We start from the raw sequence: 57,718 nt of genomic DNA on the forward strand, positions 1-57,718 counted from the left end.
TACTTTCAGATCCATTCTCCACCCTTTCCTGTTTTGCTCTGTATCCATCCATACTGATATAAATAAATGTCTGAATAAATTAATAAGTGGGAAAGAAGAATTATAAATAATGTGTGTAGATTCTTTCCATTCTAGGAAGTGAATCTTATCCTCCTCTGCTGCCCTCCCTCAACTTTGGAGTGTGGTTGGACTTAGTGACGTACTTCCAAAAAATAAAATATGGAGAGGCAAAAATAGTAACGTCACAGTAAAGCAACCTGGCAGATACTACTTGAACCGAGTGATGAAGGTTAACATCACCAATGGTGTCATGCAAGTAGTATGTACCCCTTGATACGATGTGATGAGAACAGCACATCACCTCTGGTATTCCTTCCAATAACCCATCACCCCAGTCCTATAATGAGAAAAATACAAGACAACCCAATCTGAATTACATTCTACAAAATATCTGACCAGTCCTCTTCAAAACTGTCAAGGTAATGAAACACAAGGAAAGCCTAAGAAAGTAATAACTAATCACAATACAGTATTCTGGATTGGATCCTGGAAGAAACAAAGATCACTAATGAAAATATCTGGTGAACTACGAGTAAAGTCTGGAGTTTATTAATAGCAATGTATCAATGTTGTTTTCTTAGTTTTGACAAATGTATTGGATAAACAAATTGGGTGAGAGGTATATGGAAACGTTTTGTAGTATCTTCAGAACTTTTCTGTGACTCTGAAATTATTCTAAAACAAAAAAATTTTAGTAAACTCTCAAGAGGAAAAAAATGAATTACCAATGTCAGGAATTAAAATGAGAATATTGCTACAGACCTTACAACAATAAGAAGATGATACAATGTTGTAACTATCTTTGCACAATAATTTGAATAGTTTAGATGAAATCAGCAAAGGCTTTGGAAAATACAAGTAAATAAATATGAGTTGAGAAGAAAGAATAAAATCTGAATAGTCCTGTAAGTTAGATTTGTAATTAAAACCGTCCTACAAAGAAAACTCCATGTCCAGATGGCTTTACTAGTGAATGACTCAAAATATTGAAGAAAGAAAAATATTAATATTCTTCAGAAATTTTTTAAAACAATAGAGGTTCATGACCAACATGGTGAAACCCCATCTCTCCTAAAAATACAAAAATTAGCTAGGTATGGTGGCTCATGCCTATAATCCCAGCTACTCGGAAGGCTGAGGTTGGAGAATTGCTTGAACCTGCGAGACGGAGGTTGCAGTGAGCTGAGATCGTGCCACTGCACTCCAGCCTGGGCGACAGAGCAAGACTCTGTCCCCCGCCCCCACCAAAAAAGGAAAAGATAATATATTCCAACATGTTTTATGAGGTGGGCAAAATCCTGATTTTGAGACTCAAAAACAGACATTGCAAAAAGAGAAAATTGTTGGACAACCTCTTTAATGAGCTTGGATATAAATATCCTCAACAAAATATTAACAAAGCAAATCTGGCAGTACACCCAAAAAAGACTTCACACCTTGCTCAGTAATGCCAGGTTTATTCTAGTAATGCAAGATTAGTATAACATTTGAAAGTCAATCAACACAAATTTTACATGAACAGACTAAAAGAATAATCATGTAATCATCTCAATATGCAAAAAAGCACCTGAAAAAATTCAATACCTGTTAATGTAATAACACTCAGGAAACCAATAATAGAAGATTTTTTAATTCATTAAATAGTATCCATCTGTGCCAGGTGCGGTGGCTCATACCTGTAATCCCAGCACTTTGGGAGGCTGAGGCAGGTGGATCATGAGGTCAGGAGTTCAAGACCAGCCTGACCAAGATGGTGAAACCCTGTCTCTACTAAAAATACAAAAATTAGTCGGGCGTGGTGGCGGGCACCTGTAATCCCAGCTACTCAGGAGGCTGAAACAGGAGGATCACTTGAACCCAGGAGGCAGAGGTTGCAGTGAGCCAAGATCATGCCACTGAACTCCAGCCTGGGCAACAGAGCAAGACTCCATCTCAAATAATAATAATAAAATAGTATCCACCTGCAAAAGGTTTTTGTGAAATACTGCAAAAATAGTATCCATCTGCAAAAAGCACTTTTTGCAGAACTTTTCTGTGACTCTGAAATTATTCTAAAACACAAGAACATTTTAATTAGGTATAGGTATCATCAAACTGAATGCTGAAATATTGAATACTTCCCCCTGACATCAGAAACATGGTAATGATATGTACCATCACCACCAATACCCAACAGTGTACTGGAGGTTCTAGCCATTACTGTCAAGAAAGGGGGGAAAGGAATAAAAACTGGAAACCAAGAAACCTGTCATTATTCACAAATGGCATGACGATATACATAGAAAGTCTGAAAGAATCTGCAAATAAATGATGAGATTTCACAGATGAATTTAGCACAGTTGCTAGAAGGAAGGTCAGTATACAAAAACCAACTGTATTTGTACATGCTTCTACAATCAACTAGAAAATAAAAATCTTTAAGACACCATTTATACTAACACCCAGCAATTCCATTCCTAGTACTTATCCAAGGAAAATGAATCCCCCAAAAGACATGTACACACTTTTAGCAGCTTTATCACAGTAATAAAAAACTGACAACCACCTAAAAGTCCATCCACAGAGGGCTGAATCACCAAATTGTAATATATTCATATATAGAAATACCACACAGCAATACAAAAGAGAAAGTACCATTTTATGCCACAGAGTCAATGAATCTCACTGCCCCATGTTGAGCAGAGAAACCAGATGCCAAAAAGTATATACTGTTTTTGTTTTGTTTTTGTCTTTTTAGTAGAGACGGGGTTTCAGCATCTTGGCCAGGCTGGTCTTGAACTCCTGACCTCATGATCCACCCGCCTCGGCCTCCCAAAGTGCTGGGATTACAAGCGTGAGCCACCGCGCCTGGCCAAGTATATACTGTTTTATTCAATTACATTCAAGATGACAAAAGCAATCTAAGGTGGTAGAAGTTACAGTGGTTCACCCTTTTGGGGGTTTGGTATTGACAAGGAAGGGGATGAGGCAGCCTTTTGGAGGTGCTGGAGACGTGTGCTGGTGCCCACAGGGGTGTACATCTGTGTCAACATTCATTGAACTGTACACTTCAAATTGATGCACTTTGCTGTACGTCCGTTAAATAAAAATGACTATGGAATAATCGCAACCAATCTAGACAATGATAATACTGTAGACAGCATATGACGAAAGCCTGGTCCAAAGCACCTGAGGGCGGGGATCGTAATGTCTGAGACTGACTCTTCAGGACTTAGAATCTCCTTAGAAAGAAAGATAAGCGTAAAAGTTACCACCCTATAATGATGACATAGATTTTTTTTCTTTGCAATTTTATCTTTTTTTTTTTTTTTTTTTGAGATGGAGTTTTACTGTTGTTGCCCAGGCTGGAGTGCAATGGCACAATCTCGGCTCACCGCAACCTCCGCCTCCCAGGTTAAAACGATTCTCCTGCCTCAGCTTCCTGAGTATCTGGGATTACAGGCATGCACCACCACGCCTGGCTAATTTTGTATTTTTAGTAGAGACGGAGTTTCACCATGTTCGTCAGGCTCAAACTCCCGACCTCAGGTGATCCGCCCACCTCAGCCTCCCAAAGTGCTGGGATTACAGGTGTGAGCCACCCTGCCCAGCCCTTATATTTTAAAGGACATTGTTGCTTTACGCATTTTGTATCAGTTGTTTTCAAAAAGTGAATTGCCTATGTGTTACTATGTAGCTTGGAAAAACCTGCAGGTCTCTTTAGCAAACACACATTGTGTGGAAAACAGGCTACTCTCTGTGAGAAAGCCAGAAAGGAGCCTCAGGAAATGAACCTGTAAATTAAAGAAAGGAGGGAGATGTTTCCTCCAGCTAGTGGGAAACCTGGAGAGAGGACAGAGGTGACTCTTCCCCCACTCCCACACCTGGACTTTTCCCTCAGGAGATGCAGGTATATTTGCTGGAGGGATTTTCTCTGAAGTGGGATGTAAACAAAATACTGTGAAATCAACCTAAGGCAATTTGTCCGTTTATAATAGTTGGTAGATAACAGATGAGGTCCACAGATGTCCTGACCCACCTCATGGCACGATGGAAGCAAGTCTCAGCCCAGATAGAGCCACATGCACATCATGTTTACTATCAGGCAGGTACAGGAACAGTTTTCAAATGTGTTCTGTGTACTTGACGAAGCCCCAGATCTCCGACCTTTTCGGTACTACTCCATTTCACTTGACACAAATGAAACGCTAGTCTCCAGTGAGGATCCAGCTAGCCTCTTGTCAAACTCAAAGGGCCAAGACTATTTTTTTTTGAAACAGAGTCTTGCTCTGTTGTCCAGGCTGGAGTGCAATGGCATGATCTCAGCTCACTGCAACCTCCACCTTCCAGGTTCAAGCGATTCTCCTGCCTCAGCCTCCCGAGTAGCTGGGATTACAGGTGCACACCACCACTCCTGGCTAATTTTTTTGTATTTTCAGTAGAGACAGGGTTTCTCCATGTTGGTCAGGCCGGTCTCGAACTCCCGACCTTGGGTGATCTGCCCGCCTCGGCTTCCCGAAGTGCTGAGATTACAGGCGTGCGCCACTGTGCCCGGCCCAGAAAGGTTTTCTTTTCTTTTCTTTTTATTTTTTTTTTTTTTTTGAGACAGAGTCTCCCTCTGTCACCCAGGCTGGAGTGCAGTGGCGCGATCTCGGCTCACTGCAACCTCCGCTACCAGGGGACCTGCCCCGATAATCACGTACGTTCTTTTCTAGTTTCCCTGAGCATCCGCCAGCTTGAGAAATAAAGGGACAGAGTACAAAAGAGAGAAATTTTAAAGCCGGGCATCCGGGGGAGACATCACATGTCAGTAGGTTCCGTGATGCCCCACAAGCCACAAAAACCAGCAAGTTTTTATTAGGGATTTTCAAAAGGGGAGGGAGTGTGCGAATAGGTGTGGGTCACAGACATCAAGTACTTAACAGGGTAATAGAATATCACAAGTCAAGTGGAGGCAGGGCGAGATCACAGGACCACAGGACCGGGGTGAAATTAAAATTGCTAATGAAGTTTCGGGCACCATTGTCATTGATAACATCTTATCAGGAGACAGGCTTTTGAGATCAACTGGTCTGACCAAAATTTATTAGGCGGGAATTTCCTCTTCCTAATAAGCCTGGGAGTGCTATGGGAGACTGGGGTTTATTTCATCCCTACAGTCTCGACCTTAGAAGATGGCCACACCCAAGGGGGCCACACCCAAGGGGGCCATTTATAGACCCACCCTCAGGGGTGCATTCTCTTTCTCAGGGATGTTCCTTGCTGAGAAAAAGAATTCAGCGATATTTCTCCCATTTGCTTTTGAAAGAAGAGAAATATGGCTGTGTTCCGCCCTGCTCACCTGCGGTCAGAGTTTAAGGTTCTCTCTCTTATTCCCTGAACAATTGCTGTTATCCTGTTCTTTTTTCAAGGTGCTCACATTTCATATTGCTCAAACACACATGCTGAACAATTTGTGCAGTTAATGCAATTATTACAGAGTTCTGAGACGACATACATCCCCTCAGCTGACAGGATTAAGAGATTAAAGACAGGCATAGGAAATCACAAGGGTATTGATTGGGGAAGTGATAAGTGTCCATGAAATCTTCACAATTTATGTTTAGAGATTGCAGTAAAGATAGGCATAAGAAATTACAAAAGTATTAATTTGGGGAACTAATAAATGTCCATAAAATCTTCACAATCCACGTTCTTCTGTCATGGCTTCAGCTGGTGACTTCCCGCAACACTCCGCCTCCCAGGTTCAAGTGATTCTCCTGCCTCAGCCTCCCCAGTAGCTGGGACTACAGGCACCCGCCACCACGCCCGGCTAATTTTTTGTATTTTCAGTAGAGACGGGGTTTCACCATGTTGGCCAGGCTGGTCTCGATCTCCTGACCTCATGATCCACTCGCCTCGGCCTCCCAAAGTGCTGGGATTACAGGCGTGAGCCACCGCGCCTGGCCAAGGTTTTCTTAATGGAGGGACATAAAGTCGATATTAGTGGAAAGGGGCAAGTCCCCCTCTTTTACAATGGACACAGAGCTGAAAAGACTATGAGTGACAAAAATTGGTGATAAGTGAAACACAAAACAGGAAAATAGAAGGAGTTACAGTAACATTGTTTGAAGTGTTTTGTTTTTGTTTGAGACGGATTCTTGCTCTGTCGCCCAGGCTGGAGTGCAATGGTGCGATCTCGGCTCACTGCAACCTCCATCTCCCGGATTCAAGCGATTCTCCTGCCTCAGCCTCCTGAGTGGCTGGGATTACAGGTGTTCACCACAATGCCTGAATTTTTGTATTTTTAGTAGAGATGGGGTTTCACCACTGTGGCCAGGTTGGTCTCGAACTCCTGACCTCAGGTGATCCGCCTGCCTCGGCCTTCCAAAGTGTTGTGATCACAGGCGTGAGCCACCGCGCCTGGCCTGTTTGAAGTTTTCTTAATGTATTGCATTTAATCAAAGAGGATTGTAAAATGTTTTTAAACTCAGGTGAGCTCTGAAAGTGCCTAGTCCTTGGATTTACCCAAACCAGTGTTTAACTCCTGCCACTGCCACTCACGAAATGCTGGGTTGCCTACCATTTACTTCACTCTGCTCCTTGGTTTCTTAATCTGCATAATAGGATCAGAAATTCTTCTGTGAGGAAATTCGGAAAGGAAAACCCAAACGTAGCAGAGACAATGGACATTGGCACCCTTCTGCCCCCTGGTGGTAATTTTTAGAACCATGTGGGCAGTGGCGAGGGTAAAAATAAAATGTGCAAAGTGTAAAACAAAAACCACGCAGTGTCTTCCTTGTCATGCACAGCCGCGTTCGAATCACTCATTGTCTTGCCTCCTCAGTGCTTTCTCCCGCCCACGACTATCAGTGGTCCAACCACACATTGCAGGAAGTTCCAGGAGTCATCCACTTACCCTAGAGCAAGCTTGTCCCACCTGCTGTCCGCGGGCTGCATGTGGCCCAGGTGGCTTTGAATGCAGCCCAACACAAATTGATAAGCTTTTTTTTGTGACTTTTTTTTTTTTAGTTCATCAGCTATCATTAGTGTTAGTGTATTTTTTAATGTATGGCCCAAGACAATTCTTCTTTTAATGTGGGAAGAAAAAAGATTGGACACCCCTACCCTAGAGGAATGATAGTGTTTAGTATTTGTTTTCATTCTTATTTTCCTTCTCCTCTACATCGCATGGATTGTGGAGCGTGTCCATGTCTTCAGGTCATCAGCATGACTTTTAGGGGAGGTGACTACAGAGTCAAAGCCATGGGAGATGCGGAATTCAGCTGAAGATCACTTAAACATCCAGCACCGCTGTAGCACTAGTCATAGAAAGAATATGAAGAGAATTCAAGATTGAACAGATTGGCTGGGCGCGGTGGCTCGGGCCTGTAATCCCAGCACTTTGGGAGGCCGAGGCAGGCGGATCACCTGAGGTCAGGAGTTAGAGACCAGCCTGGCCAACATGGTGAAACCCATCTCTATTAAAAGTACAAAAAAATTAGCCGGGTGTGGTGGCGCATGCCTGTAATCCCAGCTACTCAGGAGGCTGAGGCAGGAGAATCGCTTGAACCCGGGAGGCAGAGGTTGCAGTGAGCTGAGATTGTGCCACTGCACTCCAGCCTGGACGACAGAGCAAGACTCTGTCTGAAAAAAAAAAAAAAAAAAAAGATTGAGCAAAGCAGTGAATAGATTAATTGGATTTAATTAAGTGATGAAAGAATTGAGTAATGGAACTTCACCCATTCTAACCATGTGATAAAGTAGAAAAGGTTCAAAGATTTAGTAGGGGTTTAAATTGAGTTTAAGAGAATGGGATTACAATTCCAATCCCATTGGTAAGACAAATTTTATTTCTAAAAATTCATGTATTTCCCCCCTTTATACAACTGCAAATGCGAGTTTGGAGCTAGAGTGGGAGAGGAAAGCAAAGAATGAAGGGAAAGAAATAGGAGGAAGATTCTAGAAATGGGGGCAGCATGGGAGAAGTGGTGGGAGCAAAGTCCTGGCATATAGATGCCACAATCAAAACTTCTGCCCTGTTTCCTAGCTGCTTGGTGTCAGCACTGGGGCCATTCCCCCAGCCTGTGACCTTGGCATCCCCTATGTTGACCTGGGCTCTTTCTCTGTCCTTCCACCTGGATGTCCTTTAGTGGGTCCTGGCCAGGGTCCTATTGCTCCCTTTAACCTCTGGAGCTTTTGTCTGCTACATTTTCTTACACTGATGCTGACTCAGACCTAATGCTGGGTGAAGTCGTGATGTGGCTGAAGTATCTGGGTGTAATTCAAGAATCCTCGAGGGAGAATCAGGAGTTTTGGGTTCCGGTTCCAACTTTGTAATTTACCAAGTCACAGCCTCCTGGAGCCTGGTTTTCTCTATCAATAAAATGAAGAAATCTGTCTTCTCTAGTTCATAAGTTGTCAAGATCAAATGTGTAAATACATAGGAAGTTCTTAGGAAAGGGAAGGCTTCTATCACTGTAAAGAAGTATCATTGATAACTAGTATATGATAGTCTGTTGCCGTCTGCCTTCCCCATATGTACCCTATCATGCTCTGAGTCCCTCCTTCCTGCCTTTTCCCCATCTCTTATCACAACCTGCTTTTTGTATGTGATTGCTATTTACACCTTGATAATATTAAATCAGAGATGTACACAATTAAATGTGAGATAGTTACGCCTTGTCCAGAAATATTCACATATTAAGCTTGATCGCTATTTGGGTAGTAAAAACAGTTAGTCCTTGTTCAAGAAATGTTAACCAACAGTTTGGGGTAGGAGGGAGAAGTGAGGCTTTCCTTGTGTTCTGAAATCACTATATTTCATGCCTGAATTAGCCTGTCTGAGCTGGAATTCAGAGTGAATCTTTGGATCCATGTTTTAAAGGGACAACTATAGAGACTCCCATTGCTTTTTCTATGCACATAGTTTTTGTATGGTTCTTACTGGAATCTTATTACAGTTACAGTTACCATCCCATGGACCAACATGGTCCATCGAGGGCCTCGCAGTGAGAGGGTCAGTCCATAGATGCTGGAGCCACATGGCGTGGGTTCAAATCTCAACTCTCCCACTTATGAGCGTGTGACCTTGGACAGGCTGCTTCACTGCTCCGGCCCTCAGTTTTCTAATTTGCAAAATGGGGGAGATTAATAATACCTATCTCCAGAGGTTTGTTGGGAGGATTAAATAATAGGCCTAAAACACCTAGAGCAGTGTCTGGCAATGAGTACACATTAGCTGGAATTTATTTCAATTGCATGTTTGAAAAAATTTAAACCATTCAGAAATTTAATTTTAAAAATAAAAAATGAAAAGTCACTTAAGCTCTCTATCTCCCACTTTAACCCCACTCCTCTTTCCACAGGCAAACTGTTAACAGTCACTTTGCACACATCATTCAAGAGTTTTGTTTTGTTTTTGTTTTTGTTTTGAGACGGAGTTTCACTCTTGTTGCCCAGGCTGGAGTGCAATGGTATGATCTCGGCTCACTGCAACCTCTGCCTCCCAGGCTCAAGCGATTCTCCTGCCTCAGCCTCCCGAGTAGCTGGGATTACAGGCATGCGCCACCACGCCCGGCTAATTTTGTATTTTTAGTAGAGATGGGGTTTCTACATGTTGGTTAGGCTGGTCTCAAACTCCTGCCCTCAGGTGATCCGCCCGCCTCGGCCTCCCAAAGTCCTGGGATCACAGGTGTGAGCCACTGCACCTGGCCTCATTCAAGAGTTTTTACTGATGTATTTTTTAAATCAAGGAATTATAATATACTATTTGGCAACTTGTTTTCCTCACTTAACCATGTAGCTAGGAGTTATTTCCAGGTCACTATGCCCAGTGCTACCTTCTTCTGCCTAAGGGTTTCATAGTATGCCGCAGCATGGACACTGCGCAATTCACTTAACCGATGTCTTATTGATGGATATTTGGAGTGTTTCCAGTTTTCCACGATCATATTCGCTTTTTGCACATTCTTTTCTCTTTATAATTCAGAACCATCAAGCTGAAGCCCAGCAGGGCTTCCTCATTTCATCATCATAGCTCATTTCCTATTGAGCAAAGCTTCTTCCTCGGGTCAGCTCTTGCCACACTTCTTTCTACAGAAACAAGAAGTGGAGTTATCTGTCCTGGGCTTCGGGAGTGAACACACCCATTCCCACGCTGCTGCTGCCCACGCTGCTGCTGCCCATGCTGCTTTGCCCACACAGCACCACTGTCCCTGGGGATCCTGAATAACAATCTGCTGAGCAAAATCAACATGCCTTTGGCTACAGCGAGGCTAATTGCACTTAATAGGTTATAAGAGTTCTGGCACAGACAGGCTCCTTCCCATGATGGATTTCACCACCTCATTGAAGAGATGTGTGTTCCAGTGAGAGTCTGTTCCTCCGTGTCATCCCAACAAATGCTCCTATGTCCAGGGGCCATTGTCAGGAATGCTCGTTCCTCTCCCTTCTACACAGACAAATCTCCCTTTGAGGACACACTCAACTCCAACTCCTTTTGTGAAGCTTTCCCTGTTGCTCCAGCCCGCATGAATCCTTCCCTCCGCCGAATTTCTTCAGCAAGAATGCCTTCTAGGCCAGGCACGGTGGCTCATGCCTGTAATCCCAGCACTTTGGGAGGCCGAGGCGGGCAGATCACCTGAGGTCGGGAGTTCGAGACCAGCCTGACCAACATGGAGAAACCCTGTCTCTACTAAAATACAAAATTAGCTGGGTGTGGTGGTGTGTGCCTATAATCCTAGCTACTCAGGAGGCTGAGGCAGGAGAATCACTTGAACCCGGGAGGCGGAGGCGGAGGTTGTGGTGAGCTGAGATGGCGCCACTGCACTCCAGCCTGGGCAACAAGAGCGAAACTCCATCTCAAAAAAAAAAAAAAAGAATGCCTTCTAAGTGCATAGCACCTGTGTGAGGGTGAAACCCTGGCCCACAGGGCCAGTGGTCGTAGGATAGTTAAAATAGAAGGCCACAGTATATTGGGAGGCCAAGGCGGGCGGATCACGAGGTCAGGAGATGGAGACCATCCTGGCTAACACGGTGAAACTCCGTCTCTACTAAAAATACAAGAAATTAGCCAGGCGTGGTGGCGGGCGCCTGTAGTCCCAGCTACTCGGGAGGCTGAGGCAGGAGAATGGCGTGAACCTGGGAGGCGGGGCTTGCAATGAGCAGAGATCGTGCCACTGCACTCCAGCCTGGGCCACAGAGCAAGACTCCGTCTCAAAAAAAAAAAAAAAAAGGACATAGTATATCAGAATTCCATAGAAATAAGATTATTACAAAAAGCGTATAAGCAGAGAGACACTGGAATATACTGAAGCTAGTATGAGCAAAAGGGAATTGTGGGTTGGAACAGCAATACCCACAGCAACAGTGAAGGAAAGCAAAAGCCTCGCACAGCGCTTCTCAAAGTGTGGTCTGGGGGCTTGTTAGAAATGCAATTTCTTGGCCAGGCGCAGTGGCTCACACCTGTAATCCCAGCACTTTGGGAGGCCAAGGCAGGTGGATCACCTGAGGTCAGGAGTTCGAGACCAGCTTGGCCAAGGTGGTGAGACTCTGTCTCTACTAAAAATACAAAAATTAGCCAGACTTGTTGGCGCACGCCTGTAATCCCAGCTACTCGGGAGGCTGAGGCAGGAGAATCACTTGAACCCAGGAGGCAGAGGATGCAGTGAGCCAAGATCACGCCATTGCACTCCAGCCTGGGTGACAGAGCGAGACTCCGTCTCAAAAAAGAAAAGAGATAGTGAAGAAAGCCATAATCTCTGGTGGTTTGCAAGTTTGATTTTCACAGCAGAACCCTTAATGAAGATCTCAAGTAGAACTCTGAAATGGGAAAAACTTTAACACGTAAGAATTGAGCTGCTGTGGATAAATTAGGAGTCCAGTTCCCACCTCCTTATTCTTTTTATCACTCAGAACAATGACCACTTTTACACCCGACCCCAACCCTAGCTCCCCAGGATGCTGCTCCACAGAAGGCAGCTTGAAAAATGCCGATGGTTAACCTCTCTGGTGCCTCGCTGGGCTGCTGTAGGGACAGCGGGGTCACTGCTTCACAAAGTCACCCTTCCCGTTGCTGGCGGTTTTGATCTTCAGAGAGTTCTGTCTTTTCTTTTTTCTTCTTCTTCTTTTTTTTTTTTTTTCCTGAGGCAGAGTTTTATGCTTTTCCCCCAGGCTAGAGTGTGCAATGGCGTGATCTGGGCTTGCTGCAACCTCTGTCTCCTGGGTTCAAGTGATTCTCCTGCCTCAGCCTCCCGAGTAGCTGGAATTACAGGTGCACACAACCACGCCCAGCTAATTTTTGGATTTTTAGTAGAGACGGGGTTTCACCATGTTGGCCAGGCTAGTCTCGAACTCCTGACCTCAAGTGATCCACCCTCCTTGGCCTCCCAAAGTGCTGAGATTACAGGCGTGAGCCACCGCGCCTGGCCAGAAAGTTCTGTCTTTTCTTGAGGTGAGAGCTGCTCCCTAAATTTCCAATCACTGTGCCTAGTTTTTCCCTCTAGAAGTAGTAATATATTCTTCTACGTGAAAGATCTGTAAAGAACTAAAGAGCTTTAAGAGCAATCTTTTAACTTTTGCCTTTTCCAGGCAAAAATCTCATCACTTCTTGCAAAGGATTCTCATGTGACATGGTCACTCTCTGTGGGACACACTCCAGTTTGTCAACATCTTTTAAAATGAGGCTCCTGGAAGAAAACATGGCTCCAGACAGGATCTGATCAGGACTTTTGCCCGATCTGAGCACTAACCCTCAATTAATGCAGCGTAGGCTTACATTAGCTTTCTGGGCAGCCAGTCCACAGAGTGTTCATACCGCGACTGCTGCCAGTTGGATGCCCTCTGTCTGTTTCACGTTGTTTTTAGGTTAACTGTTTCCTGTCCTGTGCTCTTGCAGTTGGCATTTCTTAATGCAAGTCATGGACTTTACTTGTGTCTCCATAATATCTCGTCCTGTAGGTGTTAGTCCAGTCACTCAAAATATTATAAAATACAGATCTTTTTTTTTTTTTTGAGATGGAGTTTTGCTCTTGTTGCCTAGGCTGGAGTGCAGTGGTGCAGTCTCAGCTCACTGCAACCTCCGCCTCCTGGGTTCAAGCAATTCTCCTGCCTCAGCCTCCCGAGTATCCAGGATTGCAGGCGTGCACCACCACGCCTGGCTAATTTTGTATTTTTAGTAGAGACGGGGTTCCACCATGTTGGCCAGGCTGGTCTTGAACTCCTGACCTCAGGTGATCCACCCACCTCGGCCTCCCAAAGTGCTGGGATTATAGGCGTGAGCCACCACGCCCGGCTGGCAAAAGACTTTTTAAAAAAACTTTCACATATTGAACACTTACTCCATGACAGGTGCTGTACTATGCATATGGTATCTAACTTCCTCCTTACGCTGGCCCAGTGGAAACAGGTATTAACGTCCCGTTTTACAACTGAGAAAACTGGGGAAAGGAACAAAGATGAATGTACCCTGATTTCTGAGGGTCTTTTCGGCCGTCAGTGTCAGTGATGACTGAGCAGGGAGATGTTCTACACACACAGCCATTTAAGCCCCACCCAGCAGTCCTAAGGGAAGAGTTAGGCTCAGCACCGGATGAAAGGCTTGAACCACGGGAGCGAGAGCAGAAGAAAAACTCACTCCTGGTTCCTTCTCCCCAGGGTGACACCTCATCCACCTTTTGAAGAAAGTGGGGCCAGGCATAGGAATGGACCAAGAAAATGAAAAACAGTTACAGCTGGATTTTAAAAATAAAGCTTATTGAGCATATAATGCTATAAAATGTGCTTGCTCATGCAGTTATCTTGGATGTAAGACCCTGATATTTGCATACAGTAGCTTTATCAGGATGAAATATTTTTTCTTCCTTGACTTCCTTTATGTTATTTATTTAATTTAACTTTTTTTTTTTTTTTTTTTGAGACAGAGTCTCTGTCACCCAGGCTGGAGTGCAGTGGCACGATCTCGGCTCACTGCAACCTCCACCTCCCAGGTTCAAGCTATTCTCCTGCCTCAGCCTCCCGAGTAGCTGGGACTACAGGCGCCTGCCACCACGCCCAGTTAATTTTTTGTATTTTTAGTAGAGACGGGGTTTCACCGTGTTAGCCAGGATGGTCTCCATCTCCTGACCTCGTGAGCCGCCGGCCTCGGCCTCCCACAGTGCTGGGATTACAGGCGTGAGCCACCGCGCCCGGCCTTGACTTCCTTTTTTGGTTTTGCAGGAGGGAATGGATTGAGTGAAGGAGGAACCCCACATGGTCTACTCTATCTACACAGCATTTATGACCGTGTGATATTTTTCTTTTTCTTTTTTTTTGCCTATAGTTTCTTGTTGGAAAAAGACACGTTTTCTTGTTGACTGTTGCTCCCCGACAGAAATGTGAGCTCCACGAAAGAAAAGTCCTGGCTTGCCTGGTCCTCCTCTGTATACCTGTTACCCAGAACAGTGCTTGGCACCTGTGAAGTGCTTCAGACATATTCGATCAATAATTAAAGAATGGGTCTATGTATGGCACAGACAACCTAGCGTTTTTAAAAGATGATTTAAAAACAATGTAAATTCTGAGCAAGGCTCACTCTAGATGTGGAGGTAGTCACGTTTAAACTACAAGAAAAAATTGCAGCCAGGTGTGGTGGCTCACGCCTGTAATCCCAACACTCTGGGAGGCCGAGGCGGGCGGTTCACTTGTGGTCAGGAGTTCAAGGCCAGCCTGACACTCCTCTAATCCCAACTAGTCAGGAGGCTGAGGCAGGAGAATCGCTTGAACCCGGGAGGGGGAGGTTGCAGTGAGCCGAGACTGCTCCACTGCACTCCAGCCTGGGCAACAGAGCAAGACACCATCTCAAAAAATAAATAAATAAATAAAAATAAAATAAAATTTAAAAAAAGGATAAGAAATAGAAAAAGAAAAAATTGCTAATACCCAGTGCCAAGCCAGAGCTACATTTTGATAAATTAAAACACAAATACTGCCCTCTGATGGTAGTAGTTTTTTAATTTTTCATTTTAGCAGCAATAAACATCCTCATTTCCTGAATACCAAACTATGGCTGCCCACGATGGCAGAGCCAGTGGGAGGGACAGGAAGATGCACAATGTGCTTTGCCATCTGAGTCCAGGATAATTCTCTCAGCTACCACCCACTACACACCCACACACTACACACCCACACCCACCCACTACACACCCACACACTACACACCCACACCCACCCACTACACACCCACATACCTGCACACCCACACCCACCCACTACACACCCACACACTACACACCCCACACCCACCCACTACACACCCACACACTACACACCCACACCCACCCACTACACACCCACACCCACCCACTACACACCCCACACACTACACACCCCACACACTACACACCCACACACTACACACCCACCCACTACACACCCACACACTACACACCCACACCCACCCACTACACACCCACACACTACACACCCCACACACTACACACCCACACCCACCGACTACACACCCCACACACTACACACCCCACACACTACACACCCACACCCACCCACTACACACCCACACCCACACAGTACACACCCACACACTACACACCTACACCCACCCACTACACACCCACACACTACACACCCCACACACTACACACCCACACCCACCCACTACACACCCACCCACTACACACCCACACACTACACACCCACACCCACCCACTACACACCCACACCCACCCACTACACACCCCACCCACTACACACCCCACACACTACACACCCACACACTACACACCCACCCACTACACACCCACACACTACACACCCACACCCACCCACTACACACCCACACACTACACACCCCACACACTACACACCCACACCCACCGACTACACACCCCACACACTACACACCCCACACACTACACACCCACACCCACCCACTACACACCCACACCCACACACTACACACCCACACACTACACACCTACACCCACCCACTACACACCCACACACTACACACCCCACACACTACACACCCACACCCACCCACTACACACCCACCCACTACACACCCACACCCACCTACTACACACCCACCCACTACACACCCCACACACTACACACCCACACCCACCCACTACACACCCCACACACTACACACCCACACACTACACACCCACACCCACCCACTACACACCCACACACTACACACCCACACCCACCCACTACACACCCACCCACTACACACCCACACACTACACACCCACACACTACACACCCACACACTACACACCCACACCCACCCACTACACACCCACCCACTACACACCCACACCCACCCACTATACACCCCACACACTACACACCCACACACTACACACCCACACCCACCCACTACACACCCACACACTACACACCCACACCCACCCACTACACACCCCACACACTACACACCCACACGCTACACACCCACACCCACCCACTACACACCCACACACTACACACCCACACCCACCCACTACACACCCCACACACTACACACCCCACACACCCACACCCACACCCACACACCCCCCCACACACACATCCCACTCACCTACACACCGACACACTACACACCCACACCCAACACCCACACACCCACACCACACACCCCACACACCTACATACCCACACACCCCACACACTACACACCCACCCACTACACACCCACCCACTACACACCCACACCCAACACCCGTACACCCACACCACACCCCACACACCCCACACACCTGCACACCCACACACTACACACCCACACCCATACACCCACACCACACACACCCGCATCCCCCCACACACACACCCCACACACACACCCGCACACCGACATTCACACACCCACACACCAACATCGACACACACCCACACCCCCACACCCGCACACCTGCACACCGCACACCCACACACCCACACACCACACAGCCAAACACTACACACCCACACACTACACACCCTAAACATCTACACACCCACACACTCAAACACACACACCACACACCCACACACCTGCACACTTGCACACTGCACACCCACACACCCTACAACCACACACCCCACACACCACACACCCACACACCCCACACCCACACACCGACACACCCCACACACCACACCCCACACCCCACACACCCACACACCCACACCCACAGACACCACACACCCCACACAACCACACACCACACACACACCCACACACACCCACACCCCCTGCACACCCCCACCCACACACCCCACACCCACACAACCCATACACCCACACACCCACACACCCACACACCCCAACCTTCCAACTACATTACTGCCCCTAGCCTTTTTTTTTTTTTGATACGGAGTTTCACTCTGTTGCCCAGGCTGGACTGCAGTGGCGCGATCTTGGCTCACTGCAACCTCCACCTCCCGGATTCAAGCGATTCTCCTTCCTCAGCCTCCTGAGTAGCTGGGATTACAGGCGCCCGCCACCACGCCCGGCTAATTTTGTATTTTTAGTAGAGACGGGATTTCACCATGTTGGTCAGGCTGCTCTCGAACTCCTGACCTCAGATGATCCACCCACCTCAGCCTCTCAAAGTGCTGGGATTACAGGCGTGAGCCACCGTGCCCAGCCCTAGCCTCTCTTATATAGAAATTCTAGAACCCCACTGATTAACTTGGCAGTGCTAGGGTGGGCCTGTCCAGACGCAGTCAGGAAGATAGTGACACAGCTTGCTTGCTTGCGCCAGCTGGGATCCAGAGGCGGGTAACCCGTAACATGGCAATTGTTCTTTATTCTGTCTGGCTTCTTAACTTGACCTCTTCTTTTTTTTGCCTCCAACTTGCTGCTCTTTCCTGCTTCCTGTTCTCAGCTCCTCTCATAGGTAGAAATGTGGAAAATCTAAAATATATTAGTCCGATGCATCAAAAGAATACCCTAAAAGGGAGGCCGGGCGTGGTGGCTCACGCCTGTAAACTCAGCATTTTGGGAGACCAAGGCAGGTGGATTACTTGAGCTCAGGAGTTTGAGACCAGCCTGGCCAACATGGTGACACCCCATCTCTACTAAAAATACAAAAATTAGCTGGGCGTGGTGGTGGGTGCCTGTAGCCCCAGCTACTCGGGAGGCTGAGGCAAGAGAATTGCTTGAACCTGGGAGGTGGAAGTTGCAGTGAGCTGAGATTGTGCCACTGCACTCCAGCCTGGGCGACAGAGCAAGACTCTGCCTCAAAAAACAAAACAAAACAAAACGCAAAAGCATCCAAGCATGCCACAAAAGGCTAATCGATTTTTTAAAATTTGTTATTTATTTATTTTTGAGACAAGGTCTTGCTCAGTCACCCAGGCTGGAGTGCAATGACTCAATCTCAGTTCCCTGCAGCCTCCACTTCCCAGCCTCAAGCGATCCTCCCACCTCAGCCTCCCTAGTAGCTGAGACCACAGGTGCACGCCATCACATCCAGCTAATTTTTTTGTATTTTTTTCAGAGATGAGGTCTCACTTTTTGCCCACACTGGTCTTGAACTCCTGGACTCACCTGATCCTCCTGCCTCAGACTCCCAAAGTGTTGGGACTACAGGTATGAGCCACTGCACCTGGCTAAGTGTTGGGACTACAGGCATGAGCCACTGCACCTGGCCCTAAGTGTTGGGACTACAGGCGTGATCCACTGCACCTGGCCCTAAAAAGATGTTAATCTGTTTATCATACAGGCTATCAGTGCCAAAGTATAATTTTCAAAATTCAAAAAACATAATTCTCATATAAATAGAAAATGAATCCATGTTTAAGACTTATTAACCCATTGGTGAAGAAGACCAGTAAGATGTAAAGCTAGTTCAAAGAATGTTTACAGGCATTCACAAAGGGATGTTAAAATAAGACTGTTAGTTTAGATATAATAGTGGTTAATGGACTGGACGCAGTGGCTCACAATTGTAATCCTTTGGGAGGCCAAGGTGGGTGGATCGCTTTAGGTTAGGAGTTTGAGACCAGCCTGGCTAACATAGTGAAACCCCATCTTTACTAAAAATACAAAAATTATCAGTCGTGGTGGTGCACACTTGTAATCTCAGCTACTTGGGAGGCTGAGGCGGGAGGATCACTTGAGTCTGGGAGGGGGAGGCTGCAGTGAGCCAGCATACGGCCCTGCACTGTATTCTGGGCAACGGAGTGAGACGCTGTCTCAAGGGAAAAAAAAAGCGGTTAATGTCCTCTAGGGAAATGAAAATAACCTTCACAGTTATATTTTTTAGTGGGAAGAAATCTTCAAGTTAATATGCAGCTGCACCATGTCTAGGCTCTAATCAAATAGTAAATAGCAAAGTCAAACAGTTACGTTGTTCTAGAAAATTAACCCTTGTGCAAGCTTTTAAATAATGCCCCAGTATGACATTGAAAAGACATGTGGCCCTGATTTTTGCCTTATTGTAAGTTTTGGGTAGTTTTGGATAGTTAACACAAGTTTATGTATTCTTCAACGTCTTACCTTCTTCTATGAGTCTTTCCCTGTTTTGGAGTGTGTTAGTACTTCTCAAATTAAACAGTGGATATGAGAAACAGAAAATGTAAATCTCTGAAAACTTCTGTTGTTACTAGTTGACAATTCTAATTTCAGGGTAGGGAGAAAAAAGGAAAAGTGAGGGAACAGATGAGAAGTTTTGAGTGAGGCCAGGCGCGGTGGCTCACGCCTGTAATCCCAGCGCTTTGGGAGGCCGAGGAGGGCAGACACGCGGTCAAGAGATCAAGACCATCCTAGCCAACGTAGTGAAACCCCGTCTCTACTAAAAAAAAAATACAAAAATTAGCTGGGCGTGGTGGTGCACGCCTGTAGTCCCAGCTACTTGGGAGGTTGAAGCACGAGAATCGCTTGAACCTGGGAGGCGGAGCTTGCAGTGAGCCGAGATTGCACCACTGCACTCCAGCCTGGCGACAGAGCAAGAGTCCGTCTCAAAGGAAAAACAAAACAAAACAAAAAGGCTGGGTGCAGTGGCTCATGCCTGTAATCCCAGCACTTTGGGAGGCCGAAGAGGGCGGATCACCTGAGGTCAATAGTTCGAGACCAGCCTGACCAACATGGAGAAACCCCATCTCTACTAAAAATACAAAAAATTAGCCGGGCATGGTGGCACGTGCCTGTAATCCCAGCTACTCGGGAGGCCGAGGCAGGAGAATTGCTTGAACCCTGGAGGCAGAGGTTGCAGTGAGCTGAGGTCATGCCATTGCACTCTAGCCTGGGCAACAAGAGTGAAACTCCGTCTCAAAAAAAAATTTTTGAGTTAAATGAATTTTGAGGATTGTATATAATGAGGTTTAATGTATCCATTCTATTTCTATTGTTCATTATTAGAAATAACAGATACCTCTAAGTTTCCTGAGGGCAGAGAAGGCCTCTGGCCAAAAATGTGAAAATTATCTACTATCCAGTATATAATATCAGGAAAGAGGGACAATGGAATCAAGAAATATTTAATAGTAGTGATGACAGATGTCTTGGCTGTGGCTAAAATTTCCTTCTCAGTAGAGAGGCATATGGCAATCTTACTGGCCCAACTACACAAGGCTACAGTTAGGCCACGGAGGGGAGAAGAAGGCAGCCCTAAAAGTTTCCTGGATTAGGCGTCCACGTTTAAGTTAGGCCCAAGGAACATTCATTCCATTTGAAGACTGCCCTATCTGTCTTGAGCATGTACTACCATTTTTTTCCTTTTGGTGGACCATGTGTACATACATATATGTGTGTGTGTGGAAATTTTTTTTCCATTTTTTTACAAATGGAAAATATATATATTTTAAAATCTAACCTTCCTAATCTTTTTTATTTTATTTTATTTTATTTGAGATGGAGTTTCGCTCTTGTTACCCAGGCTGGAGTGCAATGGCGCAATCTCGGCTCACTGCAACCTCCGCCTCCCAGGTTCAAGTGAGTCTCCTGCTTCAGCTTCCCGAGTAGCTGGGATTACAGGCACCTGCCACCACGCCCAGCTAATTTTTTGTATTTTTAGTAGAGATGGGGTTTCTCCATGTTGGTCAGGCTGGTCTCGAACTCCTGACTTCAGGTGATCCCCTTGCCTCGGCCTCCCAAAGTGCCAGGATTACAGGCGTGAGCCACCGCGCCCAGCCTAACCTTCCTAATCTTTTATCACTTCTCTCCTCTGTACTTCTTCTTTCCTTTTTCCTGTCTACTATAGGAATTAGCTACTATATATTACCTACTATATATATATATTATCTACTATAATTCCATCTTTTTACATTTTCTTCTTCAAATTGTTGGTGCAATTGCCAATACCATAGTAAGCATTTTGTACCCACCCAAGTGACTTTAGGATCTGGCTGATTTTATTCTCCCTTTTGCCGCTCATCAATGTTCCCAGGATCTTTCAACATCTGAGCTGTTGCTCCTTTAGACTCCTCGATTTCACAGGACTCTATAACTTTCTTGATTTCCTGTACTTCCCTCTCTATCTGTCTTGGTTTGGAATGTGCAGAGGCCGGATCTGATTAGCACCAGGGCTTCTAAACTTCTGAGATCTCTTTACTCAGCATTCCCCTTCTATGACCCAACTGCTTTATCTATTTTCTCCCAAGCAAACCTGCCACAACTTGCCAAAACTGCCCTGGTGCAATGAGTCAGCCCCTATCATTTTACACGCTGTCTGCTGGCTCCACAGGATTCTATCCAGCCTTAGATTCCAAGCTCCACTGCTTCGCGATGCCCTTGCCAGTTTCCCGGCCTTCCTCAATCCCTGATGCCTGCTCTGTCCACTGTATCAATCTCTTCCCGGAGGTCTCCGGGCCTATTCTTGAGAGACAGTTGGTCCACATTGTGTCCAGAGATGGAAGAGGCTAATGGAAGAGGCTTATTCCCTTGTTAATGGAATTTTTTGCTGCAAGAAACAGAAAAAGACCAATTTAAATTGTTTTTTATTTTTATTATCTTTATTTATTTATTTATTTGGACAGAGTCTTGCTCTGTCTCCAGGCTGGACTGCAATGGTGCAATCTGGGCTCACTGCGACCTCTGCCTTCCAGGTTCAAGCTATTCTCCTGCCTCAGCCTCCTGAGTAGCTGGGATTACAGGCATGCTCCACCATGCCCAGCCAATTTTTGTATTTTTAGTAGAGATGGGGTTTCACCATGTTGGCCAAGCTGGTCTCGAACTCTTGACCTAAGGTGATCCGCCTGCTTTGGCCTCCCAAAGTGCTGGGATTACAGGTGTGAGCCACTGTGTCCAGCCTAAATTGGTTTTTAAAACGTGAAATTTGGCCGGTTGCAGTGGCTCATGCCTGTAATCCCAGCACTTTGGGAGGCCGAGGCGGGCAGATCACGAGGTCAGGAGTCTGAGACCAGCCTGGCCAACATGGTGAAATCCTGTCTCTACTAAAAATACAAAAATTTCTGGGCGTGGTGGCGGGCGCCTGTAGTCCCAGCTACTTGGGAGGCTGAGGCAGGAGAATCGCTTGAACCCGGGAGGTGGAGGTTGCAGTGAACCGAGATCATACCACTGCACTCCAGCCTGGGAGACACAGCAAGACTCCGTCTCAATCAATCAATCAATCAATCAATAAAATGGGAAATTTGTTAATTCATATAACGAGGTAGGGCAGCCTCCATGTGCAGCATATCAGGGTTCTGTATCCTTCTTTCTGTGATTCTCTTTGTTCTGCCCTCATTAATGATGACTGTCATCCTCAGGCTGGCAACAAAACGACCACAGTATTTCCCAATATCACATTCAGAAACAACCACGTCTAGAGAAGCAGAGAGGCCTTTTCTTTTCTCCCACAAATATAGAACAACTTTCTACAGTTGATCTCAGCCAAAAGGCAGAGAAGAAATCTAGAACATCTTTCTCACAAGTCCTCGTAGATGCTGCCTTCACATCTCATTGGTCAGAAACAGGTAATGTGCCCATCTCTAAACAAATCACAGACAATGGAATGGGATCACTGGTATTTCTTTATTATTCATTTTTAAATTTTATTCTTTATTTATTTCTTTTTCTTTTCTTTTCTTTTTTTTTTTTGAGACAGAGTTTCACTCTTGTTGCCCAGGCTGGAATGGCATGATCTCGGCTCACTGCAACCTCTGCCTTCCAGGTTCAAACGATTCTCCTGTCTCAGCCTCCCAAGTAGCTGGGATTACAGGCATGTGCCACCATGCCTGGCTAATTTTGTATTTTTAGTAGAGATGGGGTTTCTCCATGTTGGTCAGGCTGGTCTCAAACTCCCAACCTCAGGTGATCTGCCCACCTCAGCCTCCTAAAGTGCTGGGATTATAGGCGTGAGCCACTGCACCTGGCCTATTCTTTATTTCTTTTAGAGACAGCGTCATTCTGTCTCTCACCCAGGCTGGAGTGCAGTGGAATAATCATAGCTCACTGCGGCCTTGAACTCCTGGCTCAAGCAATCCTCCTGCCCCAGCCTCCCAAGTAGTTGGAACTACAGGTGTGCTAATTTTTTAAAATTTCTGTAGAGATGGGCGGGGAGCACTCTCACTATATTGCCCAGGCTGGTCTTGAACTCCAGGCCTCAAGCAATCCTCTCACCTCGGCTTCTCAAAGTGCTGGGATTACAGGCATGAGCGTACTACGCCCAGAGATTTATTTAGATCAGTCAGGATTTGCCTCCGGATCTGAGACTTGTGTGGGAGGCTTATACTTGAACAACAAAATTGGACTTCTGCAGGCAATAAAGAAGGAGATTAAGGATGCTGAGTAGGTAATCAGCAGTATCTGCTATAGTGTGAAATGGTGGACCATTGAGAGGAAGACTTTATAAACACTGTTCAGCTTGAAGGTCGCTAATTTAACCATTAACGGTCTCTTCTTGTAAATTTGACCATGGGAAGTTCTTTTGTTAGTTTGTCGGTTGTTTTTTCAGGGGGGATGGTGAGGATGGGGGAGATTCTTTTTAATTTCTAACTCCTGGCCGGGTGCAATGGCTCATGCCTGGAATCCCAGCACTTTGGGAGGCCGAGGCGGGCGGATCACAAGGTCAGGAGTTTGAGACCATCCTGACGAACATGATGAAACCACGTCTCTACTAAAAATAAAAAATTAGCTGGGTGCGGTGGCTCACGCCTGGAATCCCAGCACTTTGGGAAGCCGAGGCGGGCGAATTACTTGAGGTCAGGAGTTCAAGACCAGCCTGACCAACATGGTGAAACCACATCTCTACTAAAAATACAAAAATTAGCCAGGCATGGTGGCGGGTGCCTGTAATCCCAGCTACTTGGGAGGCTGAGGCAGGAGAATCACTGAACCTGGGAGGTGGAGGTTGCAGTGAGCCAAGATCTCACCACTGTACTCTAGCCTGGGCGACAAAGTTAGATTCCATCTCAAAAAAAAAAAAAAAAAAAAAAAAAGTAACTCCTGGATTATCCATTTTTGTTTGACATCCCCAGAATATACTTTCTCCATCTATGCTGAACATATCCAACCTTAGCCTTGCATCTGAAAAAAGGTCCTCTGCTCACCTGCTCTTTTCACTCTAACTACTCCCTCTCTCCTATGCTTCTTCCTGTCTCGCTCTAATCCCATGGCTCTGCTTGTGCCATTTAGGGGAACACAGAAATCGTTAACCTCAACCAGCTGTTGGCATCATAAACTGACCTGACCATAACTACATGTCTTTTGTCTTGTTCTTCCTTCTCCTTGAAAGCTGTCTGTTTCCAGACATCCTGAGGAGTTTCCACAGAGTAAATACTCAAAAGTGTTTACTGAATAAATGCATTTATTCTGTCCCTTCTCCAGCCTTTTTCAACCTCCACCTTTGTGTGGGCGCAAGGAAGTTTTACATGTATTTTTGGTCCCCCTTGCTCAGTCTTCAAACAATGGTCTGCAGACATTTGTTTTCTATTTTTTAACAGCTTTATCGAGACATAATTTATATAGCTCAGTATATACCATAACATTTACCTGTTTTTAAGTGCACAAATCAATTACAGTGAATTTATAGAATTGTGAAAACAAGACACAATCCAGTTTTAAAGTGTTTGCATCAACCCCCCAAAAATCATCTCCCATCCTCAGCCCCAGGCAGCCATAATCAATTCCCATGCTCAGCCCCAGGCAGCCATAATCAATTCCCATTCCCAGCCCCAGGCAGCCATAATCAATTCCCATCCCCAGCCCCAGGCAGCCATAATCAATTCCCATGCCCAGCCCCAGGCAGCCATAATCAATTCCCATGCTCAGCCCCAGGCAGCCATAATCAATTCCCATGCCCAGCCCCAGGCAGCCATAATCAATTCCCATTCCTCAGCCCCAGGCAGCCATAATCAATTCCCATCCTCAGCCCCAGGCAGCCATAATCAATTCCCATCCTCAGCCCCAGGCAGCCATAATCAATTCCCATTCCTCAGCCCCAGGCAGCCATCATCTGCTTTCTGTCTCTATAGAGCTGCTTTAAAAAATTTTTTTTCATGGCCGGGCGCAGTGACTCACGCCCGTAATCCCAGCACCTTGGGAGGCCGAGGCGGGTGGATCACCTGAGGTCAGGAGTTTGAGACCAGTCTGGCCAACATGGAGAAACCTCGTCTCTACTAAAAATACAAAAATTAGCCAGGCGTGGTGGCGGGCGCCTGTAGTCCCAGCTACTGGAGAGGCTGAGGCAGGAGAATCGCTTGAATCTGGGAGGCAGAGGTTGCAGTGAGCCAAGATCACGTCACTACACTCCAGCCCGGGCAACAGAGTGAGTCTCCGTCTCAAAAAAAAAAAAAAAAGAAAAAAGAAAAATCTTGTGGGGAATGCCTTTCTACGTATGACAAAAGGTGCAGATGTGTAGAGAAAAGTATTCATAAATTTTACCACATTAAACAATTCCACCAGGAAAAAATATCAAAATTTTTTAAATGACAAGGTGGAAATATTTGCAACTTATTTCATAGACTAAGGACTAATTTCCTTGATAAACAACTTTTATAAATCTGTAAGAAAAAGACCAGCAACCCAATAAAAAAATGAACAAAGGACTTGAGTTATTTCATAAAAAATGGGTCTTGGCCGTGTGCGGTGGCTCACGCCTGTAATCCTAGCACTTTGGGAGGCCGAGGTGGGCGGATCACGAGGTCAAGAAATCAAGACCATCCTGGCCAACTTGGTGAAGCCCCGTCTACTAAAAATACAAAAATTAGCCTGGCATGGTGGTGCATGCCTGCAGTCCCAGCTACTCAGGAGGCTGAGGTGGGAGAATTGCTTGAACCCAGGAGGGCTGCAGTGAGCTGAGAGGTTGCAGTGAGGTTGCAGTGAGCTGAGATCGCACCACTGCACTCTGGCCTGGTGACAGAGCGAGACTTAGTCTAAAAAAAAAAAAGGTTCTTAAATATATGATACTCAGACCCCCTCAAAATAAGGGAAATGCAAATCAAAACTATGACACCATTTTTATATTAGAATATTGGCAAAACTCAAAAAGTTTGATAACATTCTCCATTGATGAGTATATGGGGGAAATGGGTACTCAAATGTATTGCTGATAGTTTAAGTTGGTACAACCTTCGTGGTAAGTACTACGCATTGGTAAAATGCGCTCCAACCTCATCTCCTACCATTTCTTCTCTTGCACAATTTGTATTAGCCACATTGGCCTCCTGCTCCTCCTCAAACATGCAAGGCACACTCCAGCCCCAGGGCTAATACACTTACCTTTCCCCGCTAATCCTGAAATGCATACCAATTTTTCCTTGCCTCCTTCAGACCTTTGCTCATCACGTGATCTAAAACAGTGGCTCCCATCCCTCTATCATTCTCCTTTTCATCCCGTTTTGAGCACTTATCATCTGATGACACTATTCTATGCATTTATGTCTCTGCTCTCCAACTGTAAACCCAAGACTTTGCTGTATATACTGCTGTAACCCCAAACTCCAGAACAGTACAGGCTTAGAATGTAGTAAGTGCTTATTAACTACAAATAATGAATGAATGAACGTCTATTGGTGACAACTTAGTATCTATTAAAACTTAGAAGGCACATACTTAGTAATTCCCCTTTAGGCATTTATCTAATAGATATCCTTGCATATGTGCAAAACAGAGAATGTACAAGGTTATTTGTTGTAGCACTGTTTGTAGTCATGAAAGGAGAAAACAACCCAAGGATAAATTTTTTTTTTTTTTTGAGACGGAGTTTCACTCTTGTTGCCCAGGCTGGAGTGCAATAATGGCATGACCTCAGCTCACCACAACCTCCACCTCCCGGGTTCAAGCGATTCTCCTGCCTCAGCCTCCGGAGTAGCTGGGATTACAGGCATGCACCACCACACCCGGCTAATTTTGTATTTTTAGTAGAGACGGGGTTTCTTCATGTTGGTCAGGCTGGTCTTGAACTCCCAACCTCACGTGATCTGCCCGCCTCAGCCTCTCAAAGTGCTGGGATTACAGGCATAAGCCACTGCGCCCAGCAACCCAAGGACAAATTTTAAAATAAGTTACCTATAGCCAGGCACAGTGGCTCACATCTGTAATCCTAGCACTTTGGTAGGCTGAGGCGGGTGGATCACTTGAGCCCAGGAGTTCCAGACAAGCCTAGGCAACATGGTGAAACCCTGTCTCTACAAAAAATACAAAAATTAGCCAGGTGTGGTGGTGGGCACCTGTACTCACAGCTACTTGGGAGGCTGAGAGGGGAGGCTCACTTGAGCCCAGGAGGTTGAGGCTTTGGTGAGCTGTGATCATGCCACTGCACTCCAGCCTGGGTGACAGAGACCCTGTCTCAAATAAAAAATAAACTACCTATATCTATACAATAAAGAATAAAGGAATACTATGTAGATATGGAAAGATCTCTAATTCAGAAAATTATTTGGCTCCCTTTGGCTACTATATGTATGAGATCTGACTATTTCAAAACTCTGGTGATATCACTACAAGAATGAGCGCCCATTTAATGAAGTGCTTAATGGTAAGGAGAGTGGAAGTGAACAGGTAGAAACACTGAGTAATTATTTTCAGTTTTATTTAATAAACATCAATTTCCTTGTAGAAAACATAGAATTTCTACCAACTAAACAATATTGTAATAAGGATAAATGTATCAAGTCACAGATAATGTTGTTAAACGAAGATGGTCTCTTGCAGATCCATTCATGAACAGGCCTAAACTGGCAGTGCCTATTGTTCATTTATTATGGGTGGATTTCCCATTTTACAAACAAACCTTTTATTTATGGGAAGAGGTTCAGCCTTTCGCAATGTCTTTAGTATGTATTTCCTGATACCGGAGGGGCAGAATTCCCCCTCTGTCCATCAAGTGACATCTGCTTGCAGCTGTAGGGAATTTTGCAGGGTACTCTTTTCCAGAGATAAATAATATAAAGATATAACACATAACAGGTCATTCCCTGGTAACCATATATGTCCCCCAGTCTTGTCAAACTATAATTTGCTTATGGTTCCTCAAAAAAAAAAAATTGTTTCTTGTCCCTTTACTACTTCCCCTCTCCTTCTTTTCAGTTGCTCTTATCAGGAATCCTACACAAGCATCTACCTAAACACTACTATTTCAAGGGCCAGGCCACCTCCTACCTCTTTACTAAAGGACAAAGTCTTCCCTTACTATTCTACTCTACAGTAATATACGCTCTGGCCTTCTTTAGCCTTTATCATGCATTTGGTGCTAATGTTTGTGTTGCTTAATACTGCTAATTAGCTTTTCACAGGTTTTGACATCTTCCAGTCAGATTGTAAGCTTTTTTTTTTTTTTTTTTTCTTTTGAGATGGAGTTTTGCTCATTGCCCAGGCTGGAGTACAATGGCGCGATCTCGGCTCACTGCAACCTCCGCCTCCCAGGTTCAAGCGAATCTCCTGCCTCAGCCTCCTGAGTAGCCGGGATTACAGGCACCCGCCACCACACCCGGCTAATTTTTGTATTTTTAGTAGAGGCGAGGTTTCACCATGTTGGCTAGGCTGGTCTCGAACTCTTGACCTTAGGTGATACACCCGCCTCGGCCTCCCAAAGTGCTGGGATTACAGGCGTGAGCCACCGTGCCCGGCATGATTGTAAGCTCCTTAAAGGCAGATTCCTTTATTCTGTTTTTCCCATATTCCTCATGCACCTACATAGTAGATGCTTTAAATGTCCTGGTTTTGAAAAGTAACATGGTCAATCCCCTATAACCCAACATATTTAGTATTCTTTACAGCTTCTTCCAGAACCAGTCTGGTAATAAACATGGATATTCTGCTAGCCCAATGCATGTTTTGAGTGTTTGGTATCAGAACTCATCAGCTGACTCTGTGTCCCAGCCACAGGACTGCAGTTGATCGTCCTGTGGAAATTCAACCTCAATGTCATAAACAAAATTTGGATCATCCTTCTTCTTCTGATTTTTCTCAAAAAGTTCATCCATGATGCTCTTTCTTTTGGCAAGCTCCTTGTCATCTAGTTTGTTCAGGTCTTCCTCAGGATCAATGGTTGTTTCCCGTTGAATTTGTTCCATTGTTTCTGCCAAACTCTGCCCCGACAAGTAACCTCGTAAAAAACTGAATAGCTTCTCTAGCTGCCTCAGGGATACTTGTTCTAGGTAACTCTTGTGTCGTGGATTATTCTTTAATTGTTCAGCAGCTCTGGTGCAATCTGGGAGAGAGAAGAAAACTATATACCACATACATACCACGTACATCATATACGCCACAAACTACTGCAACAGCCAAAATAGAACAAAAACTCTGAACCCTGAAAGCATTATCTCCATTATAGTCAAGTAGCTAAATGGCTTGATTGGAATGAATTACTTTGTAGAACTATTCCTTTATATTGAGCTTTCAGTGTGGTGGGAGAAGGACAGATACAGTTTTGACTTCTTTAACTTAAAAATCACTTTGTAGAGATATTAAACACTTTCAACTGGAGAATATGTCTGAGAAGAAAAGTGATATTATAGCTTTTAGATAGCAGTAGTGGTATTAATAAAATATTAAGACTACAAATAAAAAACATTTGGAAGGAGAGAAGGGAATAATATTATTGAATAATGCTATATCATTTAGCCTAGGCAGCAATCCCAAAAGGATTATTAATTATCAGATTGGAAAAAAACACTACAATTCCCTTTTATAGATTAGGAAACTGAAGCTCATTGACAGTAAGTAATTCATCCAGTGTCACACATCCAGTCCCTGACAGAGTCATGATGTGAACCTGTATTTAGAGAATATTTAAGACAGGAGGCAAGATAAGACATGAGGTACCTGAAAACTTTGAAAAGTTTCGAACTGGCATAATGCGCTGGCGAATTTTCCCCTTGATTTCACTCTCATAGATTAAGATAATAGCTGGAGGCTGAAACCTAATCCCACATTTCTTGGCAGTGCACATCATTCCCACGTACATGTCCGGGTAAGTCAGAGGAAATCTGATGAATATGTGTAAGTTGCATAATGACTTCCTGCTAAAGGGAAAAAACAACTAGGTGTTGGATAAATGTCATTCATTCCCCTCGCCCCTTTGCCCCAGAAGATCTGGTTCTAGTCCGGCTCTGGCCACACACGCTCAGCCTGTGAAACTCATTTTTTTAAAAATTAAAATACGGACTGCTTCATGAATTCGTGTGTCATCCTTGCGCAGGGGCCATGCTGATCCTCTCTGTATCATTCCAATTGTGGGGTATGTGCGCGGGAGCGACCACAAAGCTCAGTTATTTTGAGAACTGCCCTGAAAGTTCAGTTTGGCCCTGGGTTAGTTTCAACCTGTTGGATCCCTAAGATCTGGTTTTTTCAAGGATATAGATTTGTTCATATGTGAATCTGGGGATGCAATCCAGTTTGAACCTCTTAGTGTACTGCACTCTTACTGAAGATCGACTATGAACCCCTAAGTCAGCCCAATAGCTGACCTATAGGGTCTTTACTGTTTATCAATTAAGAAAGGGCATATCGAGCATCCTCGGTATCAAGGTACTATGATAAGGTAAGTTTTTTAACCTTAATCATTTTGTCCTGAGAGGTTCACCAATCCAGAACTGTCTCCTTTGTACTTTACCAATTATTTTACTAGAGTTTTTTGTCATTATTTATTTAATCATCTATCTTCCCTTCTGGTCAATATGCTCCATGAGGGTGGGGGCATATTCATTTTCCACCACAATATCTCAGCATAATACCTGGAACATAGTGGGCATTCCATACATTGTTTAATGCTATGAATTAACATGATGGTCCCTGTACAGTTTCGAAAGCATTTACAGTCTAGAAGCCTGATCAAAAAGCAGACCTGCTGCAGAATCAGCTTCTTCATATACACGTCAGTAACGTCTGCAGCTACATCATATACATCACATATCTCAGCTTCTTCATATACAATAGTCAGTAACGTCTGCCGGGCTTTTATTTTGGCCTGTGTTTCTCACTATATGATAATTTTCTAGCTACAAGAAACAGCTATTTGTAGATGAATACTTACTATTCTCTCTTCCTTTCCCCACCCTCAATGCCCAAAGAATACACTTAACCCTAAGCACTGCTTTCAATGTGACTATGACATTCTCAGAAAGATTTGTAAATGTCAAGAAACATTGAGGTAAAGTGGCATAGGGTGATGATATCTTCGTGAACTCAGTTCTGCTGGAGAATCACTATTAGGAACATACTTTTTATAAAATACTTAGCAGTGATTATACACATCATTGTAGAATACTGGGGGCAAAGAAGAGGGGAAACATATAGAAAATAATCACCCTTGATTGTGTCCAGTCTTTCTTCTAGGCATATAGTTTATAGTATGTTTCATACATACCTTATCATACAAGCTATTTCCTGACGTTCAAATTTAACAACATATATTATTATTTTGTCATTAAATGTTTTACTACAATGTAACATTTTATATGACTGCTAAATTTTATTTTATGGATGTACTATAATCATATTATTCACCACTTATTGTTGGGCATGAGAATTTTTACTCTTAGAAAATTAATCACATATAAGCCCAGGCACAGTGGCTCACCCCAGCCAGCACTTTGGGAGGTCAAGGTGGGCAGATCACTTGAGGTCAGGAGTTCGAGACCAGCCTGGCCAACATGGTGAAAACCACGTCTCTACTAAAAATACAAAAATTAGCTGGACATAGTGGCAGGTGCCTGTAATCCCAGCTACTCGAGAGGCCGAGGCAGGAGAATCACTTGAACCTGGGAGGCGGAGGTCGCAGTGAGCTGAGATGGTACCACTGCAGTCCAGCATGGGTGACAGAGCAAGACTCCATCTCAAAAAGATGGAGGCAGGTGTGGTGGCTCAGGCCTGTAATCCCAACACTTTGGGAGGCCAAGGAGGGGAGATCCCTTGAGGCCAGGAGTTTGAGACCAGCCTGGGCAACACAGCGAGACCATGACCATGTCTGTACAAAAAATTTAAAAATTGGCCAGGCATGGCAGCATGCACCTGTAGTCCCAGCCACACCAAAGGCCAAGGTGGGAGAATCGCCTGAACCCAGGAGTTTGGGGCTGCAGTGAGTTGAGATGGTGCCACTGCACAACGGCCTCTCCAAAGCATGATACGCCTATTCTTAAAAAAAAAAAACAAAAAAAAACTACTTGAAAAAATTACTGTGCTCTACCTCTAATCTGATGCAATGAGCTCACACCATTTCTCCTTCTTTTCCTTCTCTTTTCTTGCCTTTTTTTTTTTTTTTAACGAATACTATTCCCAATTCACACAACTAAAATTTGATGTTAGTAAACTACAACCTACGGGGCACAATATAAACTCCACACACTGAAGCAATGGCTGTACTCGTCAAAGATGTATGCAGTTGGTACTCAAATAATGTAGTTTTTTTTTTTTTTTTACTAGACTCTCTTTTTAAAATTTAACTTTTATTTTTGCTAAAGTAATGTTTGTATTTGGAATATAAAATAATACTATGAGGCTTATAACAACAAACTATCGTCCTTGGCCCTACTCCTCTTCACAGGGAGCCAGACTGAATTTTAAAAGGCATATCTTCCAAAATTTCTCTCTCCATTTCTTAAGAAACATGCTTATACTACCATTTTCAGTTGTTTTTTTTCTTTTGAAACAGAGTCTCCCTCTGTCGCCCAGGCTGCAGTGCAGTGGCAGGATCTCCCCTCGCTGCAACCTCCGCCTCCTGGGTTCAAGCGATTCTCGTGCCTCAGCCTCCCGAGTAGCTGGAATTACAGGTGCCTACCACCATGCCCAGCTAATCTTTGTATTTTCAGTAGAGACGGGGTTTCGCCATGTTGGCCAGGCTGGTCTCGAACTCCTGACCTCAGGTGATTCGCCCAAAGTGCTGGGGCTATAGGCGTGAGCCACCTTGCCCGGCTATTTTCAGTTTTGGATAGTATGTTTTGACATACATTCTGTTTCCTCTTTGAGACACCCGCTCTAGAGCCCTCTATTCCACTCCAAGCCGCCTGGATGCTCTCTTGGCCTGCTTACAGATTCCACTCTGTTTAGGAAGAAGGACGGCACGTTTATCCAATTATTCTTCCTGGACACGAATACTCCTCTCCCCAGAGATCAGTAACTGCCTACAATCTTGTTAGGAAGCCCCACAGCACCTAAGGGTACGAATGTCCCCAAAGGGTAGACGATTCTCTCCCTACTCACGTCTCCACTAGTGCAAGGCTGGCTTTCTTACCCTTAGAGGAATACAGAAATGACATCTTCCGCAGGCCAACGTCTAAACAACCAGGAGTGGGTTTTTCCACCCAACCGCAGTGCACGCAAAGCACCTAAGCCGACTGTGAGACCGGGCGGAGCCTGGCGCTGCAGGAAGAGGCGACAGCCACAGCCCTACTGACGAGCCCGAGGGGTGAACTCCCCGGCGGGAGGCCCGAACCCTCAAACACCGGGAAGCGGAGGTGGGGGCCGGCTGGGGAACCGGTCCACCGGCTCCCACCTCGGCGTACAGGGATTCCAGGTCCCGGCGAGCGCTGGCCTAGCGGTTTCCACAGCGACAGGCCGGGCGCGCGTCCCCGCGCGTGCGCAGCTCCTCGCCCGCCCCCGGGTGGGCGGAGCAAGGAACAGCTGGGCGGGGACGACCGCCCCACGCCGCGCGGGAACTCTTGGGGGCCGGGGCTGCAGGCAGCTGGGAACCGCCGGCGCTAGGCGCGCGCACCCAGCACTCGGTCCCAGCCGATAAATCTGGGGCAGCGCGCGGTAGGAGCTGCGGGCGGCCAGGCCCCTTCCTGCGTCCGCACCTGGCCCCGCGCGCCCCTCTCGGGCGTCCGGCTTCCGGCGTCCTGGCGGCTCGGGTGGCGGCGGTTCGGACGGCCGCCTGGCTGCTCCTCGGGGCGGCGACCGGGCTCACGCGCGGGCCCGCCGGGGCCTTCACCGCCGCGCGCTCTGACGCGGGTAAGGGGGGCGGGGCTGCGGAGTGCGGGCGGGGCTTGGGGGCCAGAGCGTGGGAGCGGTCCCGGCTCCCGGGCCTCTCGGCGGGTTGCGGGGATGTGGGGACCCGGCGCGGGACCTAGATCAGTAGGGCGAGCCGGAGGAGGTCAGACACTAGAGCCGTGTGCCCTCCTTCCCTCCCGTGCGCTTTGCTCTGCGGCGGATCCCGGGTCTCCGGGAGAGTCGGGCTCGGGCCCTGCGGTTCCCAGGCTGGACTGGCCGCCCTGTTACTAAAGTTCTGAGAAGGAAAGTCAGCCGTCAAGCGTCTTGGGATGCTCTTGAGCTGCACGAAGCTTCTGATCACCAAGGGGCCAGGCAAGGCCTTAGCGCCCTGTGAGGCCTGAGAATCCCCAAACTGAATATAGGACTCCGTGGCAAACTGCTAGTTGTTCGTGCAAGTAGTAGTTGGCAAGCTGCTTGTACTACTGAGACGGGCAAGTGCGGGAATAATTACAATAAAGGGTAAGGTTTGATGGGAGGAAAGCACAAACCCGACGAGTTTCTCCATCTGTAAAATGAGGATGTTTCTGTCATCCTTGGTATCATTTAGATCCGTTTAGTATCTGTCAATCAGTGCAGTTCTGCTTGTGTGTTTACATATTGGGTTTTCAAGTTTATCTAAACAAAGGATTATGAGGCCAAGAAGATTTTTTTTTTTGAGATGGAGTCTCACTCTGTTGCCAGGCTGCAGTGCAATGGCGCGATCTCGGCTCACTGCAACCTCCGCCTTTTCCAAGTTCAAGCAATTCTTCTGCTTCAGCCTCCCAAGTAGCTGGGATTATTGCAGGTGCCCGCCACCATGCCCAGCTAATTTTTTGTATTTTTAGTAGAGACGGGATTTCGCCATATTGGTCAGGCTGGTCTTGAACTCCTGACCTCAGGTGGTCCACCCTCCTCAGCCTCCCAAAGTGCCAGGATTACAGGTGTGAACCACCATGCTCGGCCAGAAGAATTTTTAAACAGTTGGATTTGGTAATCTGTAGAGGCTTCCAACATTAACATTTTATAATTGAAAAGGGGTCAAAATTAGCGGGGCATGATGGCGTGCCCCTGTAGTCCCAGCTACTCGGGAGGCTAAGGCAGGAGAATCGCTTGAACTAGGGAGGCGGAGGTTGCAGTGAGCCGAGATCGCACCATTGCACTCCAGCCTGGGTGACAGAGGGAGACTCTGTCTCAAAAAAAAAAAGGAAAAAGGAGTCAATTTCCAGAGCCAGTTCACCACTATCAAAGTAATAGTTAAGAGGAAAAATGTTGAAGGTAAATTCACATCCAACAAATTCGTTTTAAAAATGGTACTTTTGCCTTTAAAATCATGACATTCTAGTATTTGCCGTACTATTTGTAAATTAGCCTTTCTCCGGTCCCAATGATCAACTGCTGTCTGGTGTACATACCAATAGAATTTAAGCCTGTTCATAATTTTTCTTCTAATTTAATTTATAGTTGGATAGCAGTCCTCACTTCCCACCCTACCCTCATTAAAATTAAACAGGATGAAGAAAAATCTGGATTTGTGCTGGGCACAGTGGCTCACACCTGAAATTCTAACACATTGGGAGGCTGAGGTGGAAGGATTGCTTGAGGCCAAGAGTTCAAGACCAGCCTGGAAAACATAGCAAGATCCTGTCTCTACAAAAAAATTTAAAAGTAGCCAGGTGTGGTGGCGTGGGCCTATAATCCTAGCTACTTGGGAGGCCGATGTGGGAGGATTGCTTGAGCTCAGAAGTTCAAGGCTGCAGTGAGCTGTGATCATGCCACTGCATTCCAGCTTGTGTGACAGAGTAAGGCCCTGTCTCTTTTTTTTTTTTTTTTTTTTGAGACGGAGTCTCTTGCCAGGCCGGAGTGCAGTGGCGCAATCTCGGCTCATTGCAACCTTCACCTCCCAGGTTCAAGCGATTCTCCTGCCTCAGCCTCCCAAGTAGCTGGGACTACAGGGGCACACCACGACGCCCGGCTAATTTTTTGTATTTTAGTAAAGACAGGGTTTCACCATGTTGGCAATGTTGGTCTTAAACTGTTGACCTTGTGATCTGCCTGCCTCGCCCTCCCAAAGTGCTGGGATTACAGGCATGAGTCACTGCACCCAGGCTGTTTGTTCTTTTTTTTAAGAGGCAGAGCCTTGCTCTCGGCTGGGCGCTGTGGCCCATGCCTGTAATCCCAGCATTTTGGAAGGCCAGGGTGGGCAGATCAGGAGATCGAGACCAGCCTGGCCAACGTGGTGAAACTCCATCTCTACTAGAAATACAAGAATTAGCCGGGCGTGGTGGCGCGTGCCTGTAGTCCCAGCTACTCTGGAGGCTGAGGCAGGAGAATTGCTTGAACCCGGGAGGCAGAGGTTGCAGTGAGCCAAGATCGTGCAACTGCAGTGCAGCCTGGCAACAGAGTGAGACTCCGTCTCAAAAAATAAATAAATAAATAAATAAATAAAAATAAAAAAAGAACAAATAAAAATCTGGATTGGTACAAGATACATATGGGATTTGGGGATTTGTTTATTTAGGAAAAGATCATATGCTTCTCCAAAGCAAATACAATTTCTTTTTTGAGGGCTGGAGATTTTTCAGTGAAATGTAACTAGACAAATTCTAAAAGAGCTGTAACACTAAAATTTCATTCAATTTTAGTGTTGAAAGTGGAAGTATCTTAGGCTTTAAAAATCAGGCAAACCTTTCTTCTAATCGGTCACGTAGTTAGTTGTATGACCCAGGGCCATTTACTAATGCTTTAGAAGTTCAAGTTTCCTCCTGCAAACAAATGGCAGTGATTGTGCTTATTTTTGCTATAGATCTTGAAAGTTAAAACACATATGAAAGCACCAAGTAGAGGATCTAGCATGTTAGATATTATTTAACCAGTTATTTTTTTCTATTCTTTTTTCATTCCTTCAAATAGTTTCACCTTCACATCATTTTTCTTAATGCATCTTTTCAGAAATACATCTAATGGATTCAGCAATATTCAATGATAATAACAGGATTATGTAAATAATATATAGTTTTCTGTATGTGTTTGGGGTTTGTTTGTTTGTTTGTTTTGAGACAAGGTCTGGCTTTGTCACCCAGGCTGGAGTGCAGTGGTGCAATCTCTGCTCACTGCAGCCTCCCTCTGCCTCCTGGACTCAAGCCATGCTCCCACCTCAGCCTCCTAAGTAGCTAATTTTTGTATTTTTCTTAATGGAGATGGAGTCTTGCTATGTTGTCCAGGCTTGTGTGTGTTTTTTAAATGTTCTTCCCACAGATTTACAGCTTTTGAAATGGGACAAAGTTCCATAGCAAATGCCTGGCAGAGTTGCTGGTCAATAGTAACTGAATTTTCAGTTTTAAGATGCTTACATTGAGTAATTGTTTTCTTTTTTTTGTGTTTAGAGACAAGGTCTCTCTCTGTCACTCAGGCTTGAGTGCAGTGGTGTAATCATAGCTCACTGAAGCCCCCATCCCCTGGGTTCAAGCAATCCTCCCACCTCAAGTGCGAGCTGGCACACCTGGCTCAGAGTAACAGCTTGAGTGTCTGGAATCTGGATGAAGTCAGTATACTGAGATTTGTGCTTATTCTAAGTTTACAGTGGAACCCGTTGAACCTTTACGTGCCTCCAGCTTTGCTTTTTTTTTTTTTTTTAAAGCTTCCAGCACCTCCACAAGGCATAAATGTACCATTTTCCTGGTTTTGTAGGCATGGATGTTAGAATATAGAAGTTGCCAGTATGTATCTATCTGATACACAGTTTCAGTGAACAAGGATTAAAATGGAGATTTCCTGGCTCTTTAGCCATCCTGTTCCTTTTTGGCATCTTGGGATCACCTGAATAAAGTAATATTAATAACAAACACTTACATAGAACACTTAATATGTATTCTTACTACTGTTCTAAGTGCTTCTACTTACATTAAACTCTTACGACAGCTAGTAGAGAGTTAAACTATCTTGCCCAAAGTTAACACAGCTGTTAAGTTACAGACTGGGATTTGAAATCAGGCAATCTAACTCCAGAGTCACCGTTCTTAACCACAGTGCTATATTGGAAGTAGATTTATATATATATTTCAAATTGCTTAAATTTTAAAAGTTTTTGTTTTTAGGTTGGTTAGATTTTCTAGGCAAGTAAAGCCTACTAAAATAACTCTTTTATAATTATTTAAATATTATTTTATTCAGTGCTTTTGTTTTTAAAAAAAAATCTTTTGGTTCTTATAGGCATAAGGGCCATGTGTTCTGAAATTATTTTGAGGCAAGAAGTTTTGAAAGATGGTTTCCACAGGTAAGTTGCCCATTGATTTCTATTTCTATTAAAATAACGTGTCATATAATTGAGAGCAAAAAATTGATGGTTGAAATTTGTATAAATTGAAAAATCAGGCCAGATGCGGTGGCTCTCATCTGTAATCCCAACACTTTGGGAGGCCGAGGCAGGCGGATCACAAGGTCAGGAGTTTGATACCAGCCTGGCCAACATAGTGAAACCCTGTCTCTACTAAAAATACAAAAATTAGTTGGGCATGATGGTACACACACCTGTAGTCCCAGCTACTTCAGAGGCTGAGGCAGGAGAATCACTTGAACCCGGGAGGTGGAGATTGTGGTGAGCCGAGATCATGCCACTGCACTCCAGCCTGGGCAACAGGGTGAGACTCTGTCTCAAAAAAAAAAAGAAAAAAGAAAAATCACTTGCTTCCTCAAAGTTACTCAGTGATGGCATATGTGGTTCACACTTTGAAATAATGATTAACTGAGTGGAGCAAAGAAGAAAACAAGTATGTATTGTTTACCACGTACAGTTGTCCCTTGGTATCTGAGGGGATTGGTTCCTCCTGGACCTTCCCTGAGGACACCAAAGTCCTCAGATGCTCAAGTTCCCTATATCAAATGGCATAGTACTTGTATAGAACCTACACACACCCTCTCATATACAGAGGTTGTTATATATATACAACTAGTGCCTATATGTACAATATTCCATTTAATCTTCACAGTGGCATGAGATAGATGATTTTTTCTTATTTTTCAGATGAGGGAGGTAGAGCTCAAACAATTTAAATAATTTGGTAGAAATTAGGGTGGTAGAGCTCTGACTCTAGCTTAGTACTATTATACTTCAAAGCCATCTCAAGTGCTATGATACACTACTCTAAATCACTGTGTCTTACTACAGTTGATTCTAAATGACCAAGCTGTTTCCAAAAAAGAAATTATCTTCAAAAGATGAATATTTGCCCATATTGAAGATCTTTAAAAGTCTGGTAAAAAGGTGTGGAAACTGTTCCTTAAGAAAACTTGCCCAAACTGAAGCTTTGCAAGGTGATTATTTTGAAATGATTCTCAGATACTTGATATGTAAATTCTGATTCATTTATTTTTTTAAAAATTTTTTATGTTGGGCGCGGTGGCTCATGCCTGTAATCCCAGCACTTTGGGAGGTCGAGGACCCCGGATCACGAGGTCGGGAGTTCGAGACCAGCCTGGCAAACACGGTGAAACCCCGTCTCTACTAAAAATACAAAACATTAGCCAGGCGTGGTGGCGGGCGCCTGTAATCCCAGCTACTCAGGAGGCTGAGGCAGTAGAATCGCTTGAACCCGGGAGGCAGAGGTTGCAGTGAGCCGAGATTATGCCACCGCACTTCAGCCTGGCAACAGAGCGAGGCAAGACTCCGTCTGAAAAAAAAAAAAAAAGGGGGAAGGGTACAGTTATTTCACCATGAAGTATATTTGTGTTAGGCTTTTTGTAGATAGCTTTTTATGAGTTGAGGACTTAATCTTAAGTTTCTAGTTTCCTGAGAGTTTTCTTTCATGATTGGGTGTTAAATTTTGTCAGATACCTTTTCTTCCTCTGTTTTGAGAGGATCATACAATTTTTATATTTTATTCTGTTAATATGATGAAGTACATTGATGTTTCCAGTGGTGAACCTACTCCTTGGTCATGCGATATTATCTTCTTGAAATATATCTGGATCTGTTTTGCTAATAACTTGCTTAGTATTTTTACTTGTATGTTCATGAAGGCTACTGGCCCATGACTCTGTTGTGATGCCTTATTCTGGTTTCACTGTCTGGGTATTCTTGGCCTTATAAAATAGTTTGGGAAACATTTTCTTCTCTAGTTTCTGCTTGTGTAGCATTGGTATTATTTATTCCTTTAATGTTTAATAGAATTTAACAATGAAGCTCTGTTTTTGTGTGTGTGTGCTACATTTAGGATTGTTCTTGATGCTCTTGATAATTTCTTGATGAATTGGATGAATTGACCCTTTTATCTTTGTGTAATGTCTTTCTTTATGACTGACAATATTCCTTGTCCCGAAGTCACCTTATTCTAATATTAATATAGCCATCCCATATTTATTATTAATATTTGCATATCTTTTTTATCCTTTTACTTTTATCGTCTTTATCTTCAGTGTGTTTCCTGTAGATAGCATATAGTTCAGGGTGGCCAATTTTTTTCTTTCCAAATCCCAAGACCTTGTGAAAGGAGTTGCTGTTTTATCCATCTGTCAGTCTCTGCATTCTAATTGGAGTGATTACACCATTTATTTTTAATGTAAATATTAATATGGTTGGTCTGGTTTAAATCTGTCTAGCTACTTTTTTATCTATTTGTTTTTCTCTTTGTTGCATCTAGTCTTCTCCTTTTTTTCTTGCCTTATTTTGGGTAAATTGAGTATTTATTTTTTATTTTTTTATTATTATACTTTAAGTTCTAGGGTACATGTGTACAATGTGCAGGTTTGTTACATATGTATATGTGTGCCATGTTGGTGTGCTGCACCCATTAACTCGTCATTTAGCATTAGGTTAAATTGAGTACTTATTAAGCATTCTATTTTATCTCAATTTTTGGATGATTAGCTATACCTCTCTGTTTTTAATTTGTTGCTTTAGGGTTTACAATGTGCAATCGTTACCTATCACAGTCTACCTTCAAATAATTTTATTCCATGTCACAGATACTGTTTTATCAGGATAGCTTCATCTCCTTCTCTTTTCTATGCTGTTGTTATCACATATTTTACTTTATTTTTTACTTCTGTTATGAACCCCACAATATATTGTTAGTGGTTTTTCTTTAAGCAGTCACTTTTCACATTATTTATTTTAATTGTGATAAAATACCCATAACATAAAATTTACAATTTTAACTTTTTTTTTTTTTGGTATGGGGTCTCGCTCTGTTGCCAGGCTGGAGTGCGTGGCGTGATCTCGGCTCACTGCAACTTCCGACTCCCTGGTTCAAGTGATTCTTCTGCCTCAGCCTCCCGATTACAGGCGCCCGCCACCACACCCAGCTAATTTTTGTATTTTTAGTAGAGACAGGATTTCACCATGTTGGCCAGGCTAGTTTCCATCTCCTGACCTCGTGATCCGCCTGCTTCGGCCTCCCGAAGTGTGGGGATTACAGGCGTGAGCCACTGCGCCCGGCCTAATTTTAACGACTTGTAAGTGCGCAATTCAGTGGCATCAAGTACATTCACGTTATTGTGCTACCGTCACCACCATTCATTTATGGAACTCTTCGTTTGGTACAACTGAAACTCCTTGCCTATTGAGCAATAACTACTCCTTCCTCCTCCTCCCAGCTCCTGGCAACCAGCATGCTTGTCTCTGTTAATTTGATTCCTCTGGGTACCTCATATAAGTGGAATCATATAATGTTTGTGAAGCTTATTTCACATAGCATGATGTTCTCACAGTTCCTTCATGTTTTAGGGTATGTGAGAATTTCCCTTCTTTTTAAAGCTGAGTAAGATTCCATTGTATGTTTGTACCACATTTTGCTTATTTGTTCATTGTTGATGGGCACTTTGGTTGCTCCTGCCTTTTGGCTGTTGCAAATAAAGCTGTTGTGAACAGGATTTATGGTTGTCTCCTAAATGCCTGCTTCATATTCCCAGAAGTGGAATTGCTGGATCATGTCATAATTCTATTGTAATTTTTTGAGAAATTGTCATAGAGTTTTCTGTAGTGGCCACATCATTTTACATTCCCACCAGCGATGCTCAAGGGCTCCAATTTGTCTAGCAATCATATTTGAAAGCAATTAAAACATGAGAAAGAAGTCTTTTATATTCCCCCACATACTTGTCATTTCTGATCTCTTCTTTCTTATAGATTTATGTTTCTATCTAGTATCATTTACTTTCTGTCATTTCTTGCAGTGACAAATTCTCTTAGTTTGTGTTTGTCTGAATCTTTATTTTGCCTTTATTTTTGAAGGATTTTCCTCCTGGATATAAAATTCTAGATCAACAGCCTCTTTTCTTTTAGTACTTTAAATAAGTTGCTCCATTATCTTCTAGCTTATTCTTATCTTTGTTAATCTCTCCATCATTATTGATAGCTTTTAAGATTGTTTTCCATTGACCGGATAATAATGTGCCTTGATGTGATTTTCTTTGTATTTATCCTGCTTAGGGTTGGTTGGCTTCTTGGATTTGTAGACTTATAATTTTATGAAATTCAGAAAGTGTTCAGCCATTATATCTTCATTTTTTTTCTGTTACATTCTCTTCTCTTTTTTAGGAACTCCAAATATATGTATACTAGACTACTTGATATTGTTTAAAGGCCATGGAGGCGGTTCCTTTTTTCTCCCTGGTCTTTTTTCCTCTCTGTGCTTCAGTGTGGATAGTTTCTGTTGCTCTGTCTCCAAGTCACTGATCTTTTCTTCTTCAGCATCTAATGGCTTTTAATTACATCTGGGTAAGTTTTTATTTCGGAAATTATATTCTTCATCTCTTAAAGTTGCATTTAGTTTTTTAAAAAATATCTTCTCTCTCTCTCTCTCTTTTTTTTTTCTTGAGACAGGGTCTTGTCTCTGTCCCCCAAGCTGGAATATAATGGCGCTATCAGAGCTCACTGCAGCCTCGACCTCCTGGGCTCAAAAGATTCTCCTACCACACCCTCCCTTGTAGTTGGGACTATAGGCACACATCACCATGTCTGGCTAATTTTTTAATTTTTTTAGAGACAGGGGTCTCTCCATATTGCTTAGGCTGGTCTCAAACTCCTGGCTTCAAATGATCCTCCTGCATCATTTGAATCCCAGCCTCCCAAAGTGCTGGGATTACAGGCATGAGCCACCATCCCCAGCCTATTTTTTCTTTTTTCTTTTTTTTTAGATGGGGATTTGCTCTGTCACCCAGGCTGGAGTACAGGGGCATGATCTTGGTTCACTGCACCCTCCACCTCCCAGGCTCAAAAGATTCTCCTGCCTCAGCCTCCTGAGTAGCTAGACCACAGGCATGTGCCACCATGCCCGGCTAAATTTTGTATTTTTGGTAGAGACTAGGTCTCACTGTGTTACCCAGGCTGGTCTCGAATTCCTGAGCTCAGGCAGTCCACCTGCCTCAGCCTTCCAAAGTGCTAGGATTATAGGCATGAGCCACCATGCCTGCCCTCTGGCCTGTTTTTTTCTGTGTAAATATCCAGTTGTTTCAGTGCCATTTGTTGAAAAGACTATCCTTTTCCCATTAAATTACGTTGGTACCTTTATTGAAAATTGTGTGAATGTTATTGGATTCCATTCCTTTTCATTGATCTTTGTCTATTTTTACAATAATGCTATAGTGGCTTATGACATGAATTATGAAAGATCTAATGGATGATTCTGACATGTTATAAATATTTCATTTGACCTTATAATCTACTTTTGGAAAATGAATTTTGAAATACAGTGTTTTCACTAGTAGGAATACAGTGTTATGTTATCTCATTTAACAGTTGAATGAAGAGATTTACTTTCAATGTACTTGTCTTACAGAGACATTTTAATCAAAGTGAAGTTTGGGGAAAGCATTGAGGACTTGCATACCTGCCGTCTCTTAATTAAACAGGACATTCCTGCAGGACTTTATGTGGATCCGTATGAGTTGGCTTCATTACGAGAGAGAAACATAACAGAGGTACAGTTATTAGGGGATTTTTTGGGAGAGAAATTAATTTAGGGGTGCTGTAGTTTGGATTAAGGAAAAATAGTAGGTTTTCTTTTCATTTTGTTAAAGTGTATAAAGTGACATTTTTAGAGATAGACTGGGCATAGTCTTTGACAAGTGAGTGACTCTTGTCAGGAATAAGCCAACTAAACTGAGCTAGTTAAATGCTTTTTAAGGTGGTTCATAGTTCAGTGACTAAGAAAATTATCTGGGTGTATGTGTATGTCTTGAGAAAATTAATGATTAATAAATAGTGCCTCAACAGTAACTTTGTTAATGAGAATGACATATACCCCAACATCTGGGTAAGTTTGATATGTGAGGAGAAGAAACTAATATTTAATAGATGTCTATATGCCAGATATCTTCATTTTCTTTTAAAAAGAAAGATCGTGTCCTGCACCCTTTACATAAATTAATCTTTATAACAACCCTGGAGGTGGAATCTCCATTTTATATATAGGGAAACTGAGGGCTGGGCGCAGCGTCTTACGCTTGTAATCCCAGCACTTTGGGAGGCCAAGGCAGGCAGATTGCCTGAGCTTGGGAATTCGAAACCAGCCTGGGCAACATGGCGAAACCCTTTTTCTACAAAAATACGAAAATTAGCCAGGTGTGGTGGTGGGCGCCTGTAATCCCAGCTACTTGGGAGGTTGAGGCAGGAGAATCACTTGAACCTGGGAGGCGCAGGTTGCAGTGAGCCAAGATCGCATCATTGCACTCCAGCCTGGGTGACAGAATGAGACTTTGTCTCAAAGAAAAAAGAAACTGAGGCACAAAGAGGCCAAGTAACTTATCCAAAATCACATAGATAATTGGAAGAGCCAATAAATGGATCCAAGATTGTCTAGTTGTAATGTTGTTGCCCTTGCTGGACCTGAATCTTACCCCGTAGTTAGAAAAGTTTCCCCAACTTTGGTAAGAATTCCTTGGGGGCACTTTTGTACAGAGTATTGCCTTCCAGGGAAATCCTGATTCAGTAGGTCTAGATTGGGCCCCAAAATCTGGTTTGAAGAACCCAGATGATTTCTTTTTTTTTTTTTTTTAATTATTGTGGGTACGCAGTAGGTATATGTAACCTAGGTGATTTCTGTTAAGAAATTTTGGGAGACACTGTCTTAGTTAATAAGATTATAATCTACTTACGAATTTTTAAAACTGTAAAATAGATGCATCTGTAGTTATTCATGATGGCAGTTTATTTCTAATCGTGGTTTAGGCCAGTTTCTTTATCCATTTATTTTATTTTAATTGTTTTTGAATAAGTAATTACATTCTCATGGGTTCATTGAGTAGATATAAAAAGGTATGCAATGATAACATTCTGCCTGTGTCAACCACTAATCAGCAAGTGTGTTCTCAGTTTTTTGTGTATGTATGACAGTTTACATACACATACAATTATGGAAGGACCTCATTTTTTTTTAATTTAATTTTTTTTTTTTTTTTTTGAGACCAGAGTCTCTGTTGCCTAGGCTGGAGTGCGGTGGCACGATCTTGGCTCACTGAAACCTCTGCCTCCCAGGTTCAAGTTCTCCTGCCTCAGCCTCCCGAGTAGCTAGGATTACAGGTGCATGCCACCATGCCTGGCTAATTTTTGTATTTTTAGTAGAGGTGGGGTTTCACAATGTTGGCCTGGCTGATCTCGAACTCCTGACCTCAGGTTATCTGCCCACCTTGGCCTCCCAAAGTGCTGGGATTACAGGTGTGAGCCACCGGCCAGAAGGATCTCATTTCTTTTCTTCAATGAATTATGAATTCTAAATGAGGCTATTCAAATTTAAAATAATAGATTTCAAATTTCAACACAGTTTTTGGCTTGTAAGGATATGGGTTGGAATCATATTTAAATCTACTTAATAAAATCACTTACCGTGTTCTAAGAAAATCAAAGTTTTTTGGATGGGGGTTACCCAAAAATTCATATCTTTGGATGGGGATGAGATTTGGATGTTTGAAGGTTGACTGTTAGAAGAAAAGGGTACAGGTAGAGAGTGCCATTATAGATTGATTAACAAGTTTATCTTGATCTTGATTTTCTGCTTTCTAATCTTCTAATCCATAATTATAAGCCTTGTAAGTGTATTTACTTCTTTATTTTGGAAACTTCTAGAAAAACAGATGTTACATTTGTGACATTTAAATATATGGAATTTGATGCCTGACATATTCCTTCTGCCTAGTTGAGATTGTGGCCCAATTCCTCGTACAGAGAAACTTTGTTATGCTAAGTGTTATTATATAATAAGTGTAACTGGGTAGAAGGAATTTATATGTAGGGACTGATTGATGCTTGTATACCTGGATTAATGTCTTGACTCTGCTCCAGGAAATAAAATTTTTGGCTGCAGCAAATGGAACTCTGGGCCCAGATTAAATGAGTGGTGTGCCAGCAAAATGCTTTGTAAGGAGTTTGTGATGGTTTGTGAATAATTTGAAAATAAATGCAAGCCTTAAGTAGGTTCACCAAGGATAAGGCAGATCAAATAAACCTCATTTCACTTTTTTAGGTAGGGTTATTAAACATATTTTTTCATCAGAAGTCTCTTAGATTCTTTGAAAGCAGTATAATATTAGATTGAAACGTATAAAATTGCTGTTTTGTGGGTCAAAACGGAAACACTTTTTGAAACCGTAAGTTTTACTCAAAGTATGTAGTATTAAGGCTTCTGCTTCTGGTCAAGTGGAGAACAGGTAACAGATTTAGTCTCTCACTTGAAACAAGCAAGAAATAGACAAAATATATGAAATAATGAAAAAAGTCATTGAATATCAGGCAATGAAGGGCAGAGATATCCGAGAGAAGGGAAGTAAGTAAGGTGAGCCCTACTGTCATCCAGCTTATTTCCTTGAGAATATTTTCAGGCTTAATCCAGGGAGGAGAAACTCAAGCAGAGCGTAGTGGACTTTTTGAGTTGAGGAGATAAAGTTGAGATGCTGGGCAGGCCAAGGTCACTAGAATTCACAGGACGGTGTACCAGAGGGGAGAGAACGTCATAGAGGCAGAACTGCAGAAATAACAGAAGGTTCCTTTCAAGTATGTAGCTGAGTATTTATCAGTGTGTATATGTTAGGAAACTACCTGATGCCAGGGAAAGAACCATCTGACAAAATGAGCGGTAACAGTGTCTGGTACTCACACAGTCCCAGCAACCAGACTGAGAAAAGCCTTATAATTTCTTGAACAATGGAAAAACAGAGAACTTTTACTCAGTAGCAGGGAATACTTAGCCACAAACTGAACATTGCTTTAGTCCTGCATAACAAATCTTAAAAACAAAACCTTAAAAAAATATCAAACTGTTTCTAAGTAACTTATCTGCATCCCAAACAAAGCTCAAGAATATGTATAGGAATACAGACATATCCAGCAAGATCAAATTAGCAATTTCTTGACTGTAATAATAAATTAGCAGCTAAGCAAGGATGGGGGGAAAAATGACCTATAATGAGGAGGTGAATCAATCAGTTAAAACCAATCCAGAATTGACCCAGATGTTAGAATTAACATCATCTCTACTAAAAATACAAAAAATTAGCCAGGCATGGTGGCGTGTGTCTATAGTCTCAGCTACTTGGGAGGCTGAGGTGGAAGGATTGCTCGAGCCTAGATGGTTGAGACTTCAGTGAGCCATGATCATGCCACTGCACTCCAGCCAGGGTGACAGAGTGAGACCTTTTCTTAAAAAGAGAAAATAAGAGGCTAAGTAAAAAAAAGAATAGGCAGCTCATGCCTATTATCCCAGCTCTTTGGGAGGATGAGGCAGGAGAATCACTTGAGCCCAGGAGGTCAAGGCTGCAGTGCACCCTGATTGTGCCACTGCACTCCAGCCTGGGTGACAGAGTGAGAGTCCGTCTCAAAAAATAAAATAAAATAGTAGTACATATAAAGCATAGTGAGATAAGGCTGCCAAAAAGCTAATGCAAATTTTGCCTAAAGAGGATAATATTGCTACTATACTCTATGAGTACTTCAAATGCAGCTAATGTGATGAATGATTTGGAAACCATGTCATGAGAACCCAGGAGAACTGTGAACATTTCCCTTGTCAGGAGAAGACTTCATGGCGGCAGCTATGGTTGCCTTCTGATAATTGAAGGATCCCTAGTGGAATAAGGAACAAATTTATTGCAGACATTGTAAGCAAAAACAACTGGTAAATGTTATAGGCTAGTACATACAGTTTCTACTCATGAAAAAGAAATAACCTTGTAACAGTAGATAGATCGAGATGACTTATAGTAATGAGCTTCCTTCCAGTCACTGAAGGTATTCAAGCAGTGGCGGTATACCTGAAAAATACCTTTGTTGGGACAGTGGTTTAATTTTATTACTTCCAAAGTCCCTTATGACTCATGAGATGATATAATTCCTTGACTTTTGCCAATGAGTTCTGTTCCTGCTGTGACTAACTGAAAAGGAACAACATGTAAAGAAAACATAGCACTTGGTGTCACTGTCAGAGGAAAGTTAGGATGCTTGATGTGATGGGAAGGAGTTAATGCTGTTTGTTTCTCTGAGTTATACCAGGGTTTTGCATGGACAATCTAAAGAGAAGTTGTGTGTGTGTGTACATCCATACATATACACATAGGTCGCGTATATAATGCCTGTGTGTGTATGTGGATATATGTGAGTGTGTGTACATAAATATGTATGTATATGTGGATATATGTGTAATAAATAAATATACATGTTATAACTTAGGTCTAATTTCTGCCACATGTACATTTTCACTTTTGGTGTAGAATACTATACTTTTCTATAAAATAGTTTTTACCACATTATTTTAAGCAATCATTTACTATTTTTTCCATTAACTGTTTATACCGTCTCTAGAAAGAGTGCTGACCTTTGCTTTGACTTCCTGGCCGCAGTGCTCTTACTCACGGCCATCTCACTTGCTTCTCTGAAGAACAGGAAATTGTCAGAATGATACCAATCATTTTAACTCAATACAGGTTTAACCTTTTGTCACAGTTTTTGTACTTATTGAATAATGCTATATTCACAAAATTTCTCTGTCTTAGGTACCTATTTTGTCACCTAAGGAAAGACTAATAAGAAAATATTACAGGAATAATTTTTATTATGGGGAAATTTGGTACCCTAGAATATAATTTCCCCAGTTTTTTTTTAGTAAGCAGACTTTTATTAAGCATAAATTGGTCTTGTGTTTTTCTCCTTAAAATTGAGGATGGAAGGGGAATGGAAATTGTTTATAAAAGGGGCAAATTTGACACTGCTGTGTATCTGTATATAGTCTTCTGGTTTTAACTTTTTAAAAATCTTCCTCATTCATTTCTTCTTGATTAATATTTATTTTCTTTTTGAACAGGCAGTGATGGTTTCAGAAAATTTTGATATAGAGGCCCCTAACTATTTGTCCAAGGAGTCTGAAGTTCTCATTTATGCCAGACGAGATTCACAGTGCATTGACTGTTTTCAAGCCTTTTTGCCTGTGCACTGCCGCTATCATCGGCCGCACAGTGAAGATGGAGAAGCCTCGATTGTGGTCAATAACCCAGATTTGTTGATGTTTTGTGACCAAGGTGAGGGCTGCAAGTGTTTTCTAAGGGTTGAAACATCAGAATAAAGGTATGGTGGCAAGTCCTCCTTCTGCTAGGCTGGCTGGCAAGGCTCTATGTCTTGACCTAGGTGGTAGTTACAAGGGTATTTGCCTTATAATAATTCACTAAACTATGTATTTGAGTAGATTTTTATGTGTGTGCTTTAATTTACAATCAAAAAGTTAAAAAGAAACATGCATCTGCCATCCCTGTCCTTGACTGCGCTGCCCCAACTGTCATCTCCTTCCCTCTAAGACGAACCCACCATCCTGACTGTTAAATACTTCCTTATGTTTCTTTATATGTTTATCATCCAGATGGGCATTCCAAGACACTATACCAAGACTAAGGTCTTGTCCATTTATAAAAATCTATTATTTCCATTAAGTCTCTTAATGTACAGGTTTCTCTCTATCCCTTTCCTTTCTTCAACACTGATCTGTTGAAAGAACCTGGGCCATTTGACCTGTAGTTGGTCATAGCTGGGGTTTTGCTAATTGGACTCATGTTCCTCATACTTCTTTATTTACTGGAAATTGGCAGCTGGCTCCAGAAGAATGATCAGATTCCGGTTTGATTCCTTTGACAAAACTATAGGTAGTGCTGTGTTCTCTTCTCAGTAGCCATTTAATATTAGTAGGCATGTACTATGTGTTTCTTTTTGCAGCCATTGGTCCACATTACCCCTCTGTTGCTTTTTGTTTCTTCTTATCAGTATTGCAGGACTCTGTGGCTTTTGATGTTTTGTTTCTACTTGCATGTATTTTGATGTTTGGGAAGATATTTTATCACCTAGTTTTGTTGCAGATTTTGTGAGTTTTTAATTTTGCTGCATAATTGTCGTTTCTGTTTTTATGTGGGAATGGGTAAATTAAAAAATTAGCTTTTGCTGCCCGGCGAGGTGGCTCACGCCTGTAACCCCAGCACTTTGGGAGGCCGAGGCGGGTGGATCATGAGTTCAGGAGTTCGAGACCAGCCTGACAAACATGGTGAAACCCCGTCTCTACTAAAAATACAAAAAATTAGCTGGGCGAGGTGGCGGGCGTCTGTAATCCCAGCTACTTGGGAGGCGGAGGCAGGAGAATCATTTGAACCCAGGAGGCGGAGGTTGCAGTGAGCCAAGATTACACCACTGCACTCTAGCCTGGGTGACAGAGCGAGACTGCGTCTCAAAAAAAAAAAAAATAAATAAAATAAAGCTTTTGCAGTTTGCAGTCTTCTCAAGATGTTTTCTTTCTTTCTTTCTTATTTTTTTTTTTTTTGAGGCGGAATCTCGCTCTGTTGCCCAGGTTGGAGTGCAGTGGCGCAATCTCAGCTTACCACAGTCTCCGCCTCTCCTGCCTCAGCCTCCTGAGTAGCTGGGACTACAGGCATGCGCCACCATGCCTGGCTAATTTTTGTATTTTTAGTAGAGACGGAGTTTCACTATGTTGGCCAGGCTAGTCTCGAACTCCTGACCTCGTGATCCACCCGCCTCGGCCTCCCAAAGTGCTGGGATTACAGGCGTGAGCCACAGCACCTGGCCAAGACATTTTCTTTAGTTTACGAAGCCCCTTTCAGTTTTTGGTTCTTTGTGTCTTCAAATTTGGGTTGATTTAGAATGTTTATAAAAGTTAGTAGCACTGGGGCCAGGTGCAGTGTATCACACCTGTAATCCCAGCACTTTGGGAGGCCAAGGCAGGCGGATCAGTTGAGGTCAGGAGTTCGAAACCAGCCTAGACAACATGGTGAAACCCTGTCTCTACTAAAAATATAAAAATTAGCCAGGTGTGGTGGTATGCACCTGCAATCCCAGCTACTCGGGAGGCTGAGGCACGGGAATCGCTTGAACCTGGGAGGCGGAGGTTTCAGTGAGCTGAGATCGCGCCACTGCAGTCCAGCCTGGGAGACAGAGCAAGACTGTCTCAAAAAAAAAAAAAAAAAAGTTAGTAGCGCTGTTACTAAAAACCAACAGATGGGAAGTTTTTAATACTACATTTGTTACCGTCATACCTTTCATGACGAGAAAATTAAAAACGTTCAATTATATTACCTTTGTTCATCCAACCTTGTTTTCTGTTTCTATTAAAGGTACCTCTTAGCATAAATAAAGTTTGAAAAAGTTCCTCTCCTGAGAGAACTGGATTCTGGTATTCTGTCTTTTTGTCTGAATGCTCTTTTATGGGTGTGTTTCATATGGAAATTTATTGAGTTTTGCACTTACGATATGTTCACTTTTCTGAGTGATGCTTCAAAAATAAGTTTACATTAAATTTTTAAGAGCAGCCCCAAATTTGAGTACAATGAGATTCATTAAGAAGTCATGTTCGGCCAGGCGTAGTGGCTCACGCCTGTAATCCCAACACTTTGGGAAACTGAGGTGGGTGGATCACGAGGTCAGGAGTTCAAGACCATCCTGGCCAAGATGGTGAAACCCGATCTCTACTAAAAATACAAAAATTAGCTGGGTGCAATGGCAGGCACCTGTAATCCCAGCTACTCTGGAGGCTGAGGCAGGAGAATCGCTTGAACCCAGATGGTGGAGGTTGCAGTGAGCCGAGATTGCACCACAGCACTCCAGCCTGGGTGACAGAGTGAGACTCTGTCTCAAAAAAAAAAAAAAAAAAAAAGAAGTCATGTTCAACTTTTGCAATACTTTTGTGATTTTCTAATTTCTTAGGCATTCACATAGAAAAGGATGCTAAAATAACAGAATGTGATAGATGGGTCCAGATCATATACATAATGTATTAAAATGTTTGACAACTTCTGTCTATTGAGGTTTAATACAAGCCTAGCTTTCAGTCCAAATACAGGTTTTCTGACATCATTTTCCACCACTTTTCTCAGAGTTCCCGATTTTGAAATGCTGGGCTCACTCAGAAGTGGCAGCCCCTTGTGCTTTGGAGAATGAGGATATCTGCCAATGGAACAAGATGAAGTATAAATCAGTAAGCTAATGTTTTATGTTGTTTTTTAGATCATGTGCCTCATTTAAAGCTCTTTCTGTAATGTTCCTGCCACATTTAAGAGATTAGCATTTTTTTTTTTTTTTTTAGGCGGAGTCTCGCTCTGTCACCCAGGCTGGAGTGCAGTGGCACAATCTCGGCTCACTGCCGCCTCCGCCTACCAGGTTCAAGTGATTCTCCTGCCTCAGCCTCCCAAGTAGCTGGGATTCTAGGTGCCCGCCACCACACCCAGCTAATTTTTGTATTTTTGGTAGAGGCAGGGTTTCACCCTGTTGGCCAGGCTGGTCTCAAACTCTTGACTTTAGGTGATCCGCCTATCTTGGCCTCCCAGAGTGCTGGGATTACAGGCGTGAGCCACCGTGCCCAGCTGGGATTAGCATTTTCTAATATAGAAAGCTGTTTTTTCTTACAGCAAAGGGTTACTACAAAGCACTGCTGTTTTTTGTTGGGGAACTTTCATTGAACATACAGTTGGGAAGATGGATGACTCTGCAATCTTATGCAGTGTAGAGTTGTTTTTGAGTAGGTTGCCATTGCCATATGGTACCTGAAAATTTTTCTCAAACTCTAAAATACATCTGGAGACCTGCATTTGATTGATTATGTCAATGAAGAGTATGCTTAGTGTTTATGATTTATTGATTTAGCAAATTAGTGTGTATTGCTACAAGATAAGTAGTGACCCTTTTAAAACATTTTGAATTCAGTTGTCCTTATTTATTTATTTATTTGAGACAGAGTCTTGCTCTGTTGCCCAGGCTGGAGTGCAGTGGTGCAATCTTGGCTCACTGCAACCTCCGCCTCCCTGTTCAATCAGTTCTCCTGTCTCAGCCTCCCGAGTAGCTGGGACTATAGGCGCCTGCCACCATGCCCAGCTAATTTTTGTATTTTTAGTAGAGACGGGGTTTCACCTTGTTGGTCAGGCTGGTCTCAAACTCCTGACCTCAGGTGATCCACCCCCGTCAGCCTCCCAAAGTGCTGGGATTACAGGCGTGAGCCACCACACCTGACCTCAGTTGTCTTTAAAATTCTGTAACTTGCCATAAGAGGTCATAATTTAACACCTTAAATATAGCTTTTAACTATATGTATATATTGTATATGTATGTATATATATATATATTTTTTTTTTTGAGACGGAGTCTCGCTCTGTTGCCCAGGCTGGAGTGCAGTGGCACGATCTCGGCTTACCACAACCTCCGCCTCCCGGGTTCAAGTCATTCTCCTGCCTCAGCCTCCTGAGTAGCTGGGACTATAGGCACGCGCCACCATGCCCGGCTAATTTTTGTATTTTTAGTAGAGACAGGGTTTCACTGTGTTGGCCAGGCTGGTCTCAAACTCCTGACCTCATGATCCGCCTGCCTCAGCCTCCCAAATTGCTGGGATTACAGGCATGAGCCACCGCACCCGGCCAACTTTATATATATTTCATCTTCATATATACCAGAAAAATAGGTGGCCATTACTAAGGTGGTATTCCATCCCAAGGATTGTTGAAGATGTCATTTTTTTGAATGACAGTTTTCAGATAGCACTTTGTTGCAGATTGGGTTGGTTACTTGTATTTTTTGGGGTGTGAAATCATAATTCAGGTATTTACAAAAAGAAAAAGTATTCCCAAGTTACATACATTTTAATGTTTTTTAAAACTTATTTTTAAAGTATAAACTTTCCCAGTGTTTTTCATTGAACTTTATCTTCAAAACCAAATAGAAAATAGAAACTGAGTTGAATGTAGGAGCTTTTCCATTGCTAGTCATAGTAAAGGCCACATCCAGCTGTACAATATGGGAATAACAAGGCTTTAAAAGCTATCTGGGGAGAGAAAGGCAAATGGGAATGAAAGAATAATTTAGTTTTTTGTTGTTTTAATGTTTTTCCTCTAAGTCTTCAATTTAGAGAGAATTCTGTATTCTAATTTGAAACATGGTAAGAAGAAGTAAATGTTTATATTGATTACAGAGGTGACACTGGGATATAGCTTTTCTTAAAATAATATACTTTATGTAAAAAGCAGAAAAATCAGAACTAATGAGATTTAACAAATTATTGTGGGAATTGAGTCTGATTCTGTAACATTAAATGAAATGTTAGATTCAAAAGTCATTCAAACCAATAATATTGCATGTAGTGTAGCACTGGCTGAAATATATTTAAAAGAAAAAGGAAATAAAAATATCCAATTAAAAATCAAAGAAATAGTGGTCTCACCTTATGACATGCATTTTATTTTACTATTTTTATTTATTTATTTATTTATTTGAGACAGAGTCTTCCTCTGTCTCCCAGGCTGGAGTACAGTGGCGCGATCTCAGCTCACTGCAAACCTCCACCTCCCGGGTTCAAGTGATTGTTCTGCCTTAGCCTCCCTAGTAGCTGGGACTACAGGCACCTGCCACCACACCTGGCTAATTTTTGTATTTTTAGTAGAGATGGTTTAGTAGAGATGTTGGCCAGGCTGGTTTTGAACTCCTGACCTCAAGCGATCTGCCCGCCTTGGCCTCCCGAAGTGCTGGGATTACAGGCATGAGCCACCACACCGGGCCCATGACATGCATTTTCAATGTCTAACTTCTCTCTCTCTCTCCGTAGGTATATAAGAATGTGATTCTACAAGTTCCAGTGGGACTGACTGTACATACCTCTCTAGTATGTTCTGTGACTCTGCTCATTACAATCCTGTGCTCTACATTGATCCTTGTAGCAGTTTTCAAATATGGCCATTTTTCCCTATAAGTTTTATGTAGTTAAATGCTTCCTAGAAACCTAAATAAGATCTATTAATTTCTGACGAGAGGTGTTCTTCTAGAATTAATTACTTTTATCTTTTGTCTTCATTTGTGGCCAAAATTATGTTTACTAGAGGAAATTTGGGATCATTCTCAGCTAATTCCAAAATGTAGTGCTCTATTGCATGGATCCTTGGTAATCCTCAAGCATCAAATGCCATAAGGGGAAACTTAATTCTGCTAAATTAATGTTTATTTTGTGAGAAGTGACTTTATCTTCATTTGGGGTAGAAAAATTATTTCTTTATGTAGTAGAGACAAATTATTCTCATTTTGCGAATACTTTCAATTTAAGCTACAAATTGAGAAAACCGTTATAAATAAGAATAAAATAGGCCAGGCGCAGTGGCTCACACCTGTAATCCCAGCACTTTGGGAGGCCGAGGTGGGCGGATCACCAGAGGTCAAGAGTTTGAGACCAGCTTGGTGAAACCCTGTCTCTACTAAAAATACAAAAATTAGCTGGGGCTGGTGGTGCGCATCTGTAGTCCCAGCTAATTGGAAGGGTGAGGCGGGAGGATCGCTTGAACCTGGGAGGCAGAGGTTCCAGAGGCCAAGATCGCACCACTGCACTCCAGCCTGGGCGACAGAACGAGACCCTGTCTCCAAAGGAAAAACAAAAAAGAAGAATAAAATAATTGGGATGAAAATCATGTTTATTTAAATAGTAATGTCATGAGACTATTAAAGATGTGCCAGAGTTTCAATGAAAATCATTAAAGTAGGACGGCTAAGAAATTAATATTAATATCAAAATTATTGATAATCTTAAATTATTGATTATTCCTTAACGCACTCCATTCTTTTACATTTTATCATGTTTCTTTCGAATATATGAATTGGCAAAGAACTTGATGAAACTGAGTACTAAGATTTGGTACAGAGTATGTCAGGAAGACAACTCAGATTGCCATTTTAAATAAAGTTGTACATGAACAATAATTGGAATCATCAGGTAATTTTTTTAAACAAAGGTTCTTCATTTACTGTTATGATTGGAAAAAAATTAGAAAATAAAGTAAGTGCCATAGGCTAATTAAAAAATAAAACCTTGGCTGGGCGCGGTGGCTCACGCCTGTCATCCCAGCACTTTGGGAGGCCGAGACGGGCAGATCACGAGGTCAGGAGATTGAGACCATCCTGGCTAACACGGTGAAACCCCGTCTCTACTAAAAATACAAAAACATTAGCCGGGTATGGTGGTGCATACCTGTAGTCCCAGCTACTCGGGAGGCTGAGGCAGGAGAATGGCATGAACCCGGAAGGCAGAGCTTGCAGTGAGCCGAGATCGCGCCACTGCACTCCAGCCTGGGCGACAGAGTGAGACTCTGTCTCAAAAAAAAATAAAAATAAAAATAAGTAAATAAAACCTTAGGGCAAGCATGTTCCAAAACAGAAGACATCAAACCAGGGTGTGTTGGCATTATTTGTTTTCTGTAGAGTATTGAGATGTGATAAACCTTTGTATATGCCATCACTGCTCCATTTCCTAAAGTATTTTGGTGTTTTCATGGGACTACATCTTGTATAATTTGACATGTATGACCTGACTAGTCCTAACAGTTCTTTTTAAACGTGTATTTGAGACTTAAATATTGGAAAAGGCAACCCAGTGCCATAAAGCAGAAACAGTGACCTTTAAAATGACTAAAATTTCAACCCAGTATAGTTTCATACCTATTTCATGCTTTCTCGTAAGAAAGAATTTCATGTTTTAGAAACATTTCTTTCACTATGGGATTAATAATGTGACACTGAAATGGAATTATATATGTCAGCTACAATTCAGGCATTGTTTTGGGATATGGTTAGATTGACAGGCAACGTTTTGGAATATGGTTAGACGGGGAGGGAACACGGTAGTGTTTAACATCTTAAGAGTATGTGGGGGTATGTGTATACAGAATGTTTTTGTTTTTGCTCATCACAACCAGGTTTCATCAGTATTTAAAATATTTAAGATTGTGGCTTGGAATGTGGTTCAGCCATTTACTCACTTATACAAATATTCAGAAGGGTAATAAAAATGTGAATGAAGAAAACTTTGATATAACTCTTCTTGCCTGGATAAATGGTTGCAGATGACATCACTTTTAGTATAACAGAAC

At 43.2% G+C, this 57,718-nt stretch overlaps 2 protein-coding genes, 1 non-coding gene and 1 pseudogene across 6 annotated transcripts; 1 reads left to right on the forward strand and 3 right to left on the reverse strand.

The window, feature by feature from the left end:
- Window positions 1-27,968: 27,968 nt before the first annotated feature.
- Window positions 27,969-33,954, reverse strand: CEP19 (centrosomal protein 19). 3 transcript variants are annotated; one of them, XM_024355252.3, is made up of 4 exons: window positions 33,624-33,716; window positions 33,013-33,431; window positions 30,218-30,417; window positions 27,969-29,603 (listed from the first exon to the last, which is right to left on the reverse strand). In XM_024355252.3, exons 3-4 carry the CDS (start codon window positions 30,357-30,359, stop codon window positions 29,242-29,244), a joined length of 504 nt encoding a protein of 167 aa, XP_024211020.1. In that variant the 5' UTR covers window positions 30,360-30,417; window positions 33,013-33,431; window positions 33,624-33,716; the 3' UTR covers window positions 27,969-29,241. The 3 variants fall into 3 exon arrangements, with proteins under 3 accessions (XP_024211020.1, XP_009445363.1, XP_001165044.1); XM_009447088.5 differs by lacking the exon at window positions 33,013-33,431 and having other exon boundaries at window positions 30,218-30,414; window positions 33,624-33,954; XM_001165044.8 differs by lacking the exon at window positions 33,013-33,431 and having other exon boundaries at window positions 33,624-33,935.
- Window positions 30,549-30,654, reverse strand: LOC112208736 (U6 spliceosomal RNA). Its single transcript, XR_002943312.1, has one exon. It is a non-coding gene; the product is annotated as a U6 spliceosomal RNA (small nuclear RNA).
- Window positions 33,713-56,552, forward strand: PIGX (phosphatidylinositol glycan anchor biosynthesis class X). Of its 2 annotated transcripts, none has more exons than XM_009447087.5 (6): window positions 33,713-34,339; window positions 38,567-38,630; window positions 44,131-44,272; window positions 49,642-49,855; window positions 52,703-52,803; window positions 55,414-56,552. In XM_009447087.5, exons 2-6 carry the CDS (start codon window positions 38,578-38,580, stop codon window positions 55,555-55,557), a joined length of 654 nt encoding a protein of 217 aa, XP_009445362.2. In that variant the 5' UTR covers window positions 33,713-34,339; window positions 38,567-38,577; the 3' UTR covers window positions 55,558-56,552. The 2 variants fall into 2 exon arrangements, with proteins under 2 accessions (XP_009445362.2, XP_016795701.1); XM_016940212.3 differs by lacking the exon at window positions 33,713-34,339 and adding an exon at window positions 34,342-34,837.
- Window positions 36,926-36,980, reverse strand: LOC112208804 (U7 small nuclear RNA; annotated as a pseudogene).
- Window positions 56,553-57,718: the final 1,166 nt, after the last annotated feature.

Source organism: Pan troglodytes, chromosome 2 (assembly GCF_028858775.2).
Source record: "Pan troglodytes isolate AG18354 chromosome 2, NHGRI_mPanTro3-v2.0_pri, whole genome shotgun sequence".
Classification (NCBI taxonomy): Eukaryota; Metazoa; Chordata; class Mammalia; order Primates; family Hominidae; genus Pan; species Pan troglodytes.

Coding starts and splice junctions, on each gene's coding strand:
- CEP19 (XM_009447088.5), bottom strand. CDS start 30,359: ATGTACGTGGGAATGATGTGCACTGCCAAGAAATGTGGGATTAGGTTT. Junction 29,604..30,217: donor AAACTTTTCAAAGTTTTCAG/GTACCTCATGTC, acceptor TCTCTCTCCCAG/ATTGCACCAGAGCTGCTGAA.
- PIGX (XM_009447087.5), top strand. CDS start 38,578: ATGTGTTCTGAAATTATTTTGAGGCAAGAAGTTTTGAAAGATGGTTTC. Junction 49,856..52,702: donor GTTGATGTTTTGTGACCAAG/GTGAGGGCTGCA, acceptor CACTTTTCTCAG/AGTTCCCGATTTTGAAATGC. Junction 52,804..55,413: donor ACAAGATGAAGTATAAATCA/GTAAGCTAATGT, acceptor CTCTCTCCGTAG/GTATATAAGAATGTGATTCT.